We start from the raw sequence: 72,089 nt of genomic DNA on the forward strand, positions 1-72,089 counted from the left end.
GTGCTTCGTGTGCCCGACGGCGGCGTGCTGGTTGTTCTTGGAATGTGTACTGCGCGTTTAATTATAGCCAGCCGCCCTACTTCTGTTCTCTTTGCTGTGATCGACAACTGTCCTCAAGACGTTATCCTTGGATTGGACTTTTTATCCACTCATTCTGCTCTCGTAGACTACGCGACCGGCGTTCTTCAGTTAGAACTGCCTCAACTCGCCGATGCTCCGAGCACCGCTCCACCGCACTTGTGCTCGCTTCACGATGTGCGTCTGTCACCCGAGGCAGTTACTTATGTCACTTTGACCGCCCAGCCGCAGGCTCCTGACGGTGAATATGTGCTTCGCCCCATCATCGACGTGCTTTTGAACCGGAACGTTGCTGTTCCGCATACGTTGGTCAGGGTTACTAATAACGATGTCGTTCTACCGCTTCTGAATTTCAGCCTGTGCCCTCAAGTGGTTCCGGCCGGCATGTCCTTGACGAGGTATGCGAGGGCCAGGTGTGGTGACGTCATCCGGCAAGTGGAGAGGCCTCAAGAGAATCTAGGTAGTGGAGGTCATGCGGACATCTCTTGCATTTTTTGCGAAGGACATCATGGGCACATGCTGCGTACATTTTGCTATAAATGTAATCTGTATTTCCTATCATGCCTATAACGTTTGCAACACATGCTGCATGACAGGTGCAACGTTCAGAGCCCCACGCATCAAGAACGGATTGTGCGCACAAGTTATGCGCGCATGCATGCTTGCGGTGCTTAATTATTCTCGGCTTTCCGCCAAGCGCAAGTGCCTTAATTACTGCACTAACTGAAGCTTTTAAAGTAAACTGCGTCAGAAAATTGACAAAGTGCGCGTACACAAAAGCTGCAAGCATGATAGCTTCGGATTGTATTTGGGGCATGCGAAATTCTGTTACGAGCAAGCTTAAAGGCAGCACCTCTCGAAGGACAAATATTCACATGCATGCCAAAAAAATATCCACGTGCGATATTCTTGGGCCATCCGTGGTGGTATACCCTAAACAGGTCCAAGTGCGATGTTCTTGGAACGTCCATGGTATAGGATGTCAACACCTAGGTGTCTGGCCGATGTCTTATTTCTTTCTGAAATGGTGCGCGGACATTGGGACATGATTCGAGTGTCCTACGGAAGAAGTGTGTTTACTGGAATGAAGCTAACACATTTTTTTAAACAACAGTGACGACTGAGAAATTAGATGCTGTGCGGCACTACTATTAACCACTTAAAATTTTACTATATAACTTCGTCATTATTATTTCTTGCACTTGATCTTTATTTTCTTCCGTACAGGTTTTTTTCCCCTTTTAATTGTGGTGCTAAAAACCATGCGTCAACATCGAAACCAACTAGCCCAACAAAAAGCTCTTCCATCTGTAGCAGCTAACACGCTTTGAAATGAAGGGCAGGGTCTACGACGAGGTTACCCTAGCTTCAAGCCTACAGGGCTCGCATGTATTATTTGCGACGGGCAATAAGAAAGACGGCACGTAATCTCTAAATCGGCGGTTTCGAGTGCCTGGAATATGGATACGCTTATCTCTCATTGTGCGTGATGTTAGCAGCGGCCATGGTCGATGGTCGCTGAGTAGTGAAAACGTGTCAGTCGCTTGAGGATTTCACCCCGGCACCATTGTTACTTATCTTGCAATTACCCAAGTCACAGCGCCGTGCAAAAGCTGTCGCCATATAGTGACGTGCTGTATAAAAAGCCCCCCCAAGGAGTGTTGCTTGTGGTGAACGTTCTAGCGGACACACGGAGGAGTGGCATGATGGGTTTGGAATTGTTCGTTGCTGCTGTCTTCTTGGCACCCGCGCTGTGGAGTGTGCGGGCAGCTCCCTGGGTCGAGCAAACGACATCCTCGCAACATTCAGGTACATAAACACCGTTCTATTGATCTGCTTGAGCAACAGTTTTTACAGTGAAAGAAAACTACACAAGGAGAAATATCTCCTTCGGTCAGGCGCCAATTAAATATGTCCACTGCCAATTTAGGTTCACCTTATTTCTTAAATCTTCAGAATCACGAAAAGTGGATAGGTGCAGAAAGCTGCAGAAGGAATTACGAATTTCCAATTCTTGAGTGAGTTTTGTCAAGTTCACGGAATGTGACTCCACGCGATAACTCCTCCACAAGAACCTCAGATACGAAAACGTCGCCTATTTAACGTATAGAGTACTTAGAAAGTGCATGCAGCCACGTAAAAAATAAATACATTGTGAAAAAGAGTGACACATAGGTGAGCCCGCTTCATGGTGAAATACTAAAACCGTGAGGAAACGTGCAGCCGTGTACGTTCCAACTCGATTTACTAACACAATTTACACGCATTACTAAACTTGTAAACAGGTTCAACCTGAAGTGTTTCAAGATGTATGCGACGCGATTGAGATATTTTTATCGGTGATTTTCTTTTTGATGCGCTATCTTGGCGTTTAATGCGCTATCTTAGGAAGAATGGACTTGGCGAAGTATGCCGGCCCTCAACCCGGACGTGGTTTTCACGTCTTGTGCTGCAGTTTACATATGGGCCGACATTTAAGATCTTATCGTAAGATGCCCACTTTTTATAATTTTAAAATTTTTCATTTGCCTCTACTTGCGTCCACAACTGATTTTAGTTAGGGAGACAATGATTCTGTAAAGGATTTAGGTGCAGTGTCTCGCCAATTTTTAGCGCCTAATATTTCGGGCTTGTTCGATTATTCTGACCATAGCAGCAGCGCCGCCTGCTCGTAGAATTGATTTGTAAGTGCAACAGAAATTTGGACCGCAGTTCCACGAATAAATTGCAGGAACGTTTCTGTTTTCCTGTGGTGCTAATCTCCCTTGCTGAGACTGTAAAGACACAGTGCCCCTTCAGAGCGCCCGTAGAGAACACTCTGCAATTTTTAAAGTGAACAGTCAACATTGGAGTAATTATATTTTCGTATTTTTCACAAATTTTTTTACATTTCTTAGCATTGACAGCAGCATTTTTGCATATTTAAGTTTGACCGATCTGCTATTATATACTGTAGCCGTGAGAACAAATTGGTTACGAGCCATTAAACGAGCCCAAGAGCGAAGCCCAAGCCCATTACGAGCCCAAGAGGGAAGACGAACAAGGAAGCTTAACTTAGTTACCTGTGCTTTCTCAAGCTCAGGTGCGAAAAATGTATCCACATTATTAACAGTATTATTATTATTATTATTATTATTATTATTATTATTATTATTATTATTATTATTATTATTATTCGATTTGAAAACATATATACACATGGCAGGAAAGCGAGAACCTGGTTGATAACTGCCATCGGAAGGGGCACAATGCCTGCCCACTCTTCAGAAAGGAGGAGAGAGAAACTTTAATTATGCAGAGAGCCCCTACACGCTCAGTAACATTGTGTCACTCGAAAACTTCTGGATAAACCTAACCATCTATCTCACGGAAGAATATGTGACTTTGTAATAGCAGTAAATCATCTAAGCTAGCCTTTGGTGCCGCTTTAGGGCTTTGTTTGTCAGAGAGAGAATAATATATTCGCGTGATGGCTCGAGGCATATTTCCTGACGTGGTAAGGAAGATCAAAGTGTGGTTCACAAGCGGAGCTCCATGGCTACGTGTCTTGGAAGTTGGCCCGTGGCCGGACCCAGTCCTCGAACAACGTTACCGGCTCTGGGCGTTATATACTTGTCCCGAAAAATCTTTAATCCTTCGCATTCCCGCACGAGATGATGGACGCTTCGAGCCCGTGCGCGTCCAAGGTTATCGTTTGACCATCAAAGGAAGTCCTGCGCTCTACAGGTAACTATGGGCAGCATGACACTCATTGTTTCTAATCACAATTATGTTCCTGGCCAAATTAGAGTGAGGACACGTAAAGACTACTGATGCCACGACGATGCACCGGAGTACGTGTGCACATATACGACGCGCAGACACGATGCCGCAGGCACGCTTTTGACCTTTTGAGCGCTTTGGCCGCGCACTGTTGGCGAGTTGGGGATGGTGACGAAAATGGCTGGCCACAAGCTTTCTTAACAGTCGGCAAGTGTCTGCCTGCAGCCTCGTTTCCGGGTGCACAGGCGTGGAAGGGGGGCTATTGAAGTCTACCCTGCACCCTAACTTACGCACCCTTCCATGCATTGTCTCGCGTGGGCTGCTTAAATCAAATGAATTGTTACCAACTGGCTGAAATGTTGATCCTGCCAACTTAAGCAACGTAATGTGAATCTGTGCAATGCACTTTTATGCCGTGTAATGAGCACTAGCAGAACAAGTCCCGTCGAAACCATCGCTCCAGTGCCCGGACTGCTGGCTTGCATTCCAACGGTACCACAACTAGCTGCACTGCGGAGGACGAGGCATAAGCAAGGAAAAAAGTTAAGTGTGTGACATTCAACTTTCTCAAAAGAATGCGCGGGTACGAGGTACACTGCACTTGGGGGCCACGGATTAATTTAGTCCACCTCGAGTGCATTAACGCACACCCGAATTTAAGTACATGGAGCGTTTCTGCATTTCGCCCCTATCGAAATACGTCCGCCACTGCCGCGAGTCGATCCTGCCACGAGTCGATCCTGCCACCTGGAGATCGACGGCAGAGCGCCAAAGCCACAGGCAGGCTCAAGAGCCGACACTGGGGCTCAAACATCGTGCACAAACACCCCAATTAAATGTTTGTACCTGCAACCCGCTGCTGTGCAATACACGTGTTTATGCGCAGGGGCCTGGAGCAAAGAACAAGAAGGTCGACTCTTTGAAGGAGACATTGTGCTACCAGAAGATCTCGCAGATGATGTGAGTTTGCCTTTCGTTTTTGTTCGCAGAAATGAATTGCTTAGGCCCGGTGAAACCAGCATCAGATAGGCACAGTGCGCGTAAGCCTAAGATGGGTGACTGCACTTTACTGCAAAGCTCAGTCGTCATACGTTCGTCTGGACAGCGTTTTATGTCTATTCCGTACAGTAGAATTTACAGCTGTGGTTTCTTGGGTCGTATAAACGACATAACTAATATGAACACCACAGCACATTTTGTTATCTATGCCGACGACGGTAGTTTATTTATAACTTCTAAAAACGTGGGAAATCTGCTAAGTATTGCTAATGCCACACTAGAACAAATGAAGTGGAACTCATTAAGCTCATTAACTATTGGTACTACCAAAACAAAAGGTGTTTTTGCCAAAGAACAAAGAACAAGAAGACGGGGTAAAAGAACAAGAAGCGGAGCATCGATGGACTTCTAAAAGTAGTAACTTCTATGACAGAGATAGTGCCATCAAGCTTACGTGTAATGTTCCAAGAGAACATGCTTGCTCGAGTTGTTGCGATACTAATAAGAATACGCTCCCTGTTACCAATAAGAGTAAGATTAACTATCTTCTTTTATTTCACGTGAACTATTGTTCTCGTTGACGACCAGCTATAGCATCAATATTCGTTTTTTATAGCAAAAGAAAGCCTCCTGTGCAATTTCACACTATTCATTCGACACGCACGATGTCCTCTTTTTTGTAGATTACATAGAATGCCGATAATATTGTGCGACAATAAATTATTACTAAAACATTCTGTTACTAAAACATTCTATGTCAGCAGCCTTCGCTTTGCAGATGACATTGTTCTAATCAGCAACACTGCGGACAACTTACAGCAAATGATAGAGGACCTTAACAGAGAGAGTTTAAGACTGAGGTTGAAGATTAACATGCAGAAGACAAAAGTAATGATCAATAGCTGGGCAAGGAAACAAGAGCTCAAGGTCGCCAGTCAGCCTCTAGTGTCTGCGAAGGAGTACGTTTACCTAGGTCAATAATTCACAGGGAACGCTGATCATGAGAACGAAATTAATAGGAGAATAAAAATGGGTTGGATCGCATACGGCAGACATTGTCAGCTCCTGACTTGAAGCTTACCATTATCATTGAAAAGGAAGGTGTACAATCAGTGCATTTTACCAGTGCTGACATATGGGACAGAGACTTGGAGACTGACAAAGAACCTTGAGAACAAGTTTACAACCGCTCAAAAGCGACGGAACGAAGTTTGCTAGTCATAACGTTAAGAGACAGACAGGATCAGAGAGCAGACGGGTATAGACGATATTCTAATTGACATCAACAGAAAAAAAAAATGGAGATGAGCAGGTCATGTAATGCGCCGGTTAGATAACCGTTGGACCATTAGGGTTACAGAATGGACACCAAGAGGAGGGAAGCGCAGTCGAGGACGACAGAAGACAAGGTGGGGCGATGAAATTAGAAAATTCGCGGGCGCTAGCTGGAATCGGTTGGCGCAAGACAGGGGTAATTGGAGATAGCAGGGAGACGCCTTCGTCCTGCAGAGGACATAAAATAGGCAGCTGCTGCTGCTGCTGCTGCTGCTGCTGCTGCTGCTGCTGCTGCTGCTGATGATGATGATGATGATGCTGCTGAAAGTATTCTTTAAAGGAAAAAACAGCAACGTTAATTTTCTGGGGCACTTGTCAAAACTAACATTAAATAAAAGCAGGCAGTACACGTCAGAGAGAAACTTGGCATAATCCATGCGTAGCCATCATTGCTGAACTCTCTTCATCAACAACCATGTTTATTATTCTTTCAATTGTGCCTAAACTTGTTCATATTTTCATGTGCGTGTGTGTTCATGTGTATTTTTGTTTGTTGTCGTTCTTTTTTTTTTCTGGTCTACGTGAATTCTAAGCTGCAATTGCATAGTGAAGTAATTAATGATGTATTTTTATTAATGTTCCCTTTAAGAAAAAAAGTGATTTATGTTTTGCATTTTCGTATTTTGATGTGACTTCTACTGAACGCGTGTTTCTGCAACCATGTCGGTGTTCGATGCTGTGAAAATAAAATAAATTCTAACATACAAATTCTCTCAACACTCATATTTTACATCTTATTGTCTTGTTAGGTGAGATGCTGTGGACATGTATACATGTTCATTTGTTGTAATAATGCCAATTCTGGCACGTACTGCCAAAGCGAAACGGCAGGGGACAAGAAGTCAACCCGAATTCGTAGCTTTTTTGTCTGTGCACCTGTCATATGTGCTTTGTAGGGAGTTCCAATAACGTTCAAAGTTCTAGTTTCGGTACTCGATGTGTCCTTCTTACGCGATGCCGAAATACTTAGGCGCTGTAGTATATACATGATGTTGCGGGCCTAGCACTTAGTTTTTTAGGTAGTTAGTTTTTTAGTTAGTTTTTTTTCATTACTTTAATATAATTATAATTATTATTAATAACATCATTGCGTCGTATTATGTACTAACGTGTATTTATATTGTATTTCATAATAACCTCTAGTGTAATGTTGTGTTAAGTACTGTGTTTTCAATATCAATATTTTGTTGTATTGTGTATTAGATCTATCCTTTTGTAACATAAATCATCTGTATTTCCATCATTTGTATACTCCTTCCCCCTACTCTAATGCCCAACATTGGGCGCTGTAGGTATGTAAGTAAATAAATAAATAAATAAATAAATAAATAAATAAATAAATAAATATGAGAAGGCTCTTATAACATCACGGGGATGCGTGGTGAGAAGACGTGTTACGTTTAGCTGGTGATATGAACAAAAAATAGAGAGAAGCGAGTAATGATCCCTTTAAGGTAGTTCACATAAGTGCCTGTAAAACTGGAAACGAAAATTGAAAAGGAAACCATCGAAACGCATTCTGTGCTTGTTAGTCTTCAGATTACGGTCACCGTATAACGGTATTCTATTTAGAAGGTGCTGCAAAGACTGCGATGTCAAAACGAAAGGCAATAGGTTTGACTACATGTGGGAAAGAGGGCTTTGGTTTTGATGCGGATTAACTGTATGTCGCAAAACTAACATTTTCCTTTTAAAATGTATGTGTAGTGTGTGTTTGTGTGTGCGTATTACTCAGTAATTTAGCTTTAGTTCGACATTCATAGTTTTCGCGTCTCCGCGTCTCGTTGTTCCACACTGCTCCGTTTCATTGCGCAAGTATGTCAGTTATCCATATCCGTTCGCAACATATCAAAATTCAGTACCATTGTGCTAGGAAGTGCGGATATAAGTAAACCTCTGAAGTAAGCGAAGATGTTATTGGGAGCTTCAGATTATTTTGTTGAACTGCACTTCTTTAATAGTGCAGCATTGTTTAGCATTATTTATCGTCGAAAAGCATGTCACCGATAGTGCTGAATGCGTACGAAATGTAAACTCGGCCTCCGCGGCAACAAACAAACAAAATACAGCGAAAAGCAACAACGACAACAATGACACACCAATACACTGGTTCCTTTGGCGAGCGTTTGTTTTTACCGGCGTAATTATGGTGATAATTAGCATCATCTTTAGTATATGCTGGCTTGAAATGGTTGGCTTAGAACTTGCACGCAGGGAGTCATCATGAGTATATTTCTCACAATGTCACTGCTATTTGTGCACGTACGCAGAGAGCTGCAGTGACCAGAGATGCCAAGCTGTGGCCCAAAGGGATCATTCCGTACGTCTTCGAACAAAGACCAAGTAAGCGAAACACGAAAATATTCAGAAGTATTTCTGAGCTGCAGTCGGTTTACACACTCTTGATGTCGCTTCTGACACCCTCGCTGAACACCGCGCTATACTTCAGCTGGTATCATCGGCAGCGACTGCAATCGCCACAAGCAATTTCTTTGTGAGCTCGCCTGCTAGACGAATCACTATTCCTACGGTCCACTCCTCACACGCTCTATTGGGCACATGACAAACTGCCTTAGATGTACACGAATGATATTGTGCCATAAATCTATTCTTAAGATATCATTTCACTTCATTTTGAAGGGGAAGAAATGCGCATGGGTCCCGAAACACCAATTAGTTTTCGTTTATGTTATCTTGGAAAGTGCTCGTGTGCTCTGACAATTATTTTCATGGCGCACTTTCCTGCAAGCTTTCTCTCTATGAACCCTTTTCGCGGAGCGGTTTGCTCTGGAGAAACTAGATGGCGCTTTCGGTGGCGCGCCGCACGTTGCCTCAGCGAAAGCGCACGAATACGAAACCACTACCTCTTCTTCCCTGCTACTTAGCGATCAGCTTTCGAGATAGCAAATGGGTGTTCGCTAACTCGCTGCGCTCCGTTCATGCCGCCACATATGGAACGGTAGAGGTAATATGTGCACAGTAGTTGGCTGCAAAACTAGTGACTGGGATTTTAAGGAATGGAATGAATCTGTGTGACCATGCTCATGGACTGCTGGTATATAAGAACTTCCTGTCTTGTCGGCCCTTCGCAATGCACGGTTTTCCTGGAGAATAAACAACATCAATCATCCACCAGTGTTGTATCACCAAACTCCAAAGATATAGACTTCAGCCACGGAACGTCGGCAAGAGTAAGCACCGCTCGTTACACCCTGACAAAAGGAGTAGCGCCGCGTCCTGGCATAGTAAGTTTCCCGCGTGTTGCCTACACGCACGTATACTCCCACTTACACGCAAACTTACGCAAACTGTTTCACCAAGGTATCACGAATAAGTAAATAGGCGCACACCAAGAGAGCGAGAGAGAAAGGCAAAGGAAAGAGAGGTTAACCAGATAATTTCTTCGGTTGATGATTGATGTTGTTACACGCAAACTTACGCAAACTGTTTCACCAAGGTATCACGAATAAGTAAATAGGCGCACACCAAGAGAGCGAGAGAGAAAGGCAAAGGAAAGAGAGGTTAACCAGATAATTTCTTTGGTTGACTACCTTCTGCCGGGGGGAGGGAGAAAAGGACGCGATCGGTGAGAGAAAAGAAACGCAACAAGAGAAGAAAAATTACAGGGACGTTTCATTTCGTGAACGAGGGTTACGCACGAGTGCTATTCCTATATAATTGCGATAGCAATGATATGGACGCTCAAGGCGCATTCCTGCCATGGTGGTCGCCGCGAGAGAACGAAATAAACTTTATTGTTAGACCCGGCTTCTTGAGCCCAAAGGTGGGTGGCCTCCTCAGTCCAGGTAGCCATGGCTCGCAGCCGCCGCCCGAGCCCTGTTCACCAACCGCAGCTGGCTCTCAGGGTCTTGCGTCAACAGCAGAGCCTCCCACTGGTTTTCCAATTCTTCCTCTGAATCTGCTTCTTTCTGGATGTTATCACCTGGTGGTGATGATAACGGTGGTGCTTCTCGAATATTCCTGCACCCCAGCACCATATGGCGCAAGGTGTTGGGCGTGTCCGGCGGGCAGAACTTGCAGTCTCGTCCGTAGGTGTCCGGATACATGGCGTGCAGCAGTGTTCCATGTGGGTAGTTTCCAGCATGGAGTCTTCTCCAGGTTACCGCTTGTTCCCTACTCACCGTCTTATGCGCCGGCGGGTAGCGACGCCTCTGCTTCCTGTAGTGCGCCAAGATATCCGAGTACTTCTTGGATATCCGTTCATCATCGTCGTCACAGGCGTTGGTCCGTGTTCTCTGCGTGTCGGAGGTGGCCCGGCGTGCATGTTCTCGAGCCGCGGCGTGCGCCACCTGGTTCCCCGCGAGAGACTCGTGTCCCGGCATCCAGAGGATTTGTGCTGCTTCAATCTCGGTGTTGCTCAAGACCTGAAGTGCTGCCTTTCCGATCCTTCCGTTCATATACCTTCTGCATGCTTCTTGCGAGTCCGTCACCACGGTAACCAGGGTCTTCTTGCACGTTGCGATGGCCAGGGTTATGCCCAGCTCTTCCGCTGTGCTCGCGTCCTTGGCACGTATGGATGTGGCTGTAAGTTCGCCCTTGTCGTCGACCACGCTGATTGCAATCGGTCGTTTGTTTTGTACGCAGCTGCGTCCGTATATCTCACATTTTATTCTTTGTTGTTGATGGGTTCGAGTATGTGCTTGAGCGCCTGTATTCTCGCCTGTCTCCTTTCCTTGTCGTACTCGGGATGCATGTTTCTGGGAATGGTACTTATGTGTAGCCTGTCTCTGATCTCGTGTGGGATACGCTGAGGTAGGTGCCTTTCATCCTCGATTTGGTAGCTCAGATCTAGGAGTAGGGCTCTTCCCGTCTTTGACAGCTTTAGTGTCTCCAGTTGGTGGACGTTGTGCGCTTCCACGAGCTCTTCCCACGTGTTGTGGACTCCCATTTTGAGTAGTTTCGCTGTGGACGTGGAGGGGGACAGGCTGAAGGCAATTTTGTAGGATTTCTTGACGAGGGCGTTTACTTTGTCTCGTTGGCTGTTCTTCATGTCAACGCATGGGGTCCCGTACGTGACGATGCTCGTGAGTAGCGCTTGTATCATTCTCGTGCAGTCTTCTTCCTTGAGTCCGTGACTTTTGCTCGTCACTCTTTTGATATGATGTGTTATTTGTTGCACTGTTCTCTGAATTTTTTCCAGCTCTGCTCCCTCGTCCCCGTCCTTTTGAATCACGAGTCCGAGGATCCGGAGTGTCGGAACCTGCGGAATCATGATGCCTCCCACCTTTACTAGCGGGTCTGGTATCTGCTGCGGTTGTCGGCCTCTTGCGCGCTTTCTTAGCACCAAGAGCTCCGATTTTTCATGTGCGCACGTCAGTCCACATGCTTCCAGCTACTTTTCCGTAGTGTCAACCGCTTCTTGCAGAGCGTCTTGCTGTTTACCTGTCGACCCTCCCGTAGTCCAGATGGTGAGGTCGTCAGCGTATATTGCGTGACCAATCCCTTCTATTTGCTATCAGAGCGTAAGTTGCCTATCCCCACTGTGGCTGTCCGTTCTTTCAGAAAAGCTTTGATGTAATTATAGATTTTTTCGCCACAGTTATAGACGTTGAGGTGCTGCAGTATGGCTTCGTGTGACACGTTGCCGAAAGCCCCTTTCAAGTCAAGTGCGAGGATGGCTCTTTTGCTGTGCGTGTCCAGTTTGTCGATGACTTTTTCTTTGATCTGCAGCAACACGTCTTGCGTGGACAGGTGAGCTCTAAATCCGAACGCACTGTTTGGGACGTGTCCGTTGTCTTCGAGATATTCGATCATGCGGTTGTGCACCATATGCTCGTAGAGTTTTCCAGCACACGAGGTGAGGGATATAGGTCGAAGGTTCTGCACGCTGATGGGCTTGTTGGGTTTAGGTATCATGGTTACCTCGGCATGTTTCCATTCCGGTGGTACCTTACCGTGTTTCCAGCACTCGTTGATGTATTTTAAGAGCGCATTTACAAAGGGTCCGTCAAGGTTCCGGTGTGTCTTGTTGTTTATTCTGTCGTACCCCGGCACCGTGTTGCGGGTGAGCTTGCTCAAAGCCCTTTCGATTTCTGTTTCTGTGAAGGGCCGATCCATTTCTTGTTTGGGTTGCCTTGATACTCGTCGAAGTGCGGATCTACAGTTATGTTCCGCTCCGTACCGAGGAACTTCTTCACTTCTTTGATAATGTCTTCCTCATTCCCCGGGTGGTTGTGTATGAGTCTCTGCACTTTCTGTTTTGCGGCGTTCTTGTTCTTCTTTGATAGGAGAGTCTTGAGTACCGCCCATGTGCGCTTGCTGCTTAAGGTCCCTTGAAACTTGTTACATGTTTCGCGCCAGTTCTTTCTTTCAAAGATCGACATTTGGGCGAGTTGGTGCTGGCTGAACATCTTGAAGGGGCAGCGCGAAAAGACGATGACAGAAGGCAGGAACACACAGGACAGCGCTGTCCTGTGTGTTCCTGCCTTCCGTCATCGTCTTTTCGCGCTGCCCCTTCAAGACGTTCTTTCTTTCAAGTTGTTCAGAGTACTCTTGCGTTTCCTTGATCAGCTTGGAGATTCGAATTTTGAGTTTCCGGTTGCACTTGTTACGCTGCCAGCGTTTCGCGAGACGCCTCCGCGCCTCCCACAGGTGGAGTAAGTGGGGGTCGACCACGGGGGTGACGTGCGACAGCTGGATTGTCCTCGTATGCTCCTCGGCTCTTTCCACGACTCCTCTGATCCATATTTCTATGTCGTCTATCGTCACATTAATGGCGCTCTCGTCTTTGCGAAAGGCCTGCCAGTCCGTGATCTTGGCTTTTCCGATCTTCATCGTTGCTTTGTGGTGCGGAATGATCGTTTGCACTATATTATGGTCGCTACCCAGATTTTCGTCCATGCAGCTCCACTCATACTGTTCGAGTCCGTGTACGAATGTGAGGTCGGGGCTGGTGTTTCTAGATACACTACTGCCGATGCGCGTGGGTGTCTGCGGGTCGTTGAGTAGTGTGAGGAGATGTTGTTGGGCTACGTTGTGCCCATCTTCTCCTTTTTTCTTTGAGGCCACATAACCCCAGGCCACATGGGGAGCATTAAAATCTCCAACGACTATCAGGCCGTTACCCTTGCTCGGCTTCTTCACCTCTCGCATTAGCTTGTCTAGGTCTTTTAGGTGGTCCTTTGATGGGCTGTACACGTTTAACACAAACAGGCTTTGCTGCTGTTTTTTCTCGGGTATGATTTCGGCGAGGGTGTGTTCGATGCGGTGTTGGATGTCGTGTCGTTGAGCGTTGATGGCCTTCTTGGTCAGGATTGCTTGGATTGCTTGGTCAGTTGCTTGGGTAGCGATCCCATCGCCAGATTGAATAGCATCGGCGAAATCACGGAGCCTTGTGGCGTTCCCTTTCGCGGTATGTCAAATTTCTCAGAGCGTAAGTTGCCTATCCCCATTGTGGCTGTCCGTTCTTTCAGAAACGCTTTGATGTAATTATAGAGAAATGTAGCGAGCCGCAACATGCACACTGATGTTCCGTTTTAACTCCAAGGGTGATAACACTGTCCGCGCGCGCCGTATGCTGTATGTGCCAGTGAAACCGTACGACGGTGAGCCGAATCGCACACAAGGGAGGAAAGCGGGAAGGCAGCGCGGGAGGGAGCGGGGGGTGGGGCGTATACTCTGGTAGCAACTGCGTAGGTTGCGCAGTGGCGCGCGCCGTATCTTGAAAGCGATGTGCAGGCGGCTCATACCTTTGTGCGTGCCGTGTTCTGGCCGCTCAGTTTGGCTTGAAGCGATAGACCGCACGAAGGTCACTTCGCTCGCTGTCGCCATGAAGCTCTTTCTCACGCCAGCACTTGCTCGTGCCCAGCGTTTCGCGACGACTTCGAGATCGGTCGACTCGCGGTCGGCCTGCTGCCGCCTGCTTAACTGCTCCGTTCTTCTCGCATGGCACTCGGCAAGTCGATCACGAGACGAACCCGGTTCCTTCATAACGCGCACACAACCCCTAGCGATCGCCAGACGAGGTCCACACAGTGCGCTTCGCCTACGCTTCACCTCTGTGAAACTTCGCCTCTTTTCTCATTCCCCGCTTCGCTCCACGCCACCTTGACTTTCCTATACGCGGCGTTGGCAATTGCCGCGCGCTCCTTCGTACTCTCCCCGGCACGCGTTGCTCTTCTCCACCTCCAGGCTCCTCCTTCCTCCACTTCCTTTGTGGCTTCCCACTACTCCTCGACGTCCCTCGGGGCGCATAGCCATTTACAGTTGCGCGTAATAACACCTACAATGGAGATCTGCCTCTGTGGGCTCTGTGACAGCCTGCGAAGGCGTTACGAAGTTTTACACAGCGTCAACGTCCCATTGACAGATTTTATGTCACACAGTACACAGCAACAACTTGTCACAACCTGTCACACAGTCAGGTGTCTTTTGAATAACGCAGCAGTGCCTTCATAGCGGCTTGCGCTGATGTTCGTGTAGGCCTGTTTCCAAGAATGTTGTTTTCCGTGAGTTGGCGCTTGTCCAAGTTGGCGCTTGTCCAAAGAGCAGCCTGCTCTTTGCGGGTTGAAACGAGGGCACTCGCAGTGTGACTTCTGCACCCGCAGAAGTCACAAAGTGGGCTATTAGCCATTTCGAGCAAAAAAAGAGTAGGCATTTGGAAATGCTACTCCAAGCCTCCAAGCCATAGACAGATTAGAAGGGTGCAGCCATAATCATGGAAGGTCGGATGTAATACGGAGCTGTAAATTTAAGTCCAGGATATGGAGGTATGCACTTGTGTAGTCGGATGAATTCCATTGAACTGATGTAATGTTACGTTCAAGAATCAATGCTGCGAAGCATGGGTGACGGTGACACATCAACCATACACATATGTTTGAAGCTGAACATTTCGTGGCGGTCCACAGAGCAAGCTAGGGATTCATGATAGTACGTCTTTGCTAAATGCTGTTACAAAGTACAGAAGACCTAAGTTCCAAGCCCTTGTACGCAGCAAGAACAACATTATCGCAACTGAGCCCACCCGCGAATATTAGGCAGAAAATAATCAATCAGATAGTGATCGCGCCGAGGAACTTTGCCGAGATAGAAACATGACAAGTCAATGCTTCAAAGTGTTTGCCAAATACTGAACGAAAGGGATAGCACCCCAATCCTGATTCAACTCATAAGTGGAAACATTTGCACAGCTTGGTATACATTTGTAGCGCCGCTGTTAGTACAAGCACCGTTTACGCTGCTCCCACAGCTTGGAGAAGGCGTAATGAGCTCCGCAAGCACTTCCATGTCCTTTTAAGCTGTGGCCACTGCTTCGTGTCGTCCACCCAATCACTGTCTGCGATATCCACCGAAACAAAGGCTTGCTGAGTCGCAACGGGCGTCATTAACATTTATTATAAACACGGAGGAAACGGAGGCAGCTGAGGCAAACAATGGATGCGCCACCCCGTGATCAAACATCGCCATGAAGAGGTCACCGTGAAGATGGCTTATATGCCGCGCCCGCGAGCAGCAAACGTCACGCACAGCTGTCCAGCGATTGCACTTGCGAAGAGTCAGTAATCCGCTTGCCACGCGCATTGTTGGTTTTGGAACAAACAGTCCACCAGCAACTGTGGCAAGTTGCGCAGGACCACCACGCCCGGGGATGGTGTGATGCCGTTGGAGTTTGGTGCGCTACCCTTGTAATGGAAAGGTGGAGTTCACCGTTACAAATACCAATGACCGTACCAGTTCTATGTTCATGTGCTCGTATGGAAACAATTGCAACAAACTTACGTAGGACTCCCTAGAATTAGCATTAGTGAAGCTCAACTGGAATTCCCTCAGGCTGGTACTTCTCTCTGCTACAACTATCTCACCGCGTGGAACAGACTGCAGTATACATTTAAGAAATGTACTGAGCCGCAACACGCACACTGAGTGCGATGTATTTTAGGAATGGCTTCAACGCGTCATTTTCCTACAGTGCAGTGAAAAACAGGTCTCAGAGCGATCGAAGCGAAGAACAGCTTTTTTTTTTTTCTGGAATAAAAAGTCAGTTGGAAGTCAGCGCTTGTCTACGCCTGTCTCTTTCCCCGTCCTTTATCCAAGTTCGCGCTGTTAAACGTCATGGATTAACACCGACTTGCTCGGTAGCATACCTTACTACAGTTCTTTTCTAGCTTTTTATAGTATGTGTACATTGCACCGACAAGCGCGACAGAAAGTGTGAACGCGTTCTTAAAGCTTTGCATTCGCACTTGCGTGGCGTGCGCTGTTTGCTTTGCCTGCGAAGCTTGAGGCGTGGCGCGTCGTTCCACAGATCGACAAAAGCGACTGATCCGGGAAGCCATGGAACAAATCGAGGCAGTGAGCTGCCTGCGCTTCGTGAACCGCACGACGGAGCGGGACTACGTCTTCATCGACCGCAATGACACGTGAGTAAATGAGTGAGTGAGTGAAGAAACTTTATTGCAGGTCCGGCGAGGACGCGAACTCGTCGCGCACCCTGCTAGTCCCACGTCAGGACCGGCAGGTCTAGCCCACCGGCCCGGTCGCGGGCACGCCGGACAGCCAGGATTTGCTTTTCTAGAGCGGGGCTACGCAGAAGCGAGTCCCACTCCTCCTTGATGAACTTGGGGTATGTCGACCCGCACTCCCAGAGCATGTGTGCTAGCGTGGAGGTCTGCCCGCAGGAGGGGCGGGCGTCGTCGCCATACGCGAGTAAGAACAGCGCTGCTTCGCGAAGAAGTGCACGGCGACCAGCCAGCATTGCACGGGATTTGGGCCCATCCTGCTGCTGTAGCTTGGATGGCAGTCTTCGTATCAATAAACTTGTGATGGCAACTGATGGATGAATGGACGTTCATCTTGATGTCCGATAGGGCAAGTTTCTGGGACTCAGGCAAGCGTAATTATATACCAAGTGTTTTAATAGCCTGTGGGAGATAGCAAAACTCTAGGTCTTTAACAGGATTTGTCAAAGAGGCGGATGTTCGAGGAATCAGAACGCGTAATCGACTAATTAATTACGTGTATTTACTTTATCGCAAATATTGCAATTTGCGAATTGTAGCCGGTGAGTTCGCAAGGCATGTTCACTTGGAAATAATTATGAGGACGACACCGATTTCAAGATATGTACCGTGAGAATTGCGGTAACAATGCAGCGTTGTTTCCCTTACTTTTTTAACAAAACGTCTTTTTATGCATTCAAGCACAGGAGTAACTGAAAATTCAGTGTATTTCGTCGGGAACCGTGGGAATTAATTTTTCGAAACTGGTGTCATCCTGAGAATTCGTTCCAAGTGGATACGCCTTGCGAATTGAGCGGCTTGAAATCCTAAATTCTAACGCACAGTGAAGTAATCAGTTAAAACTTAATTCGTGATATTTTGTGTGCATCGCTATTTCGCAGTTGTGGTATGATACTTTACGGCTGAATAACAAATTGCATTCGTTCTTCATTGCTGCTTGAGAGAGGGTTGGAGATCAGCTCACTTCAGTGACTCCTCAGGCGCTGAACAGTTAGTGCGACAGCAGCAGGATGTCACTGTTAACACAGCCATCTTCTGAAGTACAAGCCCCGTATTCACAAATAACTCTTAAGCTGGAACTCTTCGTAAGAGAAAGTTTAAGTTAATCCCGATGCCAGACGTAATGTTAGCGAAGGCGGCAGGCCAACGGAAAATATCGTCTGCAAAAGAACAGCTTCGTGAATATGAGCACAACTTCTTTGAGGTGCACACAATATCGTCCGCGATCGCTGCCGTGTTACGCCCGATGACCTCCTAAATACATGTACAGCCCCTGCTGGGGCAGCCCGAACGATGCGGCCGGTAACTCCCTTGTATGACTGGGATTACCACATTTAATGGCGTCGTTCAGGAGCTCACTCGACACACGTCCTGCCTCTTCGAGGGGCAAAGTGCAACTGACGGTTGTCCGATGCACACCATGATCAATTGCAATATATATAAATATATATATATTGTACTGGAGAAGAACGCGCGGCAGGCACTGCTTCGAGAAAGACGACGACAACGTTTTGGTTGAAAGCCTTGTGTCTGTGTTGCCGAAGCTCTGTGTCCTCTCGCTACGTGCTCTGCTATCTGAGCGTCTAATCAACCGAACTATAACGCATCTTAACATTTGGTGGACGTGCTGGGCCCTTCCCAAACCTGGAACTCCGCAGCCGGACGCTCCCTACCGTTTCTGCTATGCCCCAGGACGCTGCGCAGCCCGATCCTCCCATGGCATCGCCTGTCGTCTGCTCCGGTGCTCTCCGCCAACGCGATCCTCCGGTCTTCAGCGGCGACGACGACCATGACGTGGAGGATTGGCTCTCGTCATACGATCGCGTGAGTGCTCACAACAAGTGGGATGACAAAGCTAAATTGACTAACGTCATCTTCTATCTTTCTGGAGTCGCGAATCTCTGGTTCCGGAATCATGAATCCAACCTTTCCACCTGGACAGCATTTACCCATTGTTTCAAAGAAGTCTTCGGTCGCCCTGCTGTGCGCAAGCTCCGCGCAGAACAACGTTTGCGTGGTCGCGCTCAGCAAAAGGGTGAAAACTTCACCAGCTACATTGAAGACGTAGTTGACCTTTGCCGGCGCATTAATCCCACCATGCCCGACTCTGAAAAGATCAAGAATGTTATGAAGGGCATAGAAGACGACGCCTTTCAAATGCTCTTGGCGAAAAATCCTCAAACGATCGACGAGGTCATTACACTGTGCCAGAGCTACGATGAGCTCCGCAAACAACGCCTTACCACGCGCCGCGCTGTCGCGCCGGACGACACGGTTTCGGCTTTCACTGACAGTTCTAGTGCTGCTTCCGCCCACTCTTCGTTCCTCGACCAAATCAAGCAATTTGTTCGCGAAGAAGTCGCGCGCCAACTGTCACTGCTGCCTGCTACCCAGTCGTCTGAGTCCTCTTTGTCCCCGGAACTGCGACGCGTCATCCATGAACAAGTCAGCGACGCACTACCTCTTGCTAATCAGCCGCCTTCAGCGACAGTCCCGCTCACTTACGCTGCCGTCGTTGCCAGGCCAAGACCTCCGCCTGAGGTTGCGCATTACACGCCCACAAGCGGCTTCTACGCCTCACCTTCTGCAGCTGCGAACTACGTGCCCAGAAGCGGCTTCTGCGCGCCTCCGCAGCCCCTACGCCCAGCTCCAAACTGTGCTCCGCTACCTAGACCCCCTGTTGATAATCCCTGGCGTACTCAAGACAATCGGCCGATCTGCTTCGCGTGTGGCTTTGCTGGACACGTGGCACGGTTCTGCCGCCGGCGAGGTTGGTATCCTCCCGATACTGCGAGACTTCAAGGGAATGCTCCTGACTCTCAGTCCCGCTATTCACCACCAGTTCCGCACTTCACTCCTTCCTCTCATGTTCCCCAAAGCTTCAACACTCGTCGGTCTCCATCTCCCCGTCGACGTTCCCTGTTCCCCATCGTCCGCCGCCCTCCGGCTGCGGAGGAAAACTAAATGGCGCAGTTCCGGAGGCAAGAACTGCGATCTCTTCGAACTGCTCAAGCCCTCGTTTATTCCCAACGAACGTCATTGAAGTTTTAGCCGAAGGTATCGCCGTTCACGCGCTTGTCGACACGGGTGCCGCTGTATCCGTCATTGCCGACCAGCTTCGCCGTACGCTCCGAAAAGTCGCCATGCCGTTTTCTGCCATTTCGCTACGCACAGCAAGCGCTGATCCTATTGAGCCCTTAGGAACATGTACCGTTCGTGTCGCCATACAAGACAGTTTATACCACATTGAATTTGTTGTTCTACCCCGCTGCTCTCACGACATCATCTTAGGATGGGACTTCCTCTCATCTCATCACGCTATTATTGATTGTGCCCGTGCAGAACTTGCGCTGACTCCATTCTGCGGCAGTCTTTCTGAAGATTTGCCTCCACCTTCTGCTCGAGTGTTCGTTGCCACCGCCACTGATATTCCTCCGTTCTCTTCCGCCCTTGTACCCGTTTCCTGTGCTGCTTTCTACGATTCCACAGTTCTTTTCACGCCATCTCAACTTGCTGCACGCCGTCATCCCTTCTTGCTTCCCTTTGCCCTCCTTCCCTTTCGCCAGGGCTCCAGTGCACTTTACGTTTCGAATCCGTTTTCGTGTCCATCAAGCTTACATCATGGCGAGTGCCTTGGTTTTGCTGATGAATTCGACACGAGCTCTGTCTACGATGTACCTGATGACTCGACTCCTCTTCACGTTGACGCCATGACTCTCCCTGTTTCTGCGCCTCCGCCTGCATGTGAGCGAGAGTTTGCTCCGTCTATTGACCCCAACCTCACTCCGAGTCAGCGCACGCAGATCGTCGACCTTCTTAACCGATTTCGAGCTTCTTTCGACCTACAGAAACAATGTTTAGGCCGTACCTCCACAGTCGTTCATCGCATCGACACCGGGAGCCACGCGCCGCTACGCCAACGTCCATACCGTGTGTCCGCGACGGAGCGTCGTGTCATCGATGAGCACGTAGGAGACATGCTCCGACGCGGCGTGATACAGCCATCACACAGTCCTTGGGCTTCTCCGGTAGTGCTGGTCAAAAAGAAAGATGGGACAATTCGTTTTTGTGTGGACTATCGACGACTCAACAAGATAACCCGGAAAGATGTATATCCTCTTCCCCGTATCGACGACGCACTGGACTGCATCCAAGGCGCTGAATTCTTTTCGTCCTTAGACTTACGATCTGGTTATTGGCAGGTCCCGGTGGCTGATGCAGACCGTCCGAAAACGGCATTTGTTACGCCTGATGGCTTATATGAATTTACCGTGATGCCCTTTGGCCTCTGTAATGCGCCTGCAACTTTTGAAAGAATGATGGATAACATACTCCGGGGCCTCAAATGGCAGACATGCCTTTGTTATCTCGATGACATTGTCATCTTTTCCCCGGACTTTTCTTCTCACCTGTTCCGACTCAAACGCGTGCTCACTTGCCTTGCCGATGCTGGACTCCAGCTCAACTTGAAGAAGTGTCGCTTCGCCGCCCGGCAGCTAGTCATCCTTGGCCACGTTGTTTCGAAAGATGGTGTGCTCCCAGATCCAACCAAACTCCAAGCCGTTGCCGAATTTCCAAGACCAAAGACCACAAAAGAACTCCGCAGCTTCATCGGATTATGCTCCTATTTTCGTCGTTTCATCCGCAACTTCGCCACCATAATAGCGCCTTTGACGCAGCTTCTCGCGGGTAACCACGACCTCGTGGCTTGGCCGCCAGCTTGCGATGCCGCATTCACGACGCTGCGACGTCTTCTAACCTCACCCCCCCCTACTTCGACATTTTGACCCAAGCGCACCGACAGAAATACACACAGATGCCAGTGGCGTCGGCATTGGCGCTGTTCTTGCACAACGAAAGACTGGCTTCGATGAATACGTTGTTGCCTTCGCTAGCCGCGCACTCACGAAAGCGGAAGCAAACTATTCCGTTACCGAAAAAGAATGCCTGGCTATCGTTTGGGCCATAAATAAGTTCCGTCCTTACCTCTACGGTCGCCCGTTCGACGTCATCACGGACCATCATGCACTCTGCTGGCTGTCGTCCTTGAAAGATCCTTCAGGTCGCCTCGCTCGATGGGCGCTTCGCCTCCAAGAGTATGATATTCGAGTGCTGTACCGCTCAGGCCGTAAACATTCGGACGCGGATGCCTTGTCTCGCTCCCCAGTGTCAGGCCAGCCCAATTATCAGAAAGTACGAATATGCGAGTCCTCCCTCACCACCACGGATATGCTTTCGGAGCAGCACAAGGATCCATGGATTGTTGCTATGCTGGCTTTTCTGTCAGACCCATCAGCGCCTTCTACTGGACGTGCGTTGCGTCGCCAAGCACACCACTTCGCTGTTCGTGACGGGCTCCTGTACCGCCGTAACTACCTCTCGGACGGGCGCAAATGGTTACTCGTGGTTCCTCGGCATCTACGTTCGGACATATGTGCGGCGTTTCACGATGACCCGCAATGCGCACATGCAGGAGTACTCAAAACATACGCGCGCCTGCGAATTCGTTATTACTGGCGCGGGATGTACCGATTCGTCCGCCAATATGTCCGCTCCTGCCTCGCATGCCAACGCCGCAAGAATACCCCTCATGCCTTAGCTGCTCCACTGCAACCCTTGCCTTGCCCAGGACGGGCCTTTGACCGGGTCGGAGTTGATCTTTATGGACCCCTTCCGGGTACTTCAGATGGCAACCGCTGGGTGATAGTGGCGATAGACCATCTCACGCGTTACGCGGAAACTTCGCCTCTGCCCAACGCATCTGCGCGGGATGTTGCCGGGTTCCTTCTGCGTAACGTCATACTTCGCCATGGAGCCCCCAGAGAGTTGCTGAGCGACAGAGGCCGCGTCTTTCTGTCTGATGTTATAGAAGCCCTGCTCAAGGAATGCAACGTAATTCACCGTACTACTACTGCATACCACCCGCAAACTAATGGCATGACTGAGCGCTTTAACCGCACTCTTGGCGATATGTTAGCCATGTACGTCGCATCTGACCAAACCAATTGGGACCGAATTCTCCCCTTCGTGACGTACGCTTATAATACCGCCACACAGACCACTACAGGATTTTCCCCGTTCTTTCTTCTTTACGGACGTGAGCCTTCCTGCACAATGGACACCATCCTTCCGTATCGCCCTGACCCAACGGAGGCTACTACCCTGTCCGAAGCTGCTGCACACGCGGAAGAGTGCCGAAAGCTCGCCCGCACATTTACTTCGGCTGATCAGCAGCGACAGAAGCACCTTCGGGATATTCCCTCCTCTCTAACACCCTATGCCCCTGACTCACTAGTCTGGCTTTGGGTTCCCGCTACCAGCCCTGGACTTTCACCAAAGCTTGTTTCCAAGTACCAAGGTTCCTACCGTGTCGTCAGTCAAACGTCTCCTGTGAACTACTTGGTAGAACCCCTTGAGCCGCCTTCCGATAAGCGCCGCCGAGGGCGCGAAATCGTGCGCGTTCAGCGGCTCAAGCCGTACTTTGACCCACCTGTGCTATCTTGCCCGTAGGTCGCCGAGACGGCTCCTCTTCTCCGGGGAGGCAATTGTACTGGAGAAGAACGCGCGGCAGGCACTGCTTCGAGAAAGACGACGACAACGTTTTGGTTGAAAGCCTTGTGTCTGTGTTGCCGAAGCTCTGTGTCCTCTCGCTACGTGCTCTGCTATCTGAGCGTCTAATCAACCGAACTATAACGCATCTTAACAATACATATATATATATATATATATATGTATCTTGATACAAGGCAGAAACCAACTTTAAACAACGCGCGCAGGTTCATGCGCCCTCCAAGAGGGCCACGGCGCATTGGTTAAAACGACGAAGACATAATGGCACGTGCATTCACCGCACACACTCGCATCGTAGGTGACCGTTGTCGGGGAATACAAGAAGAAGAGGTGAAGCGACGCTTGAGAGAGAAAGACAAGAAGCCATTCCTATCGCCTGTTCGGAACGCGGCAGTCGTCTTTTTATTTGCTCCCCGGGCACAAGTTAGCCCACAATAAATAGTTGTGCTTGAACCCCTTGAACTGTTCGTTACAAGATATATATATATATATATATATATATATATATATATATATATATATATATATATATATATATATATATATATATATTACGTCCAAGCTCGTAAAAGGGACTCGGGCATCAAGAAGAAAAGGGAAGAGGACAATGAAGACTGTGCAGCGGCCATTCCTGTTGTTCGTAGCCTGCCGTTCCTGCTCTCGCACGCCTAAATAAACCCCTTTTCCCCGTGCTTGCAACAAATTGGTGGAGGTGCTGGGTATCGATCCCAGTACCTCTCGCGCCATACCTTGGTGGATACGCTTCCTGTGTCCGCGTTCTCGATTCCTGAGTCACGAACGCGCCATACTATCGATACGGGATCTGCGCACCCGATCAGGCAAAAGCCTTATCGCGTGTCGCCTAACGAGCGCAAGATAATCGGGGAACAAGTGGGTGACATGATGAAAACTGGGATAATACAAGAGTCCTCGAGTCCTTGGGCAGCTCCGGTCATACTCGTCAGAAAGAAAGACGGTAACTGGAGATTTTGCGTCGATTATCGAAGATTAAACGCCGTCACTAAGAAGGATGTCTACCCGCTGCCCCAGATTGATGATTCAATTGATTGCCTTCATTCGGCCTCTTATTTTTCTTCAGTGGACCTGCGCTCAGGATATTGGCAAATCCCGATACACCCGGCAGACAAGGAGAAAACAGCCTTCATAACCCCGGATGGATTATTCGAATTCAATGTGATGCCATTTGGGTTGTGCAACGCTCCAGCAACCTTTGAAAGGTTCATGGACACCATTCTGCGTGGGTTAAAATGGAACATCTGTATGTGCTATCTTGACGACGTCGTTATATTCGGGCGCACATTCAATAAGCACAATACGCGCCTGGATATTGTCCTCGACTGCATCAAGATAGCTGGCCTGGTTCTGAACTCCAAGAAATGTAAATTTGGTGACCGTCAAACCCTTGTGCTGGGTCATCTTGTTGACAAAGACGCTATCCGGCCTGATCCCCTCAAGACGGCAGCTGTTGAGGCATTCAGTGTACCGCAGTCAGTGAAGCAACTTCGTAGTTTTCTGGGTCTTTGCTCTTACTTTCTCCGATTTATTCCTGGTTTTGCTGACGTCGCTTATCCTCTGACAAATCTATTACATAAAGACGCACGGTTTGAGTGGACACCCGAGTGCGAGTCTGCATTTCGTCAGTTGAAGTTCCTGCTGACCTCCCGACCTATCCTTCGCCACTTCAATCCTACTGCGCCGACAGAAATCCACACAGATGCCAGTGGCGTCGGTCTGGGTGTCGTCTTGGTCCAACGTTATGACGACCGTCAGCACGTTATTGCTTATGCAAGCCGCTCATTAAGCAAACCTCAACGAAATTACACGGTGACAGAGCAAGAATGCCTCGCTGTAATCTTTGCAGTTCAGCGATTTCGCTCGTACTTGTACGGACGCCCATTCCTAGTCGTCACAGACCATTTCCTGTGCTGGCTCGTGAACCTTCGCGACCCTTGCGGTTCACCTTGAGCGCTGGGCTTTGAGGTTGCAGGAATATAACTTCACTGTTTCCTACAAGAGTGGCCGAAAACATGCTGACGCAGACTGCCTTTCCCGTATGCCGCTTACCACGTCGGATTGCGACGCAGACGATTTTGATCATCTCGCCGCTTCTGTGACATCTGCTTTTGTTGATATCGATGCGTTCAAGGCAGAAAAACGGAGACACCAAATTGGAGCCACTCTTCACTTCTCCCCATTCAATTGCAACAAGCAGCTACTGTCTACGTGACGGGCTCCTGTACAAAAGGAACTACTCAAGCACTGGTGCACGCTTCCTTTTAGTGGTGCCGGAGCGTCTCCGGCCAGCAATCTTTCAAGCTATGCACGATGACCCTACCTCCGGTCACTTAGGCAATGTGCGCACCCTTTATCGCATTCAAGAACGCTTTTACTGGCCCCGGATGCGATATTCGATTGAGTTGTATGTCGCCAGCTGCATGCAATGCCAACGTCGGAAACGCCCAACCACTGCCCCATCTGGTCTCCTTCAACCTGTGCCGCCTCCCAGCTCACTCTTTCGGCAAGTTGGAATTGATCTGTTAGGCCCTTTTCCAAAGTCATCTAAGGGGAACCACTGGATAATTGTCTGCGCCGACTATTTCACACGCTATTGCGAGACGGCGGCTATACCATCAGCCACTGCCACCGAAGTGTCGCTCTTCTTACTTCATGCTATTGTTCTGCGACATGGACCGCCTGGTGTTATCATAAGCGACCGGGGACGTCAATTCACGGCGGATATCGTAGAAGAGCTTGTGCGTTTATGTAACTCGCACCTCGGGCACTCGACGCCGTATCATCCGCAAGCGAACGGCCTCACTGAGCGCACTAATCGAACAATCACCGATATGCTTTCCATGTATGTTGCGTCCGATCACAAGGACTGGGATGAAGTTCTACCGTTTATAACTTACGCCTACAACACCACCAAGCACGAGACAACCGGCTACAGCCCCTTCTTCTTTCTATATTCTCGGCCGCCCCGGTATACGCTCGACACTGTCCTCCCTTTTTACCACCACGACAATTCTACGGTCGCCGATACGCTATGCCTCGCTGAAGAGGCTCGGAGACTTGCGCGTCTGCGGACTTTGGCATCACAAGAAAACTCCAAAGCCCGCTACGACGCACGACATCGGCCTGTTACATATCACCCTGGTGATCTCGTTTGGCTTTGGACTCCCACAAGGAAGCGCGGTTTGTGCCAAAAGCTGCTGGCAAACTATACGATGGACCGTATGTTGTCATCGACAAAGTCAGCGAAGTGAACTATACTCTCGCACGCCTCACCAACACTGGTAGACGTTCTGCTAGGACACAAGTCGCGCATGTCGCACGGTTGAAATCATGCGTGCCACGACAAGCTATAGTTGACTCGCCCGGTGGGCTTTGTCTGCGAGGAGAGGTATGTTACGTCCAAGCGCCTAAAAGGCACTCGGGTATCAAGAAGAGAAGGGAAAAGGAGAACGAAGACTGTGCAGCGACCATTCCTGTTGTTCGTAGCCTGCCGTTCCTGCTCTCGCACGCCTAAATAAACCCCTTTTTCCCCGTGCTTGTAACAATATATATGATCGAGAGAAGAAAGGAAAATGAGCGGCCTGATTTTTATTAGCCACATCATGAGAAGCCAACAAACAATGACAGCAGGAAGGGGGGCGGGGGGTTATTAACTGCAGTTCTTGATTGAAATACAGAAATAATAAATAAATGGAAATGAAAGGTGGATGAAAGAACAACTGGTCAAAGATGGGATACGAACCCACGTTTTCGCATTACACGTGCGATGCTCTTACCAAATGAGTTACCGTGGCGACGTTTTCCTATCCACTTTCCGGTGCATTTACGTTTATCTAGCGAAGGTCTCGTGGCGAGGGTTTCGAATACGGCAGCTTTGATGCCTTCATGTAGCAAGTGTGGGTTTATTGAGCAGTTGCCCTCTCCTAAAAAGTTCCGGTAGACGTGACGCCTGCGCCGAGAAGGATGTTCTACATCCGCCACCAAGGCCGTGATGGTGGTGCTGACAAACGCTCCCGGGCTTGGTTATAGTAAACAAACATAAATACCCGAGAAAGTGGGCGGGAAAACGAAGCCGCGGTAGTTCAGTTCGTAAGAGCATCGCGCGCATAATGCGAACACGTGGATTCGTGTCCCACCTGCAGCCAGTTGGTTTTTCATCCACTTTCATTACCATTTATTTATCCTTAACCAACAACTGCAATTAATTTCCCCTATGCTGTCCTGGGTGTGGTCGATCATTGAATTCTAATGGTATCACTATAATATATATATATAGTAATGCCTGGTTTTTCATCCACTTTCATTACCATTTATTTATCCTTAACCAACAACTGCAATTAATTTCCCCTATGCTGTCCTGGGTGTGGTCGATCATTGAATTCTAATGGTATCACTATAATATATATATATATATATATATATATATATATATATATATATATATATATATATATATATATATATATATATATATATATATATATATAGTAATGCCATTAGAGGAGCACTATAGTGGGTTTAAGCCGGCTGACGTGCACTATCTCACGACCGCGATGCCGCATCTGGTCAGATGGAGTCACAGGTTCGACCGCATATTTTACAGGACATGTACAGTTGATGATCCGTTAGGGTCTGTGGCATTGATGCAACAGCTTAGAGGAAAGACCGGGAACGTGAGGCGCAATCCATAACCAAACGAAGGGGCCGATACGGAAAGTGGTAAGGCTCAGGTCGTGGTCATGCCGATTCTGTTGGTTAGCTTGACCCTCCGTCGTGAAGGTGCAGGCAAGTTGTCGGCGTTCTTCAGCATACTTGGCTACTTTTGATATGGGCCTACATTCGGAGGCGTCGGATTGGTAAGGCAGTACTGTGTCGAGCGTACACGAAGGTTCTCGTCCATACAACAAAAAGAACGGGGAGAAACCCGTAGTCACTTGAGTCGCGGCATTGTAAGCGTAGATTACAAAAGGGGAGAACCATGTTCCAGGTGGAATGGTCGGACGCGATGTATGTAGTGAGCATGTTGCCAAGAGTGCGATTGAAGCGCTTAGGTAATCTATTGGTCTGAGGATGGTACGTGGTAGATGTGCGGTGGATGACGTGGCACTTGGCAAGCAAGGCTTCAACCACTTGGGAACGAAATACACGCCCTCTGTCACTGAGGAGTTCTCGAGGAGCGCCATGTCGAAGCACGAAATTGCAAAAGATGAAGAAATCAACCTCGCGTGCTGTAGCGGCAGGAATGGTGGCTGTCTCAACATATCGGGGGAAATGGTCAACATCAAAGATTATCCATCGGTTTCCAGACGCAGTGCTAAATGTCGATGCCGACGCGATCGAAAGGCCGCGCTGGACAAGGTAGGGCTGAAGAGCGCCGCTCGAGCGTCGCGGAGGAACCTTGCATTGTTGGCAGGCTTTGCAGGCACATATAAACTTCAGGACAAAGCACATACCGAACAGGAGCGTTGGCGCAATCTTGCGTAAGTTTTCCGCACGCCTGCGGTACCCCTGTGGGGGTCGGCATGAAAAGCTGCGCAGATGTCGGAGCGCACGAGACGACGTATTACGAGACGCCACTTGCGACCATCCGGCATATAGTGGCGACGATGGAGCAGGTTGTCTCGCACGGTAAAATGATAGACTTGACGGCGAAGCGCGCGGGAGGGCGGGATGGTGGTTGAATCTGACAAAACGTCGGGCATGGTAACAATCCACGGGTCCTTTCGTTGCTCCGAATGCATGGACTCAGCGTTGAGCTCTGAGAGAGCGGTGTATTGTGCCGGGAGAGACGCTGTATCATGGGGTAGAGGAGAGCGAGAAAGGGCCTCAGCGCCGGAGTGCTCATGGCCAGGCTTGTACGCCACTTGGACATTTTACTCTTGTAGCCGCAGGGCCAAGCGACCGATGTGGCCCGAGGGGTCTTTCGTAGCTGACAACCAGCAAAGAGCGTGGTGGTCCATGATGACTTAAGAGGGTCGTTCATAAAGCTAGGGTTGGAAATTCCGAAGAGCCCATACTGTAGCCAGGCACTCTTTCTCAGTGGTTGAGTAGTTGGTCCCGGCCTTCGTGAGAGTTCGGCTCGCGTAGACGACAGCATACTCGTCATAGCCAGGCTTGCGTTGCGCTAGCACCGCACCAAGGCCCACGCTGATGGCACCTTCGTAGGCACCCGTGTATCGTAGTGCCCGGTATAGGAGCAGAATTGAGTAGGCCGTGTAGTGTCTGGAATGCGTCATTACATTCAGGTGACCAGCTAGACATGTCGGTGCCAACGGTGAGAAGGCGTGAAAAAGGAGCAATAATGGTCGCGAAATTGCGCAAAAATCAAAGAAAATAAGAACAAAGGCCGATGAAGCTCCGGAGGATCTTCAGTGACGTCGGTTTAAGAAATTCGGCAACAGCTCGAAGTTTCGCAAGATTGGGGAGAACGCCGTCATTGGAAATGACGTGGCCCAAGATTGTTAAGTTGCGAGTCTCAAAGCGGAACTTTTTGATATTCATCTGAAGACCAATGTTCTCTATACATGTCAAAACTTGGTGGAGACGATTGAGGTGCGTCGAGAAATCTGAAGAAAACACGACGATTTCGCAACGTAGCGAAATTGAAACCGCGAAGTATGTTAGCCATCATGCGCTCGAAAGTTGCGGGCGCATTGCAGAGTCCGAATGGCATGACGTTAAATTCATATAGCCCATCAGGGATGACAAACGCTGTCTTAAAGCGATAACAGGTGGCCATGGGAACTTGCCAGTAGCGAGACCGCAAGTCCAATAACGAGAAGTACTCGGCGCCTTGTAAATAATCATGTGCATCGTCAATTCGGGGTAAGGGGCAGACGTCCTTTCGTGTTACTTTGTTGAGACGGTGGTAATAGAAATATACTCCAATAGAACCATCCTTTTTACGCGCTTTCACAACTGGAGAAGACCGCGGACTTTGGGATGCTTGAATGGCGCCACGCTCGAGCATATTGGCACGTGTACTTATCTTTATCGGGCGACCACGTTTGGCCGCCTAACAAATGTTATCGCACAGCGCGGGACGCGCCTGCATGTATCTGAAGTTTATGGAACGTTATCGATGCTTCTATCCGCTGTCTGTTGTCGCCGAACCTTGTGTTATCTGATTTCATCGCGTGACGCGAATGGTGTAGAAAATTGTGGAAGGCACGCGAGTCCCAACGATTAGTCTGAAATATTCGAAGGCTGCTGTATGAAAGCCGACGCGCTTGACCCGCTGATAAGATTTTCGACGATCGCCGACCGTGTTCGCCGCTATCGTTGTGCTGTAAGTGTAGCCTGTTTTCTGGGCAACGCCCAATACAAGTTAGTTTTGGCGTTCACAGTATTGCTACTGTGTTCTTCAGCGTCACCACCACGTGAAAATATCATTCACTTGGTTGTTGATTACACGACGCTCCGCCGCTGAGACGCGATAGGGACGTTGTCTGAGGGGAGGCTGGGACCCGGTGTCGATGTGGTGGGAAGCACTGTCCGTAGGACAGAACACGTGTTCCATACAGTCGAAGGAATAGCGGAAATTATCCAGGAGAGACATGTCGCTTGCAGTTTTTAAGGGGAAGGTTGGCTTCAACGCATGAATCAGACCTCGGTCAGTTGGGAGCTCTTCGGAAATGTGTCACGGCATCGAGCAAAAGTCCAGAAGAGGAGCCCGGCCCATCCAAACACTCAGATATGTCGATGGACTCGACAGAGCCGAGGGGCTCGTCGCGAAGAAGAGTGAGCGGGTATGCGAATGGCGTTGTGCACCAGCATAATGGTTTTACCCCCGCCTACGTCAAGAACAGCGAATGGAAGTGGTAGAGGTTTGCGGTGAAGAAAAGTAGATGAGTGCGTGAACCGTACCTGGGCGTCGGGCGCAGATGGACAAAACAAAAGGACTGGTGCTGAAGTGCTTGGTGGCAGATCAGTATCGGCGGCGACAATAATCTTTACAGGGGCGGGAGAGGCGGCTGGCAGAATGTTGTTAAGTACAGACAGAGCAATTTCGGTGCGGGTGCAGTCAATGACAGCTCTTTGGCGCGAGAGAAAATCTTATCCCAGGATGACATCACGAGAGCAGGAAGGCAGCACAACGAACTCAATCGTGTAAAGTACGTCCTGAATGACAATCCTAGCGGTGCATGCGGCTTAAGGTTCGATGGGCTCCGTGGTGGCAGTACGAAGTACAAAGCCAGAAAGTGATGTGTTGAGCTTCCTGACCTTACGGCAAAGAGCCTCACGTATGACGGAAATGGCTGCGCCCGTGTCGACATGTGTGAATGTAGGGACTCCTTCAACATGTATTTCTATATCGTTTTGCGGCGATACTGGAGGTCTTGGGCATTTCGGCAAGCGTGCAGCTCTAGCCTCCGAAGCTGCAGCACGTTGGAAGCTCGTTGGAAGACGGCCGACGTGCTCAGTAGGACATACCCACACGAATGGCGACGTGCTCAGTAGCACGTACCCACACGAATGGCCCCCGCCATATTCTGAAGATAAATTCTACTTTACTGACTTCACTTGGGTTTGGCGTATCTAAGATCTGGGTATCCCATCACCAATTCCAGAAAAAAAAACTCTTTGACTCCTTCAAGCGTTGAAGCGAATCGAAGAACTTATCAAAATGTAGATCTCAACGAAACGAGAGTACACTAATAGTCGTAGCGGTACGGGCGTAACTAGTGCCAACGTAGTCGAGATTGAACCACATTACACTATTGTGATGAGTGACAGCTGGGGCTATGGTGTGTTGAAAATACATGTGGAGAAGACGAAGATGACGAGGCCGGTCGGTTAAGCGAAGTGGGAGTGGACACGTGATGCGCGAAGCTGGTGAAGTGCGAGATGAGCCATAGAAAAAGGAGGGAAAGGCGGATGAGCTGGCATTGCGGATGTGGACGAGGAGCCGGGAAGACGTATCTCCAGCTGTGCTCTGGCGACGGGTAGCGGCAGCTTTGAGGACCTCGGACCAGAGAGGGGACGTCCGAGAGTTGGCCGGCGACAGCTCCTGAGTCCCGACTACGTCGCCGTGGCTGTGCTTAGCGGCCCCCCTCCAGCCCTAAGATGCCGTAACAGGCCGCTGTCCCGTGCCACAGAGGCAACCACCTGGCCATGTCAGAGACCCCGCACACTACCGACAACCGCCACGTCCGGCGCCACGTGCGTCTCGGGTGCGCTGCCGCCAGAGAGAAAAGCAGCCCCGTCAAGCTACAACGGCCGCGTCTTGTTGTGCCACGTCGTGAGGGCCAGGCTGTTTTGCTTGCCTCATAAGGAATAGTGGAAGTGTTGGTTGGTTGTGTATGAATAACTAGGTTATACATTTGGCATGTGTTTACACAGTCATTGTTCTTTGTCGTTTTTTTTTTGTCTTACTCGTTCTTGTGTTATAAACGTTTTCTATCATCTGTACGTGGTGTGCTGTCTGTCACTAGGTACGCCTAAATCCGTGACAAACATAAGGTGCCAATCTCCGCGATTGGCCCCCGTGGCCTTTTGGTGAAAAAGAAGTAAGCGATCAACAACAGCTGCACTAAAAAAGACGAGGTAGACATATTTGCTGTTGGAATACGATACGAATAAGATACAAAATGAGGGAATAATGAACGCGAAATAGAGACAGGATAGAGAGATATAATACACATTTATTTGTCGAATCACTTGAACTACCATATACATCAATCTTGTCTTTTGCATCGTTGACACTTGGTTGACCTTATTTTAGGCTGTGCTACCTTCGCAATCGGCCCCCATTTTAAAGCAAGGCTCCTATTGGGAAGCAGGGTTTGGGTACGGGCTAGTTGGTATTCCATTGTTTCAAACATCACTTACAGCGCGCACATAGACAGGGACCAAAAGAACGACGAAGACAAGTCCTATTAGGAACCCTCCCGGACTTTCGTGACTGTTGCTGCTGCTGGGTGCGGCTGCTGTCTTGCCAAATAGATCACGCGTAAAAAAAATTGATTAGGAGTCCGATGGAGAGATCGAAGCTTGATGCTCTACCATTAGGCGTGTCCTTCTATCGTGCTGCCATTTTGGGGATAATGATGATGATGAATATTACGGCATATGCGTTAAGCGGAGAATTCGTGAAGAAGCGGGTTGCACATGCGAAAAAAAAAAATAAGAAGAAATGAAGGAATGGAAGGCAATGTCAGAGTTGTCAGATACTGTAGCGCAATGGAACGAAGAATGCTTGGCATAACTTTAAGAGACAGGAAGAGTTTGGATCAGAGAACAAGCGGGTAAAGCCGATATCCTAATTGACATTAAGATAAAAAATTGAGCTGGGAAGGTCATGTAATGCGCAGGTTAGATAACCGTTGGACTATTAGGGTTGCAGAATGGGTACCAAGAGAAGGAAAGCGTAGTCGAGGACGGCAGAAGACTAGGTGGGGCGATGAAATTAGTAAATTCGCGGGTGCTAGTTGGAATTGGCGGGCGCAGGACAGAGGTAATTGGAGATCGCAGGGAGAGGCCTTCGTCTTGCAGTGGACATAAAATAGGCTGCTGCTGCTGATGATGATAAATACTCTTTAACGGAAGAAAAAGCAACGTTAGTTTTCTGGGGTACATGTCAAAACTAACGTTGAATAAAATCAGTTGCACTACACGTCAGAGAGAAACTCATAGAGCAGAGAGCAGCACAACATCAAGGCCACTACGCCACAACGGCGCGTGGATATCTAGATAGCCGGAAGGAATACTGGTCTGAGTATGGTGCGAATGTCATTCGCGTTGATAGGGGCCATTCTTTATTTATATTACGTGCGCAGGTGCGGATCGTACGTAGGCCGCAAGGGAGGCCGCCAACATTTGTCCCTGGGGCTTGGCTGCATGCAGATTGGCTCGGTGATGCACGAGCTCCTGCACGTGGTCGGCTTCCACCACGAGCACTCGCGCTCCGACAGGGACGAGTACATCGACGTCTTCCTGGACAACGTAGAGCCGGGTACGGGCTTCCTCGCGAAAGCTGTCATACTGTCGTTCGGCGGAAGCTCGAGCTCCGTAGCCCCTATGGGAATAGAAACGTTGCTTTTCTCAACGACCAATGCATCGAATGTAATGCGGTGTAAAGCTTAATGCGTTTTACGAGAAAGCCTTTAATCTAGCGACTTAAACAGGTAGATCTTTTATTTAGGTGCTTAATTTTTGGAAGATCTGTCGAGGATCGCAACAAGTCAGGTAACAAGTTTTAAACTCTGTTCCTGCGCAATATTAAACGGCATTACAATTGTGTAAACTACGCCTATTATCTAATGTACAGTGCTCTGATATATAACAGACATTTCAGAGTAGGAATTCTGCATGATCTTCGTGAGCGCTGTAAGAACTTGAAATGGACTGTAAATTAGAGCCTTGCCAGTATTCGAAACTTCCGAATAATAAATCGAGTAGTTTACTAGTCGGCTTGGCCTTGGAATCGAATAGTCACCATTCGTAAATACGAATATTTTTCGAATATACCTCTCAAATATTTTGAAATGTCAACTGCGCGCAATAGAACATGAAACTGGAGCAAAAGTTCGATCATTGTCGTCTCTTGAGAAACATGAGAAATTACGTAGTGGCGCCGACGAAGTGCCTGACGGAACCAGACTTGATCGGATTTATAGCGATCACTGGCACTCTCCGAAAAATCCCCTATATGAGATCAAACTGCTTAGTTATTTCTAATGCTTCATCTGTGCACATTCATGAACGACGCATTACGACGTGCAGTATAATTACGTAAACTTGCAAACGCTAGGAATAATGTGATGTGAGCGACGTGTTACATGAATTGGGGAAATGGCGGCTCGATATTTGAAAACTACTGGAAAGGTATTTCATTTGATTCGTCTCGGTTCGCGTACCCCTACTGTAAACACACATATTGTATTCGTACGATTTAAGTGCTCTAACAAATGTAGTTTGCAAAACTACGATATCTCTAATTGGCGCACAGTTACGGATTTTGAAAATTCGTGCTTCTATTTTTCCAAACTTACCAATTTACGCAATTTTAGTAAAATGTACGAAATCATAAGTCATAATGCTCTTTCCTACAGTTATCCGAATTTAACTTTTGCTCTCCCATGCAAGAACTTTCATTCGAAGCGGTCCAGCCGTTGCTTTATGAGAGCATGTTTGTGCGTTTCACTCGCATTTTGAGAAGGAAACAAGAGTTGCCCCAGAGCTCCGCAGTGTTCAGCGGGAGGCCCGTCAGGCGCCGGCTGCGAATTTTATCTCGATGTTCCTCCAGTATCGGGAGGGGAAAATAAAACTAGTCAATTAATTATTTCATTCATTCAGTAACTGTGACTCCTTCAATACTGAGTATTACTCAGGTATACCCCGGACAACTGTGCCCTTGAGCACAAGTTTGCAAGTTTGAGTAACGACGAGCGGACTTATTTGCTTCTGCCAAAACTTCCATGCAGGGATCTTTTTATGCCCGTGAAAGAAACACCAATGGCAACAAAAATTTTGAGTGTCGTAATTAATCTATGCCTTCAGCGTGGTGAATTCAACGAATTGTTATTAGGAGACAAGGGAGTTACTGTAAAGTATTCCTCTTTTATTGAATGACAAGGTCCTGTCTCAATGTTACCTTCATTTCATGCGTATATATATATATATATATATATATATATATATATATATATATATATATATAGAGAGAGAGAGAGAGAGAGAGAGAAAGAGAGAGAGTCATGCTGTTTTATTTTGTATTTTACGGGCTTTCTTTAAACGCCGGGAAAAATCACCATGCAGCATGTACGTTGCCGCAACGAATTGAATCGGTCGTTTTGAAATGCCCTCTACAACGTAGGTAAAAACACTTGGCCCTAAAGGAAATATTCAAAAATTTGCATAATTGATATTAGGTAATTAACTGATTAAGCGCAATATAAGAAAATATCTCAAGAACTGCCACATGACGGCACACCATATGTCGTTGGTTTCATTCAGCTGCGGTGAACGACTTTTAAAAAATAATTGGTTAAAGTTTTTTTAATTTTCTTTATTTCCCTTCTCCTACTCTTTTCATGCGTGTGATTTTTTTTAAAAACTTCATGTCTCCCCTTACCCCTTCCCCAGTGCAGGGTAGAAATTTACTGCCTTTCTCATATATTTTATATACCTCTCTCACTCTCTTTGATTACATGACACACCCTGTGCATATATATATATATATATATATATATATATATATGTATATGTGTATGTATTAGTCAGCAACAATCATATAGTTAACAGACGCAGTTGCGCGCAGCATGAACGCGTTACTTAATTCGTACTGTATTGGCTATACTGCAGGTACAGTTTTGTATATAAGACGCTATGCTCCCTAATTATTGGCTTTGTTCTATAATTATTTGCCGCTTCGTAGAACGAATGAGTGCATTTGTGTGCCGGTCCGCACTGCATGAGGAATATCATTTTGACATATGTTCCCCGTGAAACGGCTCGATGTGTTTGCTCGTGCAGGGCGACAGCACAACTTTCGCAAGATGCAGCCCTTTGAGCACCGGCTGCTCTCGCCCTTTGACTTGGACTCGATAATGCTTTACGGCTCGGAGTTCTTCGCGCGGTCCCCGGGCCTCTTCACCTTGCTGGCCAAGGACGGCAGTCGTCTCGAAGCGGTCTTCAACAAACGGCGAATCAGCGACAGCGACATCCGTCGCATTCGCATGCTATACCGCTGTTGAAAGCTTCGGCATAAACTTACTTCGCCATAAACTTAGTTATTCTTTAAGCTTACTATCGAAACCGTACAGAATTTTCCCATGCAGGGCACAAGAAATATGCAGCATGATACAATAGTCAGTGAAAAATCATGCAGTACAATCATGCAGTAGCACTAGTGTGGTTTCGTGTATCGACTGTCTTATGCTTTAGGGTCAAGTTAGAGATGGGTCTTAAGGTGTCATTATTTCTTCTAATTTCGATCGCGTAATGTTGTGGTGAAATTCGTTCGTAGATATTAGGCATTAGCAAATAGAGCTTTTTAAATAGAGGACTGGTGTAAGGGTAATAAGGCAAATCTACGATACAATGTATGGCCATTTTCGTATTTTATGCAGTGCAGTATCATTAAATGACGTTGCCGTACTCCAGACAAAATAGCAATGGTTTATATAAGATAGGAACAAATATTTGTACGTGTACAACTTAAAATAAATGTTTTTTTAACAAAGAAGAAACGCGAGCTGCAAACTTTTTCATTCTTCCGACACAGCTTACCGATTACCATTTTCTCATAAGAATTCTACAACATATGTTGCTCGAACGCAATGTCGAGACATTTGACACAATTAATAGTTGGTATGACGGAGTCATTAAGCTCCAGTGGTGCACATGTCTCAATATTTCGATTTGTTAGCCTAAAAACTACCTTTGTTTTGTTAACAAATAGGGTTAATGAATTCGCGACAATCCAGGACCACAGTTTTGTTTCCTTTGATCATGACAACTGTAGCATTCTTCCTAGTGCCGAGTATAGCTTTGTCGTTTGCATATACAATAAATTAGCGTCTTTCTCAATGCTAACTAAGTCATTATTATACACGTAAAGAAAAGCGAATGTCCCAAAAATCCTTCTTTGTGGCATCTATGCACGAACCGCTTTTAAATCGGGTGCGTGACTATACTATTTATAACTACTTGCTGCATGCGGTATTGAGGATACGATCCAGTTATATTATGACGCCCCCAAATCTGCATTAAGATTTAAATTTTTGTTATAGGGTAGTATGATTTACGCGATCAAACGCTTTGGAGTCATCCACAAAAACACCTAAAGTACGTAGCTGGCGTTCCAAGCAATCCAATATTATTTCCTTCTGCGGCAGGAAGGCAGTCTCAGTTCACTGACTTTTCACAAATCTAAACTGCATGTTCGTCATTAATTTATGTTTGATTATAAAGCATGTGATGCTCTGAAAAACTTTTTTCAGCACAGTGATAAAATTTTGAACGGGTGAGGTGGGTCTTCACCGCGAGAATTAGAAAACGACGACGAAGGCGGGCATCGTGATTAAGGAAAAAAAAGTAGAAAAGAATGTATTCGCTTCATTGGTACATGGTTGTGACCCTATCCGAGTGTCGAGCGGTTCTGATTACCACGGGGGACAGGGCGGCCTTAAATAACACCGTGCGGTCTTGCAGTTGTTTAGCAGGATGCGTTGTTGGGCAAGTTGGTTCATTGTAATAGGAAACATTGGTTGCGCTTTCTAGACAATCACATGCATGTAAGAAGACAGGACAGGCGCAAACTGATACTTGGCATGATGAAGGGAGAACACAAAAGGAAGAGCCCGATGTAGAAGAAATGAAGTTTAGCAGGATGCGTTGTTGGGCAAGTTGGTTCATTGTAATAGGAAACATTGGTTGCGCTTTCTAGACAATCACATGCATGTAAGAAGACAGGGCAGGCGCAAACTGATACTTGGCATGATGAAGGGAGAACACAAAAGGAAGAGCCCGATGTAGAAGAAATGAAGTTTAGCAGGATGCGTTGTTGGGCAAGTTGGTTCATTGTAATAGGAAACATTGGTTGCGCTTTCTAGACAATCACATGCATGTAAGAAGACAGGACAGGCGCAAACTGATACTTGGCATGATGAAGGGAGAACACAAAAGGAAGAGCCCGATGTAGAAGAAATGAAGTTTAGCAGGATGCGTTGTTGGGCAAGTTGGTTCATTGTAATAGGAAACATTGGTTGCGCTTTCTAGACAATCACATGCATGTAAGAAGACAGGGCAGGCGCAAACTGATACTTGGCATGATGAAGGGAGAACACAAAAGGAAGAGCCCGATGTAGAAGAAATGAAGTTTAGCAGGATGCGTTGTTGGGCAAGTTGGTTCATTGTAATAGGAAACATTGGTTGCGCTTTCTAGACAATCACATGCATGTAAGAAGACAGGACAGGCGCAAACTGATACTTGGCATGATGAAGGGAGAACACAAAAGGAAGAGCCCGATGTAGAAGAAATGAAGTTTAGCAGGATGCGTTGTTGGGCAAGTTGGTTCATTGTAATAGGAAACATTGGTTGCGCTTTCTAGACAATCACATGCATGTAAGAAGACAGGGCAGGCGCAAACTGATACTTGGCATGATGAAGGGAGAACACAAAAGGAAGAGCCCGATGTAGAAGAAATGAAGTTTAGCAGGATGCGTTGTTGGGCAAGTTGGTTCATTGTAATAGGAAACATTGGTTGCGCTTTCTAGACAATCACATGCATGTAAGAAGACAGGACAGGCGCAAACTGATACTTGGCATGATGAAGGGAGAACACAAAAGGAAGAGCCCGATGTAGAAGAAATGAAGTTTAGCAGGATGCGTTGTTGGGCAAGTTGGTTCATTGTAATAGGAAACATTGGTTGCGCTTTCTAGACAATCACATGCATGTAAGAAGACAGGGCAGGCGCAAACTGATACTTGGCAGGATGAAGGGAGAACACAAAAGGAAGAGCCCGATGTAGAAGAAATGAAGTTTAGCAGGATGCGTTGTTGGGCAAGTTGGTTCATTGTAATAGGAAACATTGGTTGCGCTTTCTAGACAATCACATGCATGTAAGAAGACAGGACAGGCGCAAACTGATACTTGGCATGATGAAGGGAGAACACAAAAGGAAGAGCCCGATGTAGAAGAAATGAAGTTTAGCAGGATGCGTTGTTGGGCAAGTTGGTTCATTGTAATAGGAAACATTGGTTGCGCTTTCTAGACAATCACATGCATGTAAGAAGACAGGGCAGGCGCAAACTGATACTTGGCAGGATGAAGGGAGAACACAAAAGGAAGAGCCCGATGTAGAAGAAATGAAGTTTAGCAGGATGCGTTGTTGGGCAAGTTGGTTCATTGTAATAGGAAACATTGGTTGCGCTTTCTAGACAATCACATGCATGTAAGAAGACAGGACAGGCGCAAACTGATACTTGGCATGATGAAGGGAGAACACAAAAGGAAGAGCCCGATGTAGAAGAAATGAAGTTTAGCAGGATGCGTTGTTGGGCAAGTTGGTTCATTGTAATAGGAAACATTGGTTGAAACATTGGTTGAAACATTGTCTAGAAAGCGCAACCAATGTTTCCTATTACAATGAACCAACTTGCCCAACAACGCATCCTGCTAAACTTCATTTCTTCTACATCGGGCTCTTCCTTTTGTGTTCTCCCTTCAGCATGCCAAGTATCAGTTTGCGCCTGTCCTGTCTTCTTACATGTGATTGTCTAGAAAGCGCAACCAATATTTCCTATTGCAGTTGTCGATGTCTTCTTCGAAAACTTGGGGAGCCTGTGGAAGTATCAGCGCCTTCGTCAGGCTCTGCAGTCGACGAGCTCCTGCCCTTCGGGTTTTCTTCTCTTCGTACCTTGTTTTGTGTCTGCTCAGGGAATAAAGAGGTGAAGCTCCTTCGGGGAAGAGGGCAACTATCTCGTAATGGGAACGCACGCCTGATCGTTTCTCACGCTGGACAGGTTGTTCCCCAGGCTTATCCTGAAAGCCTTTTCTGCGAAGAGGCAAATCATCTTGTCATGAGGACGTACGCCTGAATGCTTCTCACACTTGACAGGTCGCTTATAACAACAGATATCGCCTTAGAAATGATTAATTCATTCTTTCCACCCTGCTCGCGTAGGACTATAACTTTAGCAACCTGAAGTTATTTCGAAAAGTGCCACCAGATACCAAAAAAAAGAAACAGGTTAAAAATAAGTGCGAACGCTTGCGAGATTACGTCCAGTCCATAGTTTGCTGGTCTGATTTCAAATCTGTCAACTTCGCAACATTACCTATTTTTTTTAGGCATAAAAATATCAATTTTTTTTTATCGTCGGAGCTAGAAATGAAGATTGATTAGTCCTAGAGCTAAAATAACGCAACATCATCATCCGCTGTCACCATTTCAGAATTGCCATCCCATTGTCATTTTGCTGTCGTCGTTACACCGCTTTCGGCACTTCATCGACATCGTTCCATCACCGTCACTTCGTCGCCGTCAAACAGTCGGCATTATGTTGTCGTGGTCATCGCTGACCCTGATCAATGTGAGTCAATCTCGGAGAAAATGTATGTCCCATACAGATTTGAAGCAATGGAAATCTCAGATTGACCCCTACAGATAAAAAAATTGGCACTCGGCAATGCGTGACGTCTATGTATAGCGTAAAGCATTCATGATTTGTAGAGAACGGGTCTACGAGTGACGTAAACGTTATGTAGCGAACGGTTATGGGGAAATTATATGCTGTACTGTTACCAGTGATAAAAATGGCGGTGGATTCATCCTTCGGGGATGATTGACTACGGTAATGCGATTACCATTTTGTCTTACTATAGTAGGGCTTACGCGTGACGTAGGGCTTACGTAGGGCTTACGCGTGACGAATTCTTGTGATGGTGAAACTAACGAGAAAGAGACAGAATCGTATGATATGTTCAAGTGCACAGTGTTTATTTTTACAAATTCAGGTTGTTTTCTTCGGGCAAAGCATGGCGGACGGCATCGCCCGATCCTACTTACGGACTGGGACTCCTTCCCCTTCGGGCTCCTACAGCTGCTAGCAGCAGTGGCCATTTGGTTTTAACGGCCCAAGTTACCCAGTGACACACTCATGTTAACGTAAAAAAAGGCTTATTGAAGAACGGCACATAACCAGTAACCAAAATTGGGGTGAACGATGTTCATTAAGGAGCGGCACATACCCAGCGAAGCATACCCAGTGTCCCAATTAACACCCAGGAAGTGTAGCGTAGTGTGGCGCATACCTAGTTTCACATACCCACTGATCCAAGTTGAGAAAAGGGAGCTTGATTGCCGCACACAACCAGCGGCACGTATCTGTAACACGAGTTGGCGTGCAGCGGGCAAAGCCGTCAGCGGCGCGTGCACGCTCTCCACACCAAGCTTGCGCGGCTGTCGCTTCCGAACCCGGTTGCCTCGGCAGCTAGCGAGAATATGGTCAGCAACATCGCAGGCAGGCTGCCCCGGGAAAGTGCGAGAAGTACCATAAGAATGACAATCGCATTAATAAGTAAGATATTTAATAGCTACGTTTATAATAATATGTATGTTCAAAATGCAGGATATAAGACTAAACGCAAAGTAAAATCCAGCGTCACGTGCGCAGTGGTACCTACCCGTGGCACATAATTTAGAGTGCACTATCAACTGGATCGGCCTACGAAAACGGGGAGATACACCACCCGCTCGACCACCAAAAAAGTATTCTTCGCATTACTAAAGATGTTTTTGGCAACACGGTGTGTCGCTGCATTGTTGGAATGCTACTCGTATAGCGTCGACAGGCGTCGTGAGAAGGTTATTTCCGGAACTCTTTTTTTTTTTTAATATAAAGTGCGTTTGAATGCAACTCGCTTTTTTAGAGTGCTCTGCCCACTTTTGAGTCGGCGTATGCGTATCTGTATAGCCGTTTCCCCGAGCTTGACATAAAAGATAACTTGGGAGGCGATTCAACCTCTGAACTAAACGTAACAGCGCAAACAACTAAGTTCAAAAGTATGTACCAACTACGCCAAAAAGAAGTGTTACTGAGATTCAACCTCCGGTTATCATTCATACTTTGTGTTGCGCAGCAAACACAATCATTAAGGAGATAACTAGATGACACGAGCGCAAACTCTCAACTAGTACATTATTTGGTTATGATTATTATTATTATTATTATTATTATTATCATTAATTATTATTATTATTATTATTATTATTATTATTATTATTATTATTATTATTATTATTATTATTATTTATTGACATTGCCATTGTAAAGGGGCAGTGACAAGTCACCTAGCCAGCTTGGTTTAATCAGGTAGGTTGTCGATGTTTTTCATTCGAGCATTTTTGTATACATCTCCTTGATGCTTTTTTTGTCTGCCGCAGAACTTCTTTGTTTATCTAGTACTGCTACCTATGCCTGTAACGAATTTGATCGTATCAATATCTTCTCTGCTTTTTTCCCACCACTGCTCTAAACGTCTCTTTCTTATCTCAACTGCTGAGCGGTTGATGCTTCCGTCCACTTTAGAGCCAAGCGTTTCTGAAAGGTGCACGTTACCTACGACTCTCACTGGGTGAATCCCCTTGCATTCCGTTTGGATGTGTTCAGAGGTCTACGGATTTTTGCTGTGGCATACACGTCTAATCTTGTTGCGAATATTTGTTCCGGTACGTTTTTGTCCTTAGGCTACCAGCTCGAGCCTCAAAGAGCAAGGCACTGCCCCATGTGTTGTGGTACAGATTTTCCTTTCTAATTACTTTCTTCCCATTCTTGTATATCTCCACGTTCTTTTTGTTTATATTCTCTGCATGCAGTTAGCTCTCTCGATTTCTCCCACTTTCTTTCTGATGGCTCCTGGTTGTCTATTTACACTTTGAATTACCCTGTACTCGGTGGCCAATTTTCTTGACCTCTTCCTCCATTCTGTGTCCACGCTTTTCAAGTGCAGATACTCCAGCATTCTAGTCGCGCATTTATTTTGAACCTTAATTTAAAACAATTTTGCTCTTCACTTCTCTGACTTCAAAAGAGGCCCAAGCCATGTTTCCCTGCACTGCCTCATTTATGGTTTTGCCGTGGGCTCCCAGTGCCAACCGGCCTACTCATCTTTGGTTAACTTCCAACCCCGACAACATAGCCGATTTTAAGCACGGAATGGCATTTGCGAACGTTAGAGCTGCCACCATTACTCCTTTCCAGATTTCAAGTCGGAAAGGGAGGGGGAGTTGGAATGCTCATCCATCAGGGAGCCCAATGCAATATAGTAAATTCAGAATGTCAAGAGCATCTTTGGTTATGAGGTACAATGAGTGCAAAGAAAACTTGGCTGGGCGTAACGTATTTGTGGACCTGGAATAATTGCACGCAGAAGAATCAAGAGTTAGTGGAATGCCTCAGTGCTGATATTAAGGGTTTTGGGAATGATGCCAAAATTATCCTATTAGAATATTGGCTAGCCGGGCTTGTTGGTACGAACACATTATTTAGCAAACAGCGCGAATAATGGGCACACAGAAAAGGTACACACGACACAGGAGCTATCCCATTAGGTAACATGAATGCCCACATACAGGATCTACATGGCTATACCGACAACAACGGAAAGTCAATGCTAGATCTTTGTGAGCAACATAACCTCCTTATCGTGAACACAGGGCCTTAGTGTGAAGGGCAGACCACGTGGGAAGTGGTAAACCAGCAATCGACCATTGATTAGTGTCTCATGACAGAAGGAATCAAAGATAAGTTGAGAGAAATGGTCATTAACGAAGAAGGGTATAGCAGCATAAAGAGGGACCACAAACGCATAATCTTGAATATAGGATATGTCGTTGGGAGACAAGGAGTGCAAAAGGGCCAGTCCAAATTTGAACGCTGAACAAATAACAATATAGACACAAGAGTCGAGGAAGAACTTGGCAAAGGGCTAAGAGTGGTAATTAGAGAGCTTCTACGTGTAATAATGACAGAAATACGGAAAGACAAACAACATGTTCGTTGGAAAGGAAAAAAGAAATCGAAAAGCTGGGGGGACAGGGAGATACGAGAAGTGATCGCCGAATGAGAGAAAGCATCCCGAGAGCAAAGGCAGGCAAAAAAAGTGTAGTTGCCGCAGGATGAAGTAGGCAGTAAGTGGGAAATATAGCGGGAGAAAAACCTCTATGGTTCAAACACTGGTGCAGGCAAATATAACAGGTGAAAATGAACATTGGTTGTCGGAAATGCGCGAAAGAAAGAAGGCCGCACCTAGAATACTCTGGAACCACATAAAATTATTTGGCAGGAAGTCAACAACAATACAACAACATATCCTAGACGAAGATGAAAACAGACTGGAAGGAGAAGCGGCAATAAATTACATCCGAAAAGTAACTGCCGAATCTTTCCAAGGCAATGACGAGGTTGTATTTGAAGAAAAAAAGAACATGAAAGAGACCTAGGTGGAAAAGGAGCTGGTGCTGACAAATTTAAACTGGAAGAAATTGGAAGAGAAAATTCCTAAGCGCACAGCCACAGGGCTAGACGAGATTCCCGTTAGGCTGATAAATGAACTGGGACCAAAAAGTAAGGAAGCTCTGGTGAAAGCAGTGGAAAAAATTTTAAGAGATAGACGAATACCAGACAGTTGGCGACAAAGTAGAATGAATTTAATTTATAAAGGTAAGGGGGAGAAAGATAGAATTCACTCGTATAGACCGTTGACCATTACATCGGTAATATACAGGCTAGCAATGCAGGCAATCAAATTAAAGCTGCAAGCATGGGCAGAGGATAATGACATGTTGAGATAACTTCAGAATGGCTGAGTAGAAAGCAGAGTGAAGAGTAGAAAGCAGACCGTTATATGTGGCCTTTTTAGACATTACAGGAGCGTATAACAGCGTAGACCGCAACGTTTTGTGGGATATTCTGGAAGGGTAAGGCTTAGGCGATGATTGCCTACAGCGTTTGAGAGCGATTTACCTAGAAAATACCGTTTGCATTGAATGGGAAAGGATGAGCCGCGAGGAGAAAGTTGACATCAGCAAGGGACTGAGGCAGGGGTACCCTTTATCCCCACTGCTATTTATGATATACATTGTGAGGATGGAGATGGCGCTAGAAGGAAGTAATATCGGGTTTAATCTCTCACACAGACAGGCGGGCACAGTAGTAGAGCAGCAGCTTCCAGGTTTATTTTATGCGGACAACATTGTGTTGCTAGCTAACAAGCAAAGTGATTTGCAACGTCTGGCTAATATATGTGGACAGGAAGGCGAGTATTTGAGTTTTAATATAGTGTTAAAAATACGGGGTACTGTATTCAATGAAAACAGTGAAAAGACAGTGGCAATACAGGCTCATGAAATACCTCGGGTAAAATAATATAACTACCTTGGTATATGGATAAACGAAGGCAATAGATATATGGAAACACAGGAAAAAACAATAACAGTAAAGGTAAAGAGAAATGCAGCCATAATTCAACACAGCGCTATGGGATACAATAGGTAAGAGGTTATCAGGAATATGTGGGAAGGTGTATTGGTTCCAGGATTTACATTTGGAAATGTAAGTCCTCACTTGGGCAGCAGCAGAGGCACAGAAAGGACTCGTCCTAAAGTTCATTTGTACACTTTACAGAGTGCTGCTTGTCTGGCGAGGATCCACAGCTGCTGCGACACGTGCGAAAGGGTAGCCTGGGACCGGCTGCGCAAGACGTTGCGTGGAACTATGATTCCATGCCAACTGTCATCAGTAATTACCATTTGCTAATCTACACGTGCCTAGCTGCCTCGTCAGCAAGTCGTGCCCAGGGGACTCATCACGTAAGGATGACGCCCCCCCCCCCCCCCTCCGTCCCGTATCCAGCAGCTTATAAAAGGAGGATTCACCGAAGCTGTCTTCACTTGGGCAGCAGCAGAGGCACAGAAAGAACTCGTCCGAAAGTTTATTTGTATACTTTGCAGAGTGCTGCTTGTCTGGCGAGGATCTACAGTTGCTGCGAAACGTGCGAAAGGATAGCCTGGGGCCGGCTGCGCAAGACGTTGCGTGGAACTCTCATTCCGGGCTAACTGTCATCAGTAATCACTGTTTCCTGATCTACACGTGCCACCGTGTTGCTGTTGCCTAGCTGCCTCGTCATCAAGTCGTGCCCAGATGACTCATCACGTAAGGGCGACAACCCACCCCCCTTGCCCGCCTCCAGCAGCTTATAAAAGAAGTATTCACCGACGCTGTCTTCACTTGAGCAGCAGCAGATGCACAGAAAGAACTCGTCCTAAAGTTCATTTCTACACTTTACAGGTTAGTAAATAGCTTCACTTTTCCATAGCTCTTCAAGAAATTTTGCAGTTGGCTGTACCCTGCACTGTTGCCCTCAATCATCTAGCTATGAATACTGTTGCCGCTGTCTCATGCATTGATTGTGGCTTGAGTGTTGGTTCTGAAGATGACTGTACGGTATGCAGTGAATGTCTTGGTTCCTATCACATAGGACCCTGCTCTGACATAAGCGAAATAACATTTAAAGGAAAAACTGATGCAGCAAAAAAGCAGTGGCGATGTCCTATGTGCAGGGGAGTAAGAGCCAAAAAAGTTGTTGATTACTCCAATGTTTAGTCACTTAAGAATTAATGAAGACTGGAAAATCTGAAAGACGCTGTTATTGCTACCAAGGCCAGCGTGCAAATGTTGTCTGACAAATACGACGGTGTACTTGCTGCCATTAAGGAGCAGGATACCAAATTGTCAGATGTGAAGCAGAAAGCTGACTCAGCAAAAAACGAGTTTGAGCATTAAATAAATTCAAGATATAAGAAATGATCTGAATGAACTTGAACGATAAAATAGGACGCTCAACCTGGAGTTTCATAGAATCCGTAAAACTGATCATGATGACTTGTTGGAAATGGCCAATAGAGTTTGTGCCTCAATTCAGATACCAGCTCTAACAGGGGGTGATGCAACGGCAATAAACCGTCTAACTTCTAGGCCGCACAGGACACCAGGCATTACTGTACGCTTCTCGCGACAATCACTTCGAGACACCTGACTACATGGCCGTAAGAACCTGAGGGATGCGAAATCGGACGTGATGATTCCGGAGAACTTGACCAAGTAAACTCAAACCTTGCTCTGGGAGGCAAAGCAATGGGTGCGGTAGAATGACATCCATATTGTATGGTGTGCGAACGGTAAAATTCTGATGAGACGCAAGGTTCGTTCTCCTGTCATTCTCGTGAAGAATAAAGATTTCCCAAGCACAGCTTAAGGTTTGTGTCGCGCTTATACCCATCTTTGTTTCTTAAACCATGTTCGTTTTACCGACAAAATTGCATAAACATATTGGAGACAGATATCTGCCTTGCATAAAATTTTTTCACTTATATTTTCACAGCTTGATTTCCAGTTTGAAATAATCATGTTAACCGAAAGTTGGTACACTAATGATGACAATCCGTTTTCTCTGCCTGGTTACAATGCTTACTGTGTAAATCGTTGCGGCAGTGAAAGTGGTGGTGCTTTCTCGCTTGTAAAAGAAACTTTTCACTGTGAACTCCTAACAGAATTTTCCTGTTCTGAACCTGATTGTGAGAGGCTGATAGCTGTCCGAAACAATTACGTCTTCTCAGCCGTGTATCGCCTTCCCTCCCTCAGAGAATATTTCAAAATTTATGACTCGTTTAGAAAATCCTTTTCGAGATTCGGTGAATAGATGTGTAATTGTATGTGGCACTGATATTAATATTTACATGTTATCTAATGAAACTTACAAACGTGAGCTGACGTGTTTTGTTTGATAACTTTAGACTACTCAATACAATTAACATGCCAACAAGAGTTACTGCCAATTCATCCACACAAATTGAAGTCTTTGTCACGAACGTTAACGCTGACGATGTTAGAGTAGGAACCATTTCATGCTATATATGCAATTACATACTTATATTTCTAGTTACTAAGCAACAAATAAAGAAGAAACGACTCTCTATATCAATGCGTTCTATAATATCCCCTAAACTTGAGAATTCTCGTCAAGAATATTTCACTTTTCATGGAATGACGTTCTAACACAGGGCAACGCAAATTTTACAGTCAAAACAATTATTGAAAACTTCAAACGAATATATGATCGTAATTCTGCTCGAATTACCCACTGCCCAGCTACAAAAAATGAGAAAGCCGTTGATCACGTGAGACCTGTTGCACAAAATTAACGAAAAGAATGATGTACAATAGAGTTTTTAGCTTGTCACGACCCACAACTATTTAGTGCCTTTAAAAAAATTTCGTAATCGCCTAAATAAAGACATCCAAAAAGCTAGACAAAACTACTTTGATAACATTTTTATGCACTTATCTGGTGATTCCGCTTCCACCTGGAAAAATATTAATACAGTTCTAGGAACACCCAACTCAAATAGCGTAATTACAGAACTTACAAGTAACGGCAGTGTTGTTAGTAGCAGCCAGTTATGTAATATGTTTAATGATTATCTAGTTAACTTAATTTTTGCTAGAACATCTCATGATGCCATGTCACTCATCAAGGACAAATGTCCAAGTACTATGTTTTAAAGCCTACTTCTGAAAACGAGGTCTATAAGACAATCATGCAACTTAAATATAGTAACTGCTGTGATTATTTTGATTTTCAAATCAAACCAATTAAATGCGTTGCTGACATATTCGCGCAACCTCTTCCTGATATAGTTAACCTCTGTCTGTCAAGAGGAACTTTTCTCTCAATATTACAGACGGCTAAAGTGTGCATTTTGTACAAAAATGGAGATAAAAATAACTTGGCAAACTACAGGATATCGATCTTGCCGGTATTTTCTCAAATAATAGAAAAAATTCTTCATTCACAATTAGTGGCATTGATTAATAAACATAACGTATCATGTGATGCACAATACGGCTTTAGAAAAAAACGAAATAGAAGAGGCGTGCAGACAAGACACAAGAGTAGAGAAGTGGACAACACGAACGCCGACTATCAACTGAAGGGAGCACTGAGGCGAAAAAAAGAAAGAAGACACAAAACTCATCTACGCAAGCTCAGTTTTGTGTCTTCTTCCTTTTTTCGCCTCAGTGCTCCCTTCAGTTGATAGTCAGCGTTCGTGTTGTCCACTTCTCTGCTCTTGTGTCCTGTCTGCACGCCTCTTCTTTTTTGCATAATGAATCCTTACCAACTTGCTCAGCTTTCTGTCGTTCGAAAAAATCGATCTACTGAACTTGCATTACTTGACCAGAAAGAGTATATTCCAAATTGCATAAAATCTACACAATTAGTGCTTAATATTCTAGTTGATTTCAGCAATGCTTTCGATTTTCTCAATAGAAAGTTGCTTTTACAGAAGTTAGATTTATACGGTATACACGGTGTCACATTAGACATTTTTAGCTCATATCTTAGCGAAAAGAAACAATATGTATGTAGAAATAATTTTGCTCCGACAATTAAATAAAGCTCTGTCGGTGTTCCTCAGGGCAGTATATTAGGCCCTGTTCTTTTCACTTTATGCATAAATGATATGGTAAACAGATTGTTCAGCAAAACTTATCGTTCATGCTGATGATACGAGTGTATTTTTCGTACATGAAGACATTCACTTGTTAATTAAAAAAAAGAAATCATATTACATAATTTGTACGACTGGGCTTGCTCAAATGGGCTAGTAATTAATGCAGAAAAAAACAATTAGGCGGCTATTTTTCGAAAGGCAAGCAAAAGGCAAGCAGGTGCATGTAACCTCTTCTGTATATCACAATAATAACGCTATCCAAATTGTCGACTTTAGGCGTCCTATTTTCACATAACATGTTATGGGACACACAAGTAGGGCAAGTGGTGACAGAAACGGCACATATAAATGGTATAATTTATCACACCCGTTATCTGCTACCGTTGAAAACAATACTTATTATCTCCCAATCATTGTTTCTATCCTTTGCTCATTACTGTTTTCTAGTATGGGGTGACACAACGCAAACAAACATTGATAAACTTACCAGACTTCAAAATAGATTTCTTAAAATTGCTGCTTAAGAGAGTCTAATCATTCTGTTAGTTATACACAAGAAAAATATAAATTAATAGGTGTGTAGAATCTTTACAATTACAAGATTTGTAAGGCGATAAAAAACGAACCTAAACAAAGAACGACAATTTCTGAACTGGCCAACCTTAAGGGGAAGCTTTAGCTCGGGCCCAACTCCGACGCGGCCTATTCAAATACATGTAAAACGCAAACACGTTTTTATGAAATAACCCCTGAACCGATTTTGATGAAATTTGTTGCATTTGAAAGAGAAAGTTAAATTCTAGTGACTGTTGGAAGCAGAATTTCGATTTAGGGCTTGAATTTTCTTAAATCGACTTTCAAATATTTGACCGTTTGAAAAAAATAGAAGCCCGAAGTTTACAAATTCATAGCTCTGCATCAAGAACAGATATCGCGGTTCTGTAAACGGCATCCATATATACCATATACCATTTTACATCTTACGTGAATTTGTTACGTTGGTTACAACGGTTTTGCAAAAGTTGTATTTCCCTATGATTAATTTTTTTTATATTCATGTGTAACATATCAATTTTGTCCGCTTTAGATGTACTATTAGATGCAATTCACAGAATTGTATTATCACTTTTAGTGGTTGAGTTACAGAGTTGTAAACTTGATAGTTTCGTTTTTTTAAAATTTTCGATTTTTGGCAATATTTAATAAAAAATTGACGACCTAACTCGAAAATTCGAAACCAACAGTCACTAGATTTTAAGTTTGTCTTTTCAATGCAACAAACCTCGTCAAATTTGGTGCTGTGGTTGCCGAGAAAAACGAATTCTCCTTTTACATGTATTTGGATAGGAGCACTCGAGCTAAAGCTTCCTCTTAAGCCCACTGGAAATAAGTATGATACACGCCAGCATATTCGCTGATTAGTGACTCGATCAGACACTAAATATGCGACCAGAGGCTATGCAATATTATTCCGAAGATGTTAAATTATCTTATTGGCATTGATGTGAACGTAAAAAAGTACGACTTAAACAGATGTTATAGCATTGTTTTTATAACCTTAGTGCTTATTTATAGCAGCCCTTCATTATATGTGTGATTTGTGCAATTGTATAACAGTAATTCAATTCTATGTCTTTTCAAAAAGCGTGTACATTTTAGGTTCTATTTTATTATTGCTTGAGCAATAACTATCGTATCCTGTTAAACTTTGTTTTACAATACTTATGAATTATTTATGAATTATTTTGTAATAATTATCCGATCTCAGGTTTGATATTTTATGTTTACTATTAGATGTCATTGCTTTGCGGCCCTTTTGTAGGTAGTGAGAGCTAGTCAAACTGCTTTTGTGCAGCTTCTACTCCCGCTATCCTTCATGTACAACGCATGATAATAAAGATTCAATTCAATTCAAATGCGGTGGTTTGCTTGAAATTAGAGGTACAATCAGGACTCGATGGGAACCAAAGGTCAGTGGGTCGCCTCGCATTGGGCGCTCACGGGAAGACTACAAATGAAGGTGTGCAGAGTGAGATGGGCTGGACAAGTTTTGAAGTGAGGGAAGATCACACTAAAATTGATTATGAAGAACTCCTTAGGAGTATGGAAGAAAGTGAATGGGCTGGGAGAGTATTGAGGTATTTTTACAAGAAAAAGTCGATTCACAGTGAAGGAAAAGAACTAGGAAGCATTCGAGCAAGTATGCGGCCTGTATGGTGAGCAACACAGCAACAAAGAACGTCAAGTGGAAAGTCAGAGAGGCTGAAATAATCTCATGGGTGGCGGCAACGGAAGAGAAAGCTGCCATGAGTAACTTCTTATGAGGGAAAAACAAAATCAGGGAAGAACGAATTTATGATAACACAAAGGGAAATGCATTACTTTTCGAAGCGAGATCAGCATGCCTTAGAACATGCACTCATAAAGCGAGGTATAAGTAGGAAGAAGATGCATGTGCTTGCCGCGGTAAAGCTAGCGAAACGATGGAGCATGTTTTGTTAGAATGGGAAGATATGTGCCAACCGTTCGATTTAGGCACCAACGGCCTCCTTGAAGCCCTTGGGTTCAGTGAGAGCAGGGGGATAGTAAACATGTCCGCAATAGATATTAGTAAGGGGCGATTGGAAGATTGGTGGAAGAAAAGTAGGTACGCGACGAAAAACGGAGACGCACAAAAACAAAGTTCACAATAGGAGGTCCGAAAGCTTGATAATGGGAATTCATCTGTTTTTTTTTTTCTTTTTTCTTTTTTAGCATATAGGTAGGACAATAGGCAGTATAATAGCAAGAGCTTGGTGGCGCAACCCACCGCCCCGTTCAATAGCGGACGCTCATAACATCCATCCATTCATACATCCATCAATCCACATCATATTTGAATATGGAAGGATTCACCCAGTGAAAACCGTAGGCAACGCACACCATCCAGAAGCATTTGTGTTTAAAGTGGACGGAAGCATCAACCGGTAAGCAGTCGAGATAAGCAAGAGATGTTTAGAGCACTGGTGGAGGAAAAAAACAAGGGAGAGATTGATGTGACAGGTTTCGATACAGGCATAGGTAGCGGTACAAGGTAGACAGAAAAGTTTCGAGCAAGAAAAGAAAGATGAAGGAGATGCATGCAAAAATTCTAAAATGAACATCATGTATAGCGTACCTGATTAATTCAAACAGGCTAGGTGGCTAACAGTCACAGCCCCTTTTTAAAGGGGATCCCAATAAATAATCATCACCACCATCATCATCATCATTATCAATAAATAATGTTCCTTCAATCCAATTTATCTATTTGTTTATTTAGCAAGACGTCACAGGCCTACGAAGAGGCATAGCGTGAGGGGGGCACTTGGTACAATTACCAGTTAAGGGCTTCCGCTTGAGTCTTCTGGTCCTTTCCTTCGTCCGTGTGTTTCGTGCTCAAACCAAAGTATGAATAGGAAAAGGTAAAAACTTGGCCCAGCTTTCAATTCTGCTCTAGTTGGCATAGGTAAAAGACGATATGTTCCCGAGTGAGTTGGGGGTATGAAAGGGGCGGAGTCACTGTGCGCGGCACTATTGCACCACCAATCACGTGATAGGAGTAGGAGGAGGGTCAGACTGCTTAAATTTTTTGACACAGATTATCAGGAACGATCGACACAAACCACACAAACGATCGGCCCACAAATTAGACTGCACTGTCTCCGGGATCGGCCCACGAAAGAGGCTAGAAACAGATGATGCCCGATACGGAAAAGCTCGCTAAGAGAACTCGCTGAGGAAGATTGTCGTTGAAAATTATTTTTTCTGCGGTGCTGTGCAGGATCGAGCCTGCCCTCATACGGGTTCCTCAGGCACAGCAGCCCGACACTGTAACATGCTGTATCACGAATGCGCGCGGACAGGGAGGGAGTTGCAGCGTGCTAAATTGTAGTGTTTCCTTGTAACGTTGGTTGGTTGGTTAGTTTGGATTTAATGGCACAAAGGCAACTAAGGCCGTGCTGCGCCAGACAAAAGACAGTATGGAACGCAACGTTAGAGCAGGTAAACCTGCATTACATTATAGTTCGTGTAAATAACCAGTGTTTTTCTAAAAAGTCGGACAGGTTAGCAAATGGCACTAGGGGGTCATCTGCTAGTAATAGGGCAGGGTGTAATGGAGTGTGCAAATTATACAGGCTGTGTAAAAACCTCCGTCTCAGTGTGTCGATGTGTGGACATGTTATTAGGATGTGTATGACTGTAAGAGGTTCATGGCATTTTTCGCAGGTTGGCGGGTTTTCTTTTCGGAGGTGGAAATTGTGCGTCAGATGTGTGTGTCCAATTCGAAGTCGACACAAGATCACCTCGTAGAACCGTTGCTGGTGACTGCATGATTTTGACTCGCCAATTACACGTTTAATAAGATGTAGCTCGTTTAAACATTTGTCCCAATCGTATGGCCATTTTGACGTCAAGGGCCACCGGATCGCATTCATACTGTCTTTATATGGAAGTGTTGTATTTCTAATGTTTTTGTACGCTGCCATTGATGCGCATCTATACGCTGCTTCGTTGCCCGGTATTCCAACATGGCTTGGTACCCAGCATTGATTGATTGATTGAAAACATCTTTATTTGCAGGATATTCGTAGAAGTCGTGGGTGGGCCGCCTAGTCCGGTAGCCCACTGGTTATTGCTGCTGCGCTGGCCCTCCCCACCAGCCAGAGCTGACGGTCAGGATCATCGCTGAGCAGAATAGCCTCCCACTGCTCTTTTGAGGGATTTGGAATGGGGTCAACTATTGGATTAAATTGGCAAGCCCACAGCATGTGGTAGAGGTTAGCTATCTGTCCACAGTGTGGGCATTGCGGGGAGTATAGTGTAGGGTACCACTGGTGTAACTTAGCTGGCGTTGGGTATGTATTAGTTTGTAGTCTCCTAAGAGCGTTCTCTTCCAACTTATTGAGGGATTTACGTGGTGTTGGGTACTCCTTCCTGGCTGTTCTGTATGGTGCGAGGTTGTCAGCATACACTGCTAAAGCAGTTAGGTCACAGCACCCTTCACGGTGATCAGGGGGAGACGCCCGGTATAGAAGAGCTCGGGCATGTCTGTGAGCGGCTTCGTTTCCTCCTGGTAGTTCCAGGTGACCTGGAAACCAGATGACTGAGGCTTGGCTGGGTGGATGCTTAGTCAGCAATCACAACCCTGACCTGTGAATTAATCCATTATTGAAGTTGCGACAGGCGTTCTGGGAGTCAGTGAGCACATCGGCGTTGGGGTTAGATGCTATAGCTAATGCAATAGCTGCTTCCTCTGCGTGAGTGGGGTTGGATGTTTTCATCGAGGCGCAATACACCATCGATCCTGAAGGCGTTTAGACCACAATAGTCATCACTCCATTCTTTGGCCCTGCGGCGTCCACATAGAGGGTGTTAGGTTGCCCGTCCCATTTTATCTGCAGGGCTTCCCCTCTTGCTTTTCCCCTTTCGATGTCATATGCGGGATGCATGTCCCTCGGAATGGGGTACACGTTGATGCGTCTCCTCACATCACGTGGTACCTCTTCCCTTTGGTCTATTGTATAGGGCAGGTTAATATGGATCTTTTCGAGCAGATCTCTACCTGGTTTTGTGACTGCGAGCCTATTGAGTTGTGAGAAGTATTGTGCTTCCCACATCTCTTTGAGGGTATTATGTACATGGCTTTGAGGGTATGTACATGTACATGGCTTTGAGGGTATTAGTACATGGCTCTAGGAGCCATGAGCAAAGCTCATGGCTCCTAGAGCCATGAGCTTTGTCGTTGGCGTGGAGTTTGGTAGCCCCAGTGCCGTCTTGTAGGCCTTCCGGATCAGTGTCTCCAACTTTTCAATTTCCGACTTGGAGAGGTTAAGGAATGCCGTCCCGTAGATTATCCGAGAAATCACGAAAGCCTGCACTAAGCGCATGGCGTCCCTTTCCTTCATGCCATGGTGCTTATTTCTGATACGATGCATCATCCGGAGGATTTGCTCGGTGGATGTTGTAAGCTTCTTCATAGTGGTGGTGTTCTGTCGCCCCTGCGGGATATACAGCCCTAGGATCTTGATCTCCGTGGGTTTCGGTACTGAGTGGTTGTCTATATACACCATGATGTTCTGCGCCATGGGTGTCCTCGGGTTCTTCAGGATGAGCAACTCGGACTTTTCCGGCGCACACTGGAGGCCTCTTTCACTGGCGTACTGGTCCACCGTGTCCGCTGCTGCTTGAAGACGCTCCTCGATCTCGGCGTCACTCCCCGAGTTGCACCAGACAGTGATATCATCCGCATACAATGTGTGTTTGATACCCGGGATTTCAGAGAGAAGGCCTGGGAGATCCTTCATAGCCAAATTGAACAAAAGGGATGACAGTACCGCCCCTTGCGGAGTTCCTCTCGGGCCTAGAGTGATGGGATCTGATTTTATTCCACCGAAGTTTATAGTGGCTTGCCTCGCTGATAAGAAGTTTTTGACACAGTTGTAGGTTTAGGCGCCACAGTTTGCGAGGGTTGCAATGTGGGCTTGTTGGTAATGCATCTTCAAGGGGAGTATAGTAGCGCGATTCAAAGACGGGACAAGAGAAGACACAAAGGGACACACACAGCGCTAAAGGCGCTGTGTGTGTCCCTTTGTGTCTTCTCTTGTCCCGTCTTTGAATCGCGCTACCATACTCCCCTTGAAGAAGCCACAGTTTGTGTCGGCGAGGCTTTGAAGAGTATTTTTATGCAGAACGTCATCAAACGCTCCTTTCAAATCAAGTGCCAGGATGGCCCTTGTCTGTGACATGGGAGGTGTCTCAAGGAGATCCTTGTACAGGTACAAGAGGGCGTCCTGGGTCGATAGGTGAGGGCGAAAGCCGAATTGAGTGTTAGGTAGGAGGTTGTTCTCTTCTAAGTATCTACTGGGTCTCGTGTTGATAATAATAATAATAATAATAATAATACTTTATTCCACAAAGTCACAAAAAAGCAGCGTACATAACAGGCCTGCCAAAGCCACACAGGGCTTGAGCGGCAGTGCCTGGCAGGCAGCGGAACAAGCGCTTATTCAATTGACGTGTACTTTTCACATTTAAAGTAGTATATGAGGAAGAAAAAAAATTAAGAAGCAAAAAAAAATAACTAATGATTCCCTGAGAGAACTAGTCAATTTGCCTGAGTGCCTTTTTTAACTTGTATTTTGTTCGAGCGCGCAAGGCGGTTTGAGACAATTTGTTAAAATATACAGGAACATAGTAGTCTCGTATTCTCCTGCCATATCTTGTACAACGCCTGGGTACGAGGTAAAGATTCTTAGGCCGCAAACAACGTGAGGGAACGTACTTCACCCTGAAATTACTTTCCCAGAAATGTTTTAGCACAACAGTTTCCAGCAGTAGTTGATTAAAGTCAGGCATAAATAACGTTTTGAAAACGTCCCTTTTCTCATGAAGATTTAAATCATAGCTGATGTTCTTTAGTATAGAACGGAGAATGGAGTTGACCCTAGTTTGCCAACGAATTGCACAATGACCATAAACTGTTATGCCGTACCTTAATACACTATAACACAACGCATGTACCACAACTTTTCGAACAGAGAGGGGCATATAATATCTCAAACTGTAAAGCACACAAGATACCGCACGAAGTCGTTTGCATACATAATCTAAGTGGGAGTTCCAGGAAAGATCACTGTCAAAGTACAAACCGAGGTATTTTACAGAAGTCACATAATCTAAAGGTTTACACAGACATGGAGAACACATTGAATTGTGTGGTACAAACGGGTAATCAATGTCTATTTTTTTTAGAGGATTGTGAAAACAAATAAGTTTTGTCTTTGACGTGTTAATATTGATTAAGTTAGCACAAAAACAGTCCATAGCCTTAGTAGCCATTGCTTGTAAGGAAGTAATAGCTTGCCTAAAGTTTGTTGATTGAGCTATAATGACAGTATCATCTGCATACTGATACAGTCCTACAGGTACCATATCAGCAAGGTCATTGCAAATGATGACCCCCTCTATGAGCTTGCCCAAACACGAGGTCAGTGATATCGGTCTTAGATTATCCAGTTGAAGGGGTTTGTTCGGCTTCGGAATGAACCGAACCTCGGCCGTCTTCCAGGATATTGGTAGCGTTTCTGTAGCCCAATGCTGCTCGTTGAAGCATTCCACCAGCGAGGTGATGGTGTCATCGCTGGTCCATATAATCCATACTGCATAGACTTCAACTGTGCAGACAGAGGCGTGCTGTGTCTAACGAATACTTCTTTCCCAATGTTCTGTTACAGCCCCCACATCCACGTGTTCTTTTGTTTTAGAGCCATCAGTAAAATTCCGTGTAATTTTGATATTTGTCCTGTAGAAAGCGGAATTCTTGTATGATGTGTTCGTGTGGGGTGTCTTTCTTCTTTAAATGTGTCACTGTCCACTCACATAACGGTGCGAAATCATGCCACGGGGGCAAACGCTGTGGTTTTCTCGCAACCTGAAGGACTTTGCGAGCAATGTCATAATCCCGAATATATTCCTCATATCGTAGGACAAGCGGCTTAATCATGTTTGGTTTGTTTGTATAGTGTAAGCGTGAGTTACACTGTGTGACAATATTGAAGCATATGTGTTGTGGTGAGGACTGAATTTTGAGTACGTAAGAAAAAGTTAGTGGCACTCTGCGCTGCTGTAAAGGAGGTTCATTACAGTCAACATACAAACTCTGGACAGGCGGTGCTCTGTAAGCACCACTTGCCAGTCGTAGTCCAAGGTTATGAACGGGATCAAGTCGACGGACGTAAGACTGTCTGGCTGAGCCGTATATGATGCTACCATAATTTAATATGCTGCGCACCAAAAAACGGTAGATGCGTAGCAGGCATTCGCGGTCAGAGCCCCAGCGCTTCCGGGACAGAACTTTGAGGACGTTAAGTGTATTGTTCGCTTTTATTTTAAGGCTCCTTATGTGATCAAGAAAATTCAACTTTTTATCAGACAGAACACCCAGAAACTTGTGTTCTTGTTTTACTGGTAGTGGGGCTTCTTGTAGCTTAAGGGTGGGATCTGGTTGTAGGCCTCTTTTTTGTGCAAGGATAACATTCATAGTTTTTTTCACTTGAGAAACGAAAACCGTTTTCAGACGCCCACTGCGTTAGTTTGTTTAATGTAATTTGAATTTGCCGTTCGCAGGATGTCTGGTTCGATGCACGACACGCAATTTCTGGATCATCCACATATAATGAATGCATTACAAAGGATGGAATTACCTTATTGACGGAGTTCATTTTCACCACAAACAATGTTGTGCTTAATACGTAACCTTGTAGCACACCATTTTCCTGAATGAATACACGTGATAGCGCCGTTCCTAAACGCACTTGGAATGTTCAATCCGACATGAAATCGGCTAGGCATTTGAGCATTCTACCTCGGATTCCTAAACCTGCCAAGTCCCTTAAAATACCAAACCTCCATGTTGTGTCGTACGCCTTTTCTAGATCAAAGAAAACAGTGAGACAATATTGCTTGTGTAGAAAGGCCGCACGTATCTCGTGTTCTAGCCGGACTAGGTGGTCCGTTGTCGAGCAACCTTTCTTGTACCCACACTGATGGTTATCTAGCAGGTTCTCCGTTTGAAGGACGTATGTCAATCTTATATTTATAATGGCTTCATAGGACCTTGCAACACAACTTATGAGTTCTATGGGTCTATAGCTGATTGCTGTTGTGGGAGGTTTTCCAGATTTCAAGAAAGAGATAATGATGGCTTTCTTCCACTCTTTCGGCATTCTTCCCGTTTCCCAGGTTATATTTAAAAAACGAAGCAAGGTTTCAACTGCATTAGGAGATAGATGAGCGAGCATTGCGTAATGTACTCTGTCTGGATCAGGTGCTGTTATTTTGTCAGTCGTGAGTACTCTGTTGATTTCCGGTAATGTTAAGGCCCCCCCCCCCCCCCCAATTATACGATCTTTCTGAACTTTCAGTGCTCGGAAGTTTGAGTTTTTTCGCCGATTGCTTATATTTTAGAAATGCAGCGGAATAGTTTACTGAGCTTGATATAGCATGAAAATGCTGCCCTAATATGTCTGCTTGTTCTACTAAATTTGTTTGTGTATCCGGGGGTGAAAGTATGGGTATCGTGTAAGGAGCGTAGTCACCTCTAAACTTACGAACCTGATCCCACATTCTTTTGGAAGTTATCGAGCTATTTATTGACAAGACATAATTTTTCCAGGACTGTCTTTCGGCTTGTCTGCGTGTGTACCTGGCTTTCGCTTTTGCTTTTTTGAAAGAGAGTAGATTATCTTGTGTTGGGTATCGCCGAAAGATACCCCACGCTTTGTTTTGTAGTTTTTTTGTTTGCGTACATTGCTTCGTCCACCAGGGCCTTAGGTTTTTTTCTTAGGAAGCCAGACGATTGTGGGATTGTTTCTGCTGCTGCAGCAAGTATAAAGGCGGTGATTTTGTCATTCATTACGTCTACGGTTAACTCATCTGATATGTTATCCAGAGTGGCCTTTTCAGCACGATGGAAGAATGGTTTTCAGTAACGAGAGGCCAGTCTGCTAGATGGAGTTTCCAACGGGGTGGCCTCAGTGGGATGCTAGGAAAAGATGTTTTTTTTAATCATAGCAGGCATATGGTCACTGCAATAGGGGTTCTCCCTCCACTGAAAATCGCCAAAAAGAGATGGAGAATACAGTGCCAGATCTAGGCAACTCATAGCTATTGTGCTTGGGCCGTAGTAAGTTGCCGAACCGGTGTTTAAAAGGCATATGTCATTTGTTATGAAATTATCTTCAAGTGTTTGACCCTTGCTGTCAGTTGTTTTACTACCCCACAACGTGTTATATGCGTTAAAATCACCGCCTATTAAAAATGGTTCCAGTAGCTGGTTTAAAATTAACTCTAGATCTTTTACGGAAAATGTGAACGCGGCGGAATGCATACTGAACAAATGGTGATGGTTTTATGAGCTAAAACGGTGACAGCAACAGCTTCTATGTGACTGTTAATAGGAACTTCTCTGGCTGCAATACCACCCTGCAGCACAATGGCTACACCACCTGACAGCCGGTTCGTCTGCGTACGTCTTGCCGTACAACAGTGAAACCTTTTAAGATATTTTTTGTGTTTTTCGCCTAGGATTGTTTCCTGTAAGCGTAATACCACAGGAGAGAAGCTAAATAACAAGTCTTTGATGTCACCTAAGTTATGTAAGAGACCTCTACAATTCCAATGGATCATAAAAGCCATTATAAAATTGAAAGGTAAAAAATGATATTAACGAGTGAATAGGAGATAAGAAAGATGTTAAGTGACATCGATCTGAAGAAGGCAGATACAACAGAGTGATAACCCTTAGGTTATCACCTTCTTATTTTGGCTGGTTATTGGGAATTTGTCCCTCTTTACGCGCTCGAGAGAGCGCTTGTCTTTCAGTGTCGATGACACCGGGGTTTTTGCGTCGACCTCCATCGCTCTCGCTGAGGCGCTGGAGGACCGAGAGTTGGGCGCCGAGACACGCGTGTCTCGGGCGTTGAGGTTTGCTTGACCTTAGAACCCTGCGGGACTGGTGTCTGCAAAACATTCGAAGAGGGTGGAGCAGTGCTGCCTGCTTCCACCACGGGGGCGGGAGGAGTCACTATGGGCACCACTGCGCGTAGGCTCGGAGGACTCCGGAGGCCTCTGTGACGCGGCCCCCGCCTGCATGACATCGGCATAAGTTCTTCGCGGAAGGTACGATAGCCACTTTCTGGCTTCAAAGAATAAAATTTCTTCTTTCACAGCTAGTGCAATTACTCCCTTTTGCTTTTTCCAGCATGGGCAAGACTGCGAGTAGGCTGGATGGTCTCCTTTGCAGTTAATACAATATGGGGAAGAAATGCAGTTTTCAGATTGATGATCGTTGGAGCTGCCTTTAGCACAGGTTGTTTGGCCTCGGCATGCATGTGAAGCATGTCCGAACCTTTGGCACTTGAAACACCGTCTTCGGTTCGGGATATATGGTGTGACGTTTACTTTTACATACCCTGCATCCAGAAAGGTAGGCATTACGCTTGTTCCAAATGTAAGTATGACGTGTTTTGTTGGGATTTCTTGGTCATTTTTGCGGACGACAATTCTTTGTACTTTTGTTACGTTTTGCTCCTGGAAACCCTCAAGGAGTTCCTCATCGCTCAGGCCAATAAAGTCTTCCTCTGATATCACACCCCGGCTTGCATTCAGTGTTCTATGTGGTGAAATTGTCACTGTGGCGTCGCCAATACTGGTAAGTTCCGACAGCTTTTGCGCTTGATCTTTGTCATTTAGTTCGAGGAGGAGGTCCCCGCTAGACATTTTTGAAGCTTTATATGTAGTTCTGATTTTGTCCTTCAGACACTTGGCCACCAGAAAGGGAGAGAGCTTTCTCACTGTTATGTTATTTTTACTGTGGACGACATATTATTTGGGAAATGACGGGGCGTTGCTCCGAAAGGAGAACTGGAACGGTGCTTCGGTGCGGCATCTTTTCAGACACCGATCATAGAAGTTTGCGCTGCCATAAGAAAATGTGTGTTCGGCAACAGCGCCGACCGCTTACCCTGGAGCCCAACGAAGGGGAGGCGGCAGAGTTTGCGTACAAGTCTGCACGACGCCAGTCGTACGCCGTCACTATAACCAAATATGGTGTACCCAAGGTAGGATAGGCACACAAGGTTAACCCTTGCCGCCAAGGATAAAGAAAGTAAACAGAAGAGAGAAGACAGCAAAGGCCAGAAAGTGAGAGAGAAAGAAGATTCGAGGAGGGAGAGACAGGAAGAGGTGAGTGCCGATTTCCCCCGGATGGGTCAGTCCGGGGGTGCCGCCTACGTGAAGCAGAGGCCAAAGAGGTGTGTTGCCTCCGCCGGGGGGCCTTAAAGGTCCGAACACCAGGCATCGGCTCAACCCCCAGGATCCCCTTTTCCCGGACACGGCTAAGCCGCGCACGGCTACACGCGGGAGGGTCCAACCCTCGTGTGCTCGGGTACGTGGTGTCGCAAAACACCAAACGCCTGCTGACACAGACGCACCTGCGGGGCTTTGTAACGTCCAAAGGTGTAGAAAGGAGTAGGTCTGTGGATACCCGCGAGAAAAAAGTGGATGCAGGTGGGTGGTTACGTTCATAAATCTGTCTTTATGAGACGTCCGAAGGTGTAGACGCCGTGGTGGCGCTGAGACACACGTGCGCATGAATGTAATTGTCTTTTAGCCGACTACTACAAATTGAAACTCAAAGATTTTTCGGCAATGCGGGTTTTTACTACGTCGTTTTGACGCTGATCGCATTAACGTCGACTGTCGTCGTCAAATGGGTTCTGTTAAATATTTTCTTTGATTACTTGCAGATGACTGTTTCTGCCTTGCACCAGAGCAACATATGACTTGCAAACTTCGACACGAAATTCTCATCGCAGCACTTATTCTTTTGTTAGAGTCAACTCTCAAACTTCTTTTTTTGCTAAAGTAATCTCATGAGTCACCTCTTGAAATACAATGCCACCTGCGAAGTGAAAGTTGCTGAGAAATTCTCGTTAATCATCACGCTGGTCCTTTCCACTCAAGCCCCTTGAATATATTTTGAAAACGAGCGGTTAGTAAAACGCAGACGTTATATTAACTTGCCTAAATAGAGTATCGAGCAATATGTTTCCACTTCTTTTGTGAAGCAGTGTGGCAGCTATGCAAAAGTCGTGATCTCCGATGACACGTTCACGTATGCTTCTTCCACGTTCTTATCACACTGCGCCTGGATGTCTGCGTGCGTTTACAATGATCTGTGCACCTTTCTTTAATCAATGAAGGTCAGGTATACGAGGCAATTCAAATAGAAAAAGAAGCCATGCTATTTTAAATAATGAGCAATGTATAGCGCACAAAACAGCAGTAGAGCAATGACCCGGTACGTCCTTCTAGGCAAATTGTTTTATCATCATATCCCATACGACATCATTGCACGGTTCTATTCAGAAATCGCAACGGGCGCCGATATGTGATTGCGCTATTCAGAGACTGATGAAACATAATATGAATACCAGGGCATTAGAGCATGCTTGTAGATTTGTATTGAAAAAGTTAGTGACCTCGGACCTCAAATTTAGTGCCAGTGCGAAAGCGGGCTGCTGCAGAATGCTGGAGTCAATGCCTTTTTTTTGCTGCAGTGACCTGCGAATAGAGAAGCAGTTTTTATCTTGGCTTCTTGCATAATTGCACGTGCCAATCTCTCATTGTTCCTGACGCTGGCGTGATCATGTTACGACCGCTGCTTTACGGAGATATCGACCTCAAACACGCAAGTCTTGATCCGCAAAAGGTTCCATTGTGAATTATCGAGGTCATGGTATGTGCGATGTCAGATGCCATCAAAGACATCATGTTGGCGTGTCGCTCTGAAATATCGATATAAACGTATGGTGTGAAGGCCATTCAGCCTGCCAGCGTGTCAATATTACTCTGCCAGTATTAATGATAAAAGCAACCTACTGCTGCAGCAGCATAGTTCCCCCAGCAACAACCAACATCTGCACACTGCGCCTAATAATTGCACTGTGGCAGGCCTTCAGAGCTCCTCGGACTGAGAAACCAGCATCAATGCTTTACACAGGTGCACATATATTCTAACTTGCAGCGTTCAGGAACAAAAATAACGTACAGCGCGAAGGACAAGGACTGCCTTCGCGCTTCTTCGCCTTCGTGCCAGTCCTTGTCCTTCGCGCTGTACGTTATTTTTGTTCATGAATTACCAACTAGCCCAAGCAACCACCCTAGTTGCAGCGTTCGTTTATATGTTCTTATCTGCCCGCGCTCGAGGAAACGGCTCATTGTCGCAAAAACTCCCGTCAGGCTACCAATGGGTCGTCATAATGCTGTCGCAGTTAAGGCATGAACACAACCGAAGCGGGTCGAGTGAGCGTGTCGGGATGGATTACGCCTGTTGAGTTTCTGTAAACGCTAGCTGGTAGGGCTGAATGAGAGTCGAGTCGGGTTCACTCAACCGGACCCGTTAGCAGGGTGCATGTAAACGCGGACGGGTTGGGCCAGAACCACCTAGACTAGGAGAAGGCCTCCGCACTCGCCCGCACCTATCCTCTGACGTCACCCGACTCTGCCCTAGCCGTTTCACTGCGCGTGGTGTCGCCCTTGAGCACCAGGTGGCGCTAGGTGCTACGCGACGCACAACAGGAAACAGGAAACTGTGTGGGAGTCGTTGGTCGTGGCTCGCGGACGCTCCTGTGTACGAGGCTTCAGCGACTTCGTTCGTAGCCAAGTACTCTTTTATCTTTATTAGCTAGTGTTTTGAAGTGTTTTCTTTTGCATGGAGTAGGGGCGCAAATTTTGAATTCTTGGTAGGAGTAGTAAACGTACCGGCTTTGTCTAGGGCTGGCGGCTCCCCCGTTAGGCCTAGGTGGTAGGAGCGACCTTTTTGATAGGCTTTTTTAGTTCTTTCAGCTAGCTCTTCGGATTCTTACATGGAGTAGGGAGTGATAATTCTTTATTTTTGTTTGGGATAGCGGTCGAGGTCGGCTTTGCGTGAGTGATTTGGCGAACTTGCTCGTTGGGCCTAGGGACGTAGGCCTAGCGATGAAATCGAAGAACGTGAAGGCCGAGGGAGACGGGGAGCAAGTGCAGTGCGACGAGTGCCTGCAATGGTGCTTCCTCGACGAGACTAAATTCCAGAATTTAGCAGACGCGGAGGGGTCTAGCTTCACGTGCAGGTCGTGCGAGGGCGTCAGGGAAGCCGTCCAAAAACTGGAAGGGAATTGGGCGGCTAAGTTCGAAAAGCTTCAGGCAGACCTGAGGGAGGAGCAGGAGAAGCGGGTAGCACTGCAGGCGAAAGTTGAAAATTTCGTCAAGGTGGAGGCGGCCCAGGCCGCGCAGTTAGTAAGGACTGTGGCCGAGCTTGAGGAAGAGAAAGAAAGGAGCGCCGAACTGAAAAAGCGGCTCGACGCGCTTGAGACGCGGGCAGCCGAGAATGTCGGGTCAGGACACCAAAGCGGTGGCAAAGACTCAGAAAGTAGGGTAGACCCTACAGGCGAAGTGGGAGGCAGGGAGCCAAAGCAAGCGGTCGCCAGCTCGTCGACGGTGAATCGGCGTAGCTATAGTGAAGCAGCGCAACACGCCCCGAGTGAGGCGACGCTGCAGCCACAGGAAGCTGGAAAGAGCGGCACCTACCTTCAGGCCGCCACGCGGAAAAAGCAGGAGCCCAGGGAACAATGCCCTTTGTCGCGTCCGAATCACGCGGAAAAGGACACAGGGAAGCAGGGAGAGGTAGGAGAGAGTGAAAGGGTGATTATCGCTGGCGACTCAAACATGGCTGGGTGCTCAAAAGCAATTGTGGAGAGGGTGAAAGGCGACAAAAGAGTGGCGGTAGGGACATTTCCAGGGCGGACACTGAGTTCTGTCATGGAGCGAGCAAAAGAAAAGCTCACGGAAAATGCCCACGTGCGCAACCTTGTCGTAGTAGCAGGTGGGCTAAATGACGTCCTAAACAGGAAAGGGCCAGCACTAGCCCAGCGCTTGGCGAAGGGGGTGGACGACTTGCGCGAGCTATCCCCTCAGGTGCAGATCGTGGTGTGCACGGTGCCGGAGGTGCCTGTGCGTGACAGTCACGTACAAAGAGCCGTAATGGCTGCCAATGAGGCAATATGGAAAATGAGCCGAGAGAAAGGCTTCGATGTTGTCGAAGTAAACAGGGAAGTGAGAAGTTGTGGTGGTTTTAAACGAGATGGGATCCACTTCAATTACAGGCTAGCACGAGAAGTGGGCTGGCGACTTGGGGGTCGCGCTGTTGCTTTTTTAGGGGGCCCGCGGGCGCTCAGGAGGTCAGAGTAGGTAGTAATGAAGAAGGTCCCCTAGGGGAACATCAGCTAAGCATTGCCGTCGATAACAGAAAAAGGAGGAAAGCAAGAACAAGAGCTTGCCATGCAATAGGCTACATAAACATGCAGGGCGGCAGAAGAAAGGAAAAGTGGGCAGAGATTGAGGAGCAGTTACATAGAGAACAAATAGGGGTGTATGCGGTTACAGAAACGCACCTTAGAGACTCAAAAGAGCCGCCAGTCATTGAAAATTATGTATGGGAAGGGTGCAACAGAACTAAGTCGGAAAGAAAGGGAGGGGGATGCGGAATGCTCATCCATAAGGGAGCCAAATGGAAAAGAGTAAATTCACAATGTGAAGAGCATCTTTGGTTATCAGGTACAATGAGTGGGAAAGAAACTTGGCTGGGAGTTACGTATCTGTGGACCGGAAAAAATTGCACAGAGAAGAATAAAGAGTTAGTGGAATGCATAAGCGCTGATATTAAGGGTTTCGGGAATGGTGCTGAGATTGTCCTATTAGGTGACATGAATGCCCACATACAGGATTTAGATGGCTATACCGACAATAACGGGAAGTCAATGCTAGACCTTTGCAAGCAACATAACCTCGTGATCGTGAATACAGGGGCTAAGTGTGAAGGACAGATCACGTGGGAAGTGGGAAACCGGCAATCGACCATTGATTACTGTCTGATGACAGAAGGAATTCATGATAAGTTGAGAGAAATGGTCATCGATGAGGAAGGGTTTAACAGCATAGGGAGTGACCATAAACGCATCATTTTGAAAATGGGATATGTAGTTGGGAAAGACAGCAAGGAAAGCACAATGGCCAGTCCAAATTTGAACGATGAACAACTAGCAAATATAGTCACTAGAGTTGAGGAAGAACTTGGCAAGTGGCCAAGTAAGGAGTGGGAATATGGTGAGCTTCTAAGTGTAATAACGACAGAAATACGGAAAGAGAAACAACATGTTCGTTGGAAAGGAAAAAAGAAACCGGAAAGCTGGTGGAACAAGGAGATACCAGAAGCGATCGCCGAACGACAGAAATCATCTCGAGAGCACAGGCAGGCAAAGAAGGCGCAGTTGCCACAGGATGAAGTAACCAGTAAATGGGAAATATACCGGGAGAAAAAGTCTGTGGTTCAAATACTGGTGCAAGCAAAATTAAAAGGTGAAAGTGAACGTTGGTTGTCAGAAATACGTGCGAAAAAGAAGGCCGCACCTAGAATATTTTGGAATCACATAAAATTATTAGGCAGGAACTCAACAACAATACAACAACATATCCTAGACGAGGATGAAAACAGACTGGAAGGAGAAGCGGCAATCAATTACATCCAAAAGTAACAGCCGAATCTTTCCAAGGCAAGGACGAGGTTGTACTTGAAGAAAAAAAGAGCATGAAAGAGACCCAAGTGGAAAAGGAGCTGGTGCTGACAAATTTAGACTGGAAGAAAGCGGAAGAGAAAATTCCTAAGCGAACAGCCACAGGGCTAGACGAGGTTCCCGTTAGGCTGATAAATGAATTGGGACCAAGAAGTAAGGAAGCTCTGGTGAAAGCAGTGGAAAAAACTTTAAAAGATAGACGAATACCAGACAGTTGGCGACAAAGTAGAATCAATTTAATTTATAAAGGTAAGGGGTAGAAAGACAGAAGTCACTCGAATAGACCGTTGACCATTACATCGGTTATATACAGGCTAGCAAGGCAGGCAATCAAATTAAAGCTTCAAGCATGGGCAGAGAATAATGGCATTTTGGGAGAGCTTCAGAATGGCTTTAGAATAGGTAGGCGTTTAGATGATAACTTGTTTGTTCTTACTCAGTGTATTGAAATATCAAAAGCAGAAAGCAGACCGTTGTATGTGGCCTTTTTGGACATTAGAGGAGCCTACGACAACGTAGACCGCAGCATTTTGTGGGATATTCTAGAAGGGGAAGGCTTAGGTAACGATTGTCTACAGCTTTTGAGAGAGATTTACGTAGAAAATACCGTTTGCGTTGAATGGGAAGGGATGATAGCGCGGAGAAAGTTCATATCAACAAGGGACTGAGGCAGGGGTGCCCTTTATCTCCGCTGCTGTTTATGATGTACATAGTGAGGATGGAGAGGGCGCTAGAAGGAAGTAATATCGGGTTTAATCTCTCATACAAACAGGCAGGTACAGTAATAAAGCAGCAACTCCCAGGTTTATTTTATGCGGATGACATTGTGTTGCTCGCTAACAAGCAAAGCGATTTGCAACGTCTGGCTAATATCTGTGGACAGGAAGGCATCAATTTAGGTTTGAAATTTAGTGTTAGAAAATCAGGTGTTATGGTATTCAATGAAAACAGTGAATAGACAGTGGAGATACAGGGCCAAGAAATACCTCGGGTAACAGAATATAAATACCTTGGTATATGGATAAACGAAAGCAATGGATATATGGAAACACAGGAAAAAACCGTAACAGTAAAGGGGAAGAGAAATGCAGCCATAATGAAGCACAGAGCGCTATGGGGATACAATAGGTACGAGGTCATCCGAGGTATGTGGAAAGGGGTAATGGTTCCAGGCCTTACTTTTGGAAATGCGGTTGTTTGCTTTAAATCAGGGGTACAATCAGGACTCGACGGGAACCAAAGGTCAGTGGGTCGCCTCGTACTGGGCGCTCACGGGAAGACTACAAATGAAGCTGTGCAGGGGGATATGGGCTGGACTAGTTTGGAAGTGAGGGAAGCTCGCAGTAAAATTGAGTATGAAGAACGGCTGAGGAATATGGAAGAAAGTAAATGGGCTGGAAGAGTGTTCAGGTATATGTACAGGCAAAACATTGATTCACAGTTGAGGAAAAGAACTAGGAAGCTTACCAGCAAGTATGCGGCCTGTGGGGTGGGCAACACAGCAACAAGGAAGGTCAAACGGATAGTCAGAGAGGCTGAATTAATATCATGGGTGGCGGCAATGGAAAAGAAACCTGCCATGAGTAACTACTTAAGAGGAAAAAGCGAAATCAGGAAAGAAACCATTTATGATAACTCAAAGGGAAGCTCATTACTTTTCGAAGCGAGATCGGGATGCCTTAGAACACGCACCTATAAAGCGAGATATAAGAAGGAAGAAGAAGCATGTGCTTGCTGCGGTAAAGCTAGGGAAACGACGGAGCATATTTTATTAGAATGTGAAGACGTCTACCGAGCGGTCGATTTAGGCACCACTGGCCTCCTTGAAGCCCTTGGGTTCTGCGGGAGCAGTGGTAAAGCAAACAGGTCCGCAATAGACATTAGTAAGAGGCGATTGGAGGATTGGTGGAAGAAAAGTAGGGAAACGGCAAAAGACGGAGACGTACAAAAGCACAATTCGCAATAGGGGATCAGAAAGTTTGGACGTGGTAGTTCATAGTGTTTTTTTTTTTTTCTTTTTTCATTGGTTAACCTAGGTAGGATATTAGGCAGCATAGTAGCAAGAGCTTGGTGGCGCAACCCACCACCCCGTTCCAAAGGGGACGCTCATAACATCCATCCATCCATCCATCCAGCACGTGACACGCATATCCTGCGCCGTCGAGACACCGCAGGAGAACGTCGCTGCACGTGGTTCGCTTTCTTGCGTTTATTCCTCTGCGTACACTTGCGGTCTGTTCGATGTCATGGGCCGATGTTTGCCAAACTGTAGAGGAAACTACGACAACAGGCCAAAGGTCAGGCTGTTTGGGTTACCAAGCGATTCCAAACGAAGGAAAAAATGGCAGCGGGCAGTGCGACGGGACGCTGTCGACGTTGGAAAACTGAAAGATCCGCTGGTAAGTGTTGTCTCGCTTTTCAATTCGTGCAGTGATGGTTTATATAAACAATCTACAATGAAAGTGTATTAGTGCAAACTACGATATTCCATTGTTATATAAATACGTTTTCAAGTGACCATTTATGTACACGTGTAAACCACGTGGGCTCACATGCATTTGCGATATTGCGTATATGTTCATTCGTTGAATGGCTCATGGGTCAGTAAAATGTGTTTTTCACAGATCTCGCGCATAGATTTGCGAACGTATGTCACAGTTTTGCAAGCGTCAAGTTGTGTTCATAATACGACGGCGCTGGTTGTTTCGCAGGTTTGTGAACGGCATTTCAAGCCCGAGCACATACGTACAACATCAATATGCACGGACTGCGATGGATGGACCAAATGAGGCTCACCCGGCTTACGCCTGATGCCATTCCAACGATCTTTCCCGACTGCCCGCAATATATTTCGGATTCTCGCCAGTCGAGAGAAGACCCTGATGCAAAGCGAACACGTGTGGAGAACGAACAGCTTCAAAGGGCCTTAAAGCAGTCAGCGTTAACACACGAGAACGAGGAACGAGAAAGCAAAGTTAACAACCTCCAAGACATCAGTTCACGCCTGCACAAGCTAGGAGAGAAAAGGTTTTGGACAGCGGTACCTCGCGACAGCTACATGATATTTGCTCACATCAAAGTGACAACAGATGCTCCCGAGATTTTGGTGTCAGTGACTGTGTCGTCGGATATGTCTGTGCGTGTGTTTTGGAGAGGTGCTCGTCTTACATCTGATAAGTGTTTTGAGATCCCGGATCATATCCACGATTTCCGCGTGCTTGTTGAGCTCTTGGCTAATGTCGAGGACCACTGCATTAAAGGGGAACCAGAACAAGTGGACAAAGGAAAGGCTGCACTGAAATTGGTGATCTCACTTCTTGATGACATTTCAAAAGGAGACCTTCTGGAGGACGAAAAGGTGGGCGCCGTGATGTCACTCGAAGAGCAGTGTCATCTCTTCATGAAGAGGAATAATGCTGTTCGGTACTCTGCGGAACTTTTGGTGTTTTGTAGCATTTTGTAGACTATGTCACCGCATGGCTACAAGTTTTTGAGGAACAGTGGAAAGTTAGTGTTGCCTCATACTGAAACAATCAAGCGTGTCTGGGGTGCACATGATGTTAGTCCTTTAAAGGAGCAAAATAAAGAGGGCTTCCTAAGATAAATTAAAAGG

General features: G+C 46.2%; 2 protein-coding genes and 1 long non-coding RNA gene across 3 annotated transcripts in view; all 3 read left to right on the forward strand.

The window, feature by feature from the left end:
- Positions 1 to 1,562: 1,562 nt before the first annotated feature.
- Positions 1,563 to 37,453, forward strand: LOC126526734 (astacin-like metalloprotease toxin 5). Its single transcript, XM_050174598.3, has 6 exons — positions 1,563 to 1,887; positions 4,727 to 4,800; positions 8,445 to 8,517; positions 16,442 to 16,556; positions 34,040 to 34,215; positions 36,738 to 37,453. The coding sequence occupies exons 1-6, from the start codon at positions 1,782 to 1,784 to the stop codon at positions 36,956 to 36,958; spliced, it is 765 nt and encodes a 254-aa protein (XP_050030555.1). The 5' UTR covers positions 1,563 to 1,781; the 3' UTR covers positions 36,959 to 37,453.
- LOC140219939 (uncharacterized) lies at positions 16,969 to 29,231 on the forward strand. Its single transcript, XM_072290118.1, has 3 exons — positions 16,969 to 17,023; positions 19,887 to 20,853; positions 29,147 to 29,231. The coding sequence occupies exons 1-3, from the start codon at positions 16,969 to 16,971 to the stop codon at positions 29,229 to 29,231; spliced, it is 1,107 nt and encodes a 368-aa protein (XP_072146219.1).
- Positions 37,454 to 43,650: 6,197 nt separating the features above from the next.
- LOC129383648 (uncharacterized) overlaps positions 43,651 to 72,089 on the forward strand; it is a 31,209-nt gene continuing 2,770 nt past the window's right edge. Inside the window, exons 1-2 of the long non-coding RNA XR_008611511.2 lie at positions 43,651 to 47,058; positions 71,188 to 72,089. The exon at positions 71,188 to 72,089 is cut by the window's right edge and continues 2,770 nt beyond it. This is a non-coding gene — a long non-coding RNA (uncharacterized lncRNA). The remainder of the gene's footprint in view (positions 47,059 to 71,187) is intronic.

Source organism: Dermacentor andersoni, chromosome 8 (assembly GCF_023375885.2).
Source record: "Dermacentor andersoni chromosome 8, qqDerAnde1_hic_scaffold, whole genome shotgun sequence".
NCBI classification, from domain to species: Eukaryota; Metazoa; Arthropoda; class Arachnida; order Ixodida; family Ixodidae; genus Dermacentor; species Dermacentor andersoni.

Coding starts and splice junctions, on each gene's coding strand:
- LOC126526734 (XM_050174598.3), top strand. CDS start 1,782: ATGATGGGTTTGGAATTGTTCGTTGCTGCTGTCTTCTTGGCACCCGCG. Junction 1,888..4,726: donor GACATCCTCGCAACATTCAG/GTACATAAACAC, acceptor GTTTATGCGCAG/GGGCCTGGAGCAAAGAACAA. Junction 4,801..8,444: donor CAGAAGATCTCGCAGATGAT/GTGAGTTTGCCT, acceptor GCACGTACGCAG/AGAGCTGCAGTGACCAGAGA.
- LOC140219939 (XM_072290118.1), top strand. CDS start 16,969: ATGGATGAATGGACGTTCATCTTGATGTCCGATAGGGCAAGTTTCTGG. Junction 17,024..19,886: donor GGCAAGTTTCTGGGACTCAG/GCAAGCGTAATT, acceptor TCGCCATACAAG/ACAGTTTATACCACATTGAA. Junction 20,854..29,146: donor GACTTACGATCTGGTTATTG/GCAGGTCCCGGT, acceptor TTACTCTTGTAG/CCGCAGGGCCAAGCGACCGA.